We start from the raw sequence: 72,089 nt of genomic DNA on the forward strand, positions 1-72,089 counted from the left end.
TATTCCTTTAACCCTTATGTTGTGTTCTGGTCAATTTTGACCCAGATAACTTTTTTTCTTACGATTATTTTTTTTTTTTTTTACTTAATCCATTTGGAATAAACTTCTTTGACTTTGTTCACATATGGTATCTGAAAACAAACAAATGAACAAAAAAATTGGACCATTATCTTTAAATTTTTTTTTTTTGGGGCTTTAACTTTGTTACACTTGTGTTCCCGGACAGAAATGACTGGCCAATGGAAATGAATGGATTCGACTACAAAAAAACTGAAATATTAAGTGTTCAGGAGCATCACAATCCTTTAGATGAGCACATACAGGTGCATCTCAATAAATTAGAATGTCATGGAAAAGTTCATTTATTTCAGTAATTCAACTCAAATTGTGAAACTCGTGTATTAAATAAATTCAATGCACACAGACTGAAGTAGTTTAAGTCTTTGGTTCTTTTAATTGTGATGATTTTGGCTCACATTTAACAAAAACCCACCAATTCACTATCTCAAAAAATTAGAATATGGTGACATGCCAATCAGCTAATCAACTCAAAACACCTGCAAAGGTTTCCTGAGCCTTCAAAATGGTCTCTCAGTTTGGTTCACTAGGCTACACAATCATGGGGAAGACTGCTGATCTGACAGTTGTCCAGAAGACAATCATTGACACCCTTCACAAGGAGGGTAAGCCACAAACATTCATTGCCAAAGAAGCTGGCTGTTCACAGAGTGCTGTATCCAAGCATGTTAACAGAAAGTTGAGTGGAAGGAAAAAGTTTGAAAGAAAAAGATGCACAACCAACCGAGAGAACCGCAGCCTTATGAGGACTGTCAAGCAAAATCGATTCAAGAATTTGGGTGAACTTCACAAGGAATGGACTGAGGCTGGGGTCAAGGCATCAAGAGCCACCACACATAGACATGTCAAGGAATTTGGCAACAGTTGTCGTATTCCTCTTGTTAAGCCACTCCTGAACCACAGACAACGTCAGAGGCATCTTACCTGGGCTGAGGAGAAGAAGAACTGGACTGTTGCCCAGTGGTCCAAAGTCCTCTTTTCAGATGAGAGCAAGTTTTGTATTTCATTTGGAAACCAAGGTCCTAGAGTCTGGAGGAAGGGTGGAGAAGCTCATAGCCCAAGTTGCTTGAAGTCCAGTGTTAAGTTTCCACAGTCTGTGATGATTTGGGGTGCAATGTCATCTGCTGGTGTTGATCCATTGTGTTTTTTGAAAACCAAAGTCACTGCACCTGTTTACCAAGACATTTTGGAGCACTTCATGCTTCCTTCTGCTGACCAGCTTTTTAAAGATGCTGATTTCATTTTCCAGCAGGATTTGGCACCTGCCCACACTGCCAAAAGCACCAAAAGTTGGTTAAATGACCATGGTGTTGGTGTGCTTGACTGGCCAGCAAACTCACCAGACCTGAACCCCATAGAGAATCTATGGGGTATTGTCAAGAGGAAAATGAGAAACAAGAGACCAAAAAATGCAGATGAGCTGAAGGCCACTGTCAAAGAAACCTGGGCTTGCATACCACCTCAGCAGTGCCACAAACTGATCACCTCCATGCCACGCCGAATTGAGGCAGTAATTAAAGCAAAAGGAGCCCCTACCAAGTATTGAGTACATATACAGTAAATGAACATACTTTCCAGAATGCCAACAATTCACTAAAAATGTTTTTTTTATTGGTCTTATGATGTATTCTAATTTTTTGAGATAGTGAATTGGTGGGTTTTTGTTAAATGTGAGCCAAAATCATCACAATTAAAAGAACCAAAGACTTAAACTACTTCAGTCTGTGTGCATTGAATTTATTTAATACACCAGTTTCACAATTTGAGTTGAATTACTGAAATAAATGAACTTTTCCACGACATTCTAATTTATTGAGATGCACCTGTATGTGGATGTGTGTTTGCACACAAAAGTCCTTGGACATGTGCACAAACACACACACACACACACACACACACACACACACAAGCACACAATGTGTGTTGAGAGTCCTTTTGTGAATCGTCTTTCCATGTACACTCTTTGAGGAATATTTCAAGATCTTCTCATCATATTATGTTTTGTTTGGGCTCATTTGAATCGGGATAATCTGCTGTAAGTAATGATATGTCATTGTCTATGTTATATGTATGTTTCAATAAGCAATAAGGAAAAACTAGACAAAAAAACACTCCTGTTTATTATATTTATGTGTGTCTGTGGGAATTTCATACACTAAAACTCACTGCAGTTTGACCTCTGAGTGAAACTCATTTGCTCATTGCATTCTACAAATTGAGACCTTTCCAACGATATATAACACATCTCATCTTTTTTATGGTTTTACCAACTCTGAATATAATTGTTGTGATAACAAATTTGCAAATTATGAGAACAAAACAGTTCTTTTTTTGCCAGCAAATTAAAAAGCATTATTTAAGAATCAGCTATATGCATCGTAAAGTCCAGAATCTAAGCTTTAAAATGACACCTATTTTGTTCACAACAAGCAAGGGGTTATTATATATATGTATGTTATTTTTTATTTTTCTTCCCAGGGAGTGCACCCCCACTAGCCCGGTATGAGCTCAGTTCAATTAATCTTATCAATAAAAAATATTTAATAAATATATAAAATAATTACTAAAAAAGAGGTTGATAAAAAGATCTAACGCAATATCTTGGGATAATATACAATATGAGAGATTTATAAACAGTCTTAGTGGGCTGGTCATTTTTGACCGGGAACACAAAATGTGTTAGCACAAAATGAACACAACACAAGGGTTAAAAATCTGGAAAGCAAAATATGTACCAACTATAAGATAACAAATTTAAGGAACCATATCGTTAAATTGGGAGTATATTTTCCTTTCAGAAGCATTTGAAAGCACTCATTCAGCACTTAAAACTGTAAAATCGCATCTTACCAGCATTTCTGTCAGGTTTCTGTATGGAGTCCCAATGAAGAATTCTGAAAGGGCCTTTGAAAACACAGCTACAAAAGGTAAACAAACTGCTGTCAACACTTTAATTAAACATTGTTCTGTCTCTTTATGTACTGACATCCACTGTGATTATGCTTGCTAATTCCTCCCTCCCTCCTGAACTGATTTAACCTCAGCTCAGAGTTTTTTTTTTTAATCAAGATTCTGGATTCTGGTTTTCTTGTGGCACCCCCTTTATTGGCACAGGCTTGGCCAACTTATTTTGTAAAACTACTGCCAATTACAGCCCCAGCAAAGCATCTTTTTAATATGCCTTGTTTTTCATGTGAAAAAACAAAACAAAAATACAAGCATCAACATGTTTTTTTTTTTTTTTTTTTTTTTAATGAGGGGAGCAAATTTTGAAAGTTGCAATTAAAAGCTGCAAAAGTATGATGAGAAAGTTTAAGTGCAAAAATGCTGTTTTTTGTTTTGCAAAGAGGCATTAAAGTCCACACTGTAGGACAAGAGACAAGTATATTCACCAGCCTTAGGTCATGCCATTAGTGATCGACTGAAATGGGTTTTTCATCGGCTGTTGCAGATATCTAGAAAGCAGGGTGGCTGATACATACATAATACCATTTTACTTTGACCACAAAATTGCCGAAAATAAACAAACACTTATTTAACAATATGTACTCAAAATTCACAAAGAAATTTTTTCAAACAGAAATAGTTTAGCATCCATTGACAAGGCTGTACGTAAATCTTCAACATCATCGCACTAAAATAAACACCCTTACAAAAATCGAGAGTTCTGTCAAACTTGAAGTCTCGCGTAGCCAGACCTTTGACTATGGCAGTGGTTCTCAATTTCTTCGGGTCACGGCCCCTTTGAAACAAGAAAAACTTTTGCGCTGTTTCGGTAGCGGTCAGGACCTCTGGACAATAATTTGCACCTGATTAATGATACTGATAAACTTTAATAAAAATGGACCTTTCCACCATCATTCACTCACCCTCGTCATTCAAAATCAATATTACTTTTTCATCCGTGAAACACAAGATTGAGGGACGAGAGGATTGTGTTTGTGGCTGTCCAAGCTCCGAAAGCACACATAAAAGCGCCATTAAAATCATCCATAACACTCGTGCCTTAGATTTAAATTCTTTTGAAGCCATATGATAGTGTTGGGTGAGGAACAGACCGAAATTTAAATGTTAATTCACCTCGTCACTCATTTGAAACTGCCGTGCACGGAAGAATGACCTTGTTTACGTGAGCACAACTGACATCAGTGCTTTGGGCTGTCAAGAGCTGCACGTGCAGGACATGCTGCGGTGCCAGGCGAAAGTTTAACCCTCCTGTTATCCTCAAATTTGCTAACATCTTTTATCCTTGGGGTCAATTTGACCCCAGCAATTTAAACCTCCAGAATATGGCTTGCTGTTGCTTCTCCTTTTGACCTGTACACTCCTGCCAAACTGAGTAACCCAATGTAGGCTTCAAGTGGGTCACATCCAAGTCTTTCCAACTGTCCCCATACACGTGCCTCCCCTCTAAGTTTGTCATCTCAAGTATATCCTTTTCGATTAATGGTGTTACAAAGAGCTCAAATGCTGATCAGCGTCCTCCTCAACATTGACTTCTGTCTCAGACACGTTCTCCTCTGTCACTTTCACTGTCAAAGAACTGTGACAAAACCTCATTGACAGAAATCCTTTGCTTAGAGGTCATTTTCAATTGAGAAAGAGCATAAAGAGAGAGCCCATTGAGCACCAAGTGAAATGGTTTAGAAGGCTGCTGTGCAAGCTTTTATATGGAATATGGAACATATGGAATTTATATGAAATTATGTTTTCCTCTCCCCCACGTCGTGTGAACTATCAGTGGTGTTCGCAATACTACAGGTATTGTTATGTTAGGTTAGGGCCCTAAAGCAGAGGGACGTTTTTTGAAGATTATAAAATTGCATGTTATAGTGACTCAATATCATCCAAAACAACCAAAACAAATGTATGTAAAATTTTGATATTTCTTATATGTTTTATACAGCTAAAATAGCCTGGGGTCAAATTGACCCCAAAGAACACTGACGCTACAAAAGGTGTACAGGACATTGAAAACATATCATCATGTTAATTTTATTTTTACCCAGTTGTCCCCATTAAATTAGGAAAAGTCATTAAATAAGAAGCAAAATAAATAAATAAAAATGATCTCAATCATGTATTTAGAGACGTTAAACATTGAATGGGGTCAAATGGGGGTAAACAAGGCAGGAGAAAAGGTAGAGGAAAAGAAATTGCGCACATCGGTTCTTATGTGTATTTTCACTATTTTTGTTGAATGTGTGAAAGGGAACGAGATTTGAGGACAGGTAAGTCTTCCACCCCCCCCCTTGCAATACCTCAGTGCCCCACACTTTGAGAACCATTGGACTATGGCATATATAGGTCTGGGGTCTATAGCTGTTTCAATAGAGCGCAACAGTGATCGTCCACTTTTTGAGCTGTCTGGGTTCCGGAAGTATTTTCCCCATTCGTTTCTTCCATAGACTTTTAATAAAATCCTTTATAAAAGAGTTGTGAGCCATTAACCAAACCAACCAGCTCCGAGGTGAATCACAGCATCATGATCTTTGTTTGAGGCAAAAAAATTATTTGAAAATCTGACATAAAGACAAAGATACAAGACTGTGTACTTACTGTCTTTCATGAGGGCACAAACTACAATCCCATACAGTGTGTCACGGGAGTTGGCGGTCGCTCCAAGGTACGTTTCGTGGCTTTGTTAACTGCATTTCTCTGATTGGTGGAGCTTTCTCTGCTGTACCATGGGTAATGTAGTTGTTTACCATGAATTCCACTATCAAACACAATTTATAAACAATGAAGCTGAAATAACTCAAATGGATGGCTTCAATGGAAGCATATACAGTACCATCGATGAACTACCTCATAGTTCACAGTAGGTCTGTCTTTTTTCTTTTTTTCCTCCCCAATTTGGAATGCCTGATTCCCAATGCGCTCTAAGTCCTCGTGGTGGCGTAGTGACTCACCTCAATCCAGGTGGTGGAGGACGAATCTCAGTTGCCTCCATGTCTGAGACCGTCAATCCGCGCATCTTATCACGTGGCTTTTTGAGCACATTACCACGGAGATGTAGCGTGTGTGGAGGCCCACGCAATTCTCCGCGGCATCCACGCACAACTCACCATGCACCCCACCGTGAGCGAGAACCACACATCATAGTGACCATGACAAGGTTACCCCATGTGACTCTACCCTCCCTAGCAGCCGGGCCAATTTCGTTGCTTAAGAGACCTGGCCGGAGTCACTGAGCATGCCCTGGATTCGAATTCGCAACTCCAGGTGTGGTAGTCGATACTCACTGAGCTACCCAGGCCCCCCAGTAGGCCTGTCTTTAAAAATGTTAAAGTTATCGTTGAAAATCAATTAGTCTATGGGGTAAATTAATGGGATTTTTACTTCTGTAACCAGACTGTTGCGCTCTATTGATGAAATGTTCAAAATGGCCAACTGTCAAACTTCAACTGTTAATATTCAAATGTCAAACTTCAACTTTTAAACTGTTAAAAAATTCCAAATTAAACAAACACGTACAAGAACCGCCTATTTAGACGGGAAAAGCCATTTGACTGACATGTAAAGCGACCAATCACAGTTGGTTTTGTCATTACATTTGGCAAGCTGCTGTATCACCCTGTGGCTCAAGGTTGGTTGCCCACTGAAGTTAAGCAGGGTTGAGCCTGGTCAGTACCTGGATGGGAGACCCTCTGGGGAAAACAAAGGTTGCTGCTGGAAGAAGTTTTAGGCAGGCCAGCAGGGGGTGCTCAGCCTGTATTCTGTGTGGGTCCTAATGCCCCAGTATAGTGACAGGAACACTGTACTGTAAAAAGGCACCATCCATTGGATAACATGTTAAACTGAGGTCCTGACTTTCTGTGCTCATTAAAAAAATCCCAGGGCACTTCTCATAAAAAGTAGGGGTGTAACCCTGGTGTCCTGGCCAGTTTCCCCCCATTGGCCTTTCTCAATCATGGCATCCTAATAATCCCCATCCATAGTGTCAGAAAAGTGCTATATAAATGTAACATTTGTTCATTCATTATGGGGTGGGGTTATCAGAGATGTATCATACAATAATAAAAGACCAACATGTGGGGATAAATTATTTATATCATGGCGCTAGAGTTTCTGTGAGCGATTGCACAGAAAGCACACAGGAGAGTATCAGAAAATGTGTAGTCTAAGTACAGCACAGAAAACCTCATAACAGTGAATTTCACAGACATAACTAAATAAACAAAGCAGAAAATGCAGCTCTGCTCGTAGATATCCACTTTACTTTCTGCTATGTGCCTCAAAAAAAACAAAAACAAAAAAAAAACTCTGAATATCTTTAAAAGATTTGATGTCACTAACCTGACAATCTTGGACAAATTCTGTGATTAGTTCGTCCTCAAAAGCGATCATTCGATCAACAAGGAATCTTGTGAACACAACTCAGCTTCCAGGCAGATTGATGAAACATCCTGTGTGCATCTACTCATGGAAGTACCTTAGAACCAGCCAATCAAATTTACGCTGAGTTGATAAGAAATCGTTTTCCAGTTTTGTGTGCAATAAGCATCAGACGGTTAGTGCACAGACTGTGGCAGTCCGTGGGCGTGCTATCTGAGGTTGAGACTAGCAAACTTGCCGCAAATTCGCCACTCATTATTTTCACATGCAAATTAGCTGTGTGGCAAACTCTTCATTGTCACCAAAGGTTTGCTGCAGGTTTGCTTCTGGCAAACATTTGCGGCGAATCGCAAGCTCATTTGCATTTGAAAATAATTTGTGTGAAATTTGCAGAAACTACGTCAGAACTCGAGATTTTTAGTAAGGGCAATGGTGAGTGCTATTCGAAGATTGCATTTTCTGTCTAAAATTAAATTTTTACTCAACTTTAGGTTAGGTTTAGGGTTGGGGTGTATGGTTAATAAAATATACATTGCTGTTGACTGGTACATCATTTACAACTAAAAACAATTAGCTTTTGGCTCACTCTCATTTCACCCTGAAAGTTGAGCTCACATGTACCAATATAGTTCAACAACACTTCCAGTTTCATCCACTGGGGCAGTGATTTTAATTTCGGTAAACAAACCGATTTCAGCAGTAGAACCTACAGTAACTTTACAGTAAGATCAGTCTAAGATTTTGGAACTGACAAATGGGATCAGATACATTGGATATGCGGTTATTGGCCAATGCAGATAATCTTAAAATGGCCAAATATCAGCTGATTAATCAACCTGGCTGATATATCAGTCTATCACTCTTGTTAGTTGGGTTTTGTTTTTCAAGTTTTAAGTACCAGTAATATTAAGCTAAATATTCAACCAAGTCTCATAGAACAAATGTTACTATAACTACATTTTTGCAAACTGACGTGCTGCATTCTAGGATTTACTGCCGTTTCTTGGTGAAATGAACACTAGAGGCGCTACAACAACTGTTATGTTAACGCTGCTATGTTATGATATTGAAACACTTTTACTCTTTGAAAAACAATAAATTTTCATGCTTGTATTACAGACTCACCTACATTTTCACACTTAATCCAATATGATTAGCTTCCGCGGTCGGACTTTGGACTCCAAAGACCGTGGTTCGGGACCAGTCAAGCAAGCAAGCTAACACGTTAGACGAGAGTGTCAGAAGGGACACGAAATGACATGGTTGCTTCAGAAAATGTGCTTTTCATTTCTCATTTAGTATTTTGGCACTATTGGTTTGGTTTAGGCATTGGTTAAGGGTAAGGATGCCTGTTTTGTTCACCTCCTATTTAATTTTAAAACACTATTTGTTAGGTTTAGGCTAAAGTTTTAGATTAGAGAGGTATGTTTTACTCTTTAAAACCTCTTATATTCACCTTAAAAACCTTGTCTGTTTACAACACCAATTCACTTGCTTTTGGTGCCCCCCGTTGGATATTTTACTGGGAAACTGCAGCCAAATGTTCAAAAGGAGTTTCCCTAATAGTTTTAAATATGGAGGTGCTATTTTTTTCCCCTTGTCCCTTAATTTCACCATGTAGTAGTATCGTGTAGAGACATAGAGACCAAAGATGCAATATGAAAATGCAAACCACTTCTCAGAGGATTAAGGCTTGTGGCAACTTTAGGTAAGATTTATTCTGCATTAGATAGCTTGGCTTATGCATCACCCTATACATAAATTACCAATTATGCTAATATTTAATAACCTAACTGCTGAGGGCCTGGGTAGCTCAGCGAGTATTGACGCTGACTATCACCCCTGGAGTCGCGAGTTTAAATCCAGGGCATGCTGAGTGACTCCAGCCAGATCTCCTAAGCAACGAAATTGGCCCAGTTGCTGTGAAGGGTAGAATCACATGGGGTAACCTCCTTGTGGTCACTATAATGTGGTTTGTTCTCGGTGGGGCGCGTGGTGAGTTGTGTGTGGATGCCGTGGAGAATAGCATGAAGCCTCCACATGCGCTACATCTCCGTGGTAATGCTCTCAACAAGCCACTTGAATAGATGAGCGGATTCACGGTCTCAGGCAACTGAGATTCATCCTCCGCCACCTGGATTGAGGCGAGTCACTACGCCACCATGAGGACTAAGAGCACATTGGGAATTGGGCATTTAAAAAAAAAAAAAAAAAATACAAAATAACCTAACTGCTGCAAAAGTATTTAGTTTCGTCATGACAACAACTCGTAGAAATGGCTTGGTTTATCCTTAGAATGACAGACATCTGCAGTAAGATTTACTTTACAGAGAAATGTCCCCCCCCCCCCCAAAAAAAATGCCTTCTGAATATGGCTTTAGACACAAAAGTAGATTTTTATATTTACTAAAAAAACAATTCCAAGTAATGAGTGCCCATGCAAAACCTGTAAATGATTGCTTAAATGTTATTGCTAATGTATTTTTACCATGTCGAAATGCAATATTTTATGGTGTGTGTGGTTGCTAGGGTGTTGCTTAGTCATTGCACGGGTGTTCTGGGTGGTTACTTACTGGCCTAAATCAAAAGAGCCCACCCCCAAGTCTAGGTATGATGAGTCCTTCAATATACGTCTATGAGATTTGTTTAAATCATAAATATTTTAGAAAAGTTATAGCCGCCCATTTTGAGATATTTTATTGTACTGTATGTACAAACGGTCGGCAAAGATGCAGGATTCATCCAATGTGGACTTTGTGTTGTGTTTTATCTACATTTTTCTTCAGTCTTCAAGAAACAAGGGCCCAAATATGATTTAGTTTCCTGCTGATTTAACAGGCCATTTAAAATTTACATTTATTTTGTTCATCACATCATCCCTTGACATTTAAATAAAATATTGTGCATTTTTGCCCAGATAAGCATATTTACTTAGGTGCGATTCTAAACTGATTTAAATAAATATATGAAAGTCAATTTCATCAAACTGCATCTCGCTGTACGTGCACCTACCGTTGGGTTAGTGAGTGACATTAAGTCACTTTGCAATGCTAGGCTGAGAAGTGTATCATAACTTTAGATTTAATTAAGCATTTTCAATATGACAACATATGTGCTTTATTTAAAATAGGCAATTATCTTTGAGGGTACTTCAGATTTATTTAAATGTATCCAAGGGAATGGTGCCAATGAGTATGATTTGCTTTCCGTATAACTTTAGACAGTGTCAGTTTACTTCAGCACTTAACACTCCAGATTATATCAGTATGACTAATGTAATTATATAATTCTAAATATGTATTTAATAAATATTTATATATGTGCATTATAAAATCAAATCAATCAAATCACTTTATTGTCACACAGCCATATACACAAGTGCAATGGTGTGTGAAATTCTTGGGTGCAGTTCCGATCAACATAGCAGTCGTGACAGTGATGAGACATATACCAATTTACAATAACCAATTTCATAACAACATATATGAAAAAATTGTACGTTATGTATACACTTAAAAATGTATATTATTTTAAATATACATAAAAAGCGAAATTATGATTATGATATTGTTATAGCTTGATATTACTGATATACACTGATGAGCTAAAACATTATGACCACATGGCAAATATGCTGTTGGTCCTCCACATGCCACCAAAACAGCGCCAACCCGCTGGGGCATGGACTCTACAAGACCCTTGAAGGTGTCCTGTGGTATCTGGCACCAAGACATTAGCAGCAGATCCTTCAAATCCTGTAAGTTGCGAGGTAGAGCTGCCATGGATCGGACTTGTTGGTCCAGCACAATCCACAGATGCTCATCGGATTGAGATCTGGGGAATTTGGAGGCCAGGGCAACAACTTGAACTCTTCATCATGTTCCACAAACCATTCCTGAACAATGTGTGCAGTGTGGCAGAGTGTATTATCCTGCTGAAAGAGGCCACTGCCATCAGGGAATACCATTGCCATGAATGGGCGTACCTGGTCTGCAACAATGTTTAGGTAGGTGGAACGTGTCAGATTGATGTCCACATGAATGGCCAGACCCAGGGTTTCCCAGCAGAACATTGCCCAGAGCATCACACTCACTCCACCGGCTTATCGTCTTCCAACAGTGCCATCACTTCCCCAGGTAAACGGTGCACAAGCACACTGCCGTCCACGTGATGTAAAATAAAATGGGACTCATCGGACCAGGCGACCTTCTTCCACTGCTCCAAGGTCCAGTTCTGACGCTTGCATGCCCATTTTAGGCGCTTTAGACGGTGGACAGGGGTCATCATGCACAGCAGGGTGCGATGCACTGTGTGTTGGGACACATTCCTCCTGTAACCATCAATAATATTTTCTGTGACGTGTGCCACAGTAGACATTCTGTTGTTTCAGACCAGACGGGATAGCCATCCTTGCCATTGTGCATCGATGAGCCTTCGGTGCCCAACACCCTGTTGCCGGTTTGTGGTTTGTTCCTCCTCGGACCACTGTCGGTAGGTACTCTCCACTGCTGACCAGGAGCACCCCAAAAGCCTTGCCGTTTCAGGGATGCTCTGACCCAGTCGTCTGGCAATATCAAATCTGGCCCTTGTCAAAGTTGCTCAGGTCTTTACTCCTGCCCATTTCTCCTCCATTTAACATGTTGACTGTGAGATCTGATTGTTCGCTTACCACCTAATCTACCCAGACCTTGACATGTGGCCTTGTTTGGAGATAATCAGCGTTATTCGCTTCACCTGTGAGTGGTCATAATGTTTTGGTTCATCAGTGTAATACCATGTAGACCACAGTATTTTTTACAATGATATGTAAAAACTAAATATTTTTGATTTTCTGAAGAAAATGTGAGTGGTGCTTGTGCTAATAATGTGGCAAGAAGGGTGTTTTGAGCAGTTTCCAGGGTGTTGCTATGCAGTTGTTAAGGTGTTCTGATTGTTGTTTTTGGTATGTTCGTGGTATGTCGAAATGACCATAATTATGAGACTCCGACTTGTAAAACCATTTACATCTTCGTAGAACTCATAATTACAATCTCCTACTTGTCTATTGTGACATGTAAAAAGAACGAAAATGGCAATGGCCTCAACAGTTATAGATAGTTTACATATATTTCTGTTTGATATGCCATTTGTTATCTGGAGAGCTTTCTATGTTATTAAACATTTTGCAAGAGCCTTTATATGTGAATTATTTAATGGGTGGTCATTTAGTGGTCCAAGTCAAAAGAGCCCACCCCCAAGTCTAAAGGATATTCTGGTTTCTAGATATGATTCGGGTTATACTATCAGATTTTTTTCGTATGTTTTATCATCCACAAAGCGAAAAAGTCTAATTGCTCAGAAAATAAATAGCACACCTCTACTCAACAAGCCGAATGATTTGAGTTCTGAAGCGCAATATTTATCATTATGGGTCAGGGGTTTGCCTTAGAAAACACCACTAATTATATGTACTGGCTACTATTGTTGGCTCAGATTTGACATAGATGCACGCAACCATGCCTTAATTTAACCTGCTGGCATTTGAGTTAAAAGACATCAGTGCACTATATAACATGTCGAAAGCCATTCTGTCTCAATAGAGAACCAAAAATCATTTCATGCCACCTTGGCCAGCTTTACAACGTGCCAGCTGTGTTGAATGGAGCTTTGGCAGGGAGCGGATGGGGCGTCTGACAGGCTGCTTTTATATGCCTGTGTAACTGCGTGATTTGTGCTCCGCCAAAAGCATCGATCCACCCCAAATTAGAACAATTACTGCCGCCTCGCTTCGCTTTCATTAAAAATGGCTCTGTCGATAGCACTGTTTGTGTCAGGATTAATGTGATGCTGACCTGACAGGATGTCATTATGTGATTATTTAATCGTGGACTGGCAGGAGGTAAAGAATAAAAGAGGATGAATCTGAAAGATTTTTGTTTTGGTTTCAACTGATTTTTCCACTCCAGCAGTGTTTGGCACCATGAAGGACTTCCTTGGATTTTGGGAAGCTGGTGAAGATGCTGAATGAACATTGTTTTCAGCCAAAAGTGAGATGTTTTCTCTTTCCCAGGAGAGAATTTGCAGAACACTAGGTCATCATGTGATTATTAGAAATGCCAATGGCAAGTTGAAGGTGTCATTTCTGGTGACACTAAATGGAACTGCAAATTGATTATAGTTTTCAAACAGCTTTCCCGAACACTGCCACTGTTTGCCATTGGTTGAAAAACAGATAATCTCACCCCAAACTCACACCATTGGTTGAGCCAATATTGCTTTGTCAGGCTGGGGTGCGTTTCCCAAAAGCATCGTTAGCCAACTATGGTTGCAAGTTCCATCGTTACCAACATAGTTCAACGATTTGTTTCCCAAAACCGTAATTCCAACAAACATTTGCAAACTACATCGCAAAGTTGTGTGAACTACAGCTCTCTACCTGTGATTAGAAGCATAGTTAGTTCGCTGTGTGGACACCATTTGAATTCGCTGAGGCTTCTATATCTTTTATTCCATATATATCTTTCATTCTATCAAGACTTTGACCACATTTATTCACTTAAGAAAACGGATTAATCCGGGGTTTTGCGAAAAGAGGCGTTAAAACGTCACGTAGACGCGAATGCAGCCGTTTAAGGGATTAAAGGCTGTTAAAGCTGCACTACGTAACTCTGTGCTCTCTAGCGACATCTGTGGTTGATACTTAAAATTGCAAGCAATTTGCAGAAGAACACTTTACGTGAATCGTGTTTCGACACTGCTCTTCTGGTGAATGAATCTCATGATTTGAGCTTTGCCTGTGTGTGATCAGGACTGGAGATATTCAGAGCCAGAGTCATAACGTGCTATTTTCATGTTGATATAATGTTAAACGATTAAACATTTAAAACTTAAATATTACTTGCTTTGATGAAGATAAACAACACTCGTATTCACATATTTTGAATTGATTAATTTTACACTTATAGCGCTTTTCTGACACTAAACTCAAAGCACTTTTACATGGAGAACAGGGGACTCAATCACCTCAATCACTACCAGTATATTTTAATATAATTATTCAAGTGTTTTATTTACTTTTAATGTTTGTATTGTACTACACTTATCAATTTAATACATTACGATAGATACGGTAGATACATTGCGATCGGTTAACACATGAGTAATGTTCGATTCATACAAGCATGACAAGCAATATAAGCTTCAACCACCCCACCAGACAACATATCCAAGCATTTTAGCAGGTAAACAACTTTGCCAATGGATAACAGATAAACATCCATCTAGACTGCTGTCCTGAACTGTAGTTTCTTTCTCCTTTTTAATGGCTACTCACAAACTAAAACAGTGCATTACCACCATCTACTGTTTACATAAAACAAGACAGCCGGTTCTTCTTTCCTGATGCAAGGATGTACGTCATAAGCCAGCAATTTTGTGCCAAATTGGACCCGATAGCTCAAAATAAAAACATTTTTTATAGGCTTACCGTAGTGAATCAGGGTAAGGTAAGAACATTGTTTTGAACTCTGGTTTAACCAAAAAATCTTACATAGTGCAGCTTTAAGAGAAAGAGCTTTATTCATATTAAAATAAAAGCCATAGTAACGCATAAGTGAAGTTTTTATGTGTTTCTGAAGAGTGCACATGTGCTCAAGTGCATCAGGGGAACCCCAAAGTCTGATGTAAAGGGAAACCCTCCTATTGCATGGCAATGTGCAAAATTGCATGCAGCTTTCATGTCTTCAGCAGCTTTTGCGCAATAAATACGTTACATGTTCATCTTGCTGAAGTATGCGTAAATTCGCTTTTTTCATTTTATATCCTCAGAAGTTATTACTCCACCCCCTGCGTAACATAATTAATGACAGCTCTATATTGTTGCTCCATTGTTTGTGGTTCAAAGGATGGATGTGAGAAATAGTTACTACGGTTTCGGGAAACAGTTGTGACTAGCTAGTTAATTTCTCTAACGATGCATCGTATTATGGTGGTTAAGCTGTAAGTTAAGTAGTTGTATGGGAAACACACCCTTGGTTGGGATGTTTAAACGATTTACATTTGTGAGGTTTATTCTTAGAACAACAAGAAAAGCAGTTTGCCAATGGAGTTAAAAAAAGTTAATGTTTTCCCTTCTTACTGGGCTGCTTCTCAAGTAAAGGTATCTTGTTTAAGGGATGTTTAGTTAATTTTATTGGAAAACAAGACCAAAACACTGCTTAAGATAACACTTTTGCATTGCACTTGTTAAGTTTTTAATTTCAGGAGGTATTCATATTAATTTAAGTCATAGGGGTCTTAGATGACAAAAAAAAAAAAGCTTTAAAATCCCTGTTCTAGAGGGTTTGGAGAAGGCCTAGAGAAGGTTAGATCTCAGAATTCAGAGTATTTCAGAGCAGCAGAAAACGTAAATTGCAGAGACTCAGTTCATCCTACCTGACTGAAAACAATGTCTGCTGTAAGATGGCTCTGTTGAAACTTCCAGCAGTTGTACTCGATGCAGAGGTCCGACAATTAGGGGAGATCCTGGAGGACACTTTGCCCTTCACTGAGGAACTAGAACACCAAAGAGCTGGGACTGGTTGCACCACCTGTGCATAAAGTCGTGGCCACATTGACGGTACATGTCCACTGAGGTATGTTGAGCGAATCAATTTATTCCAATGGGAATCCACCTCTCAAGCATGGTGTTCGGCTCCCATTGGAATGAAAGAAATACATTTAAACGTTGGGTGGACATCGAGCGTGTGTAAAACCAGCAAAAAAACAACAACAAAAAAGAATTGCCAAGCAGCCTCTTTTTAATGCTGCACTTTTTACTTTGGGAGAGAATCGTTGCTAAAATGATATCCTTGTCATATTGTGAATATTCAGTGTAGCTGTGTACAAAGCACTGCCAACACAGAGGTTACTGCCAAACCAAGCAACCTTCTATTGGATAACACGGTGAATTCACCTGTCAAAGTTCACCAAACTTGAACTCCATGCAAAATCTGGGAGGAAAATTCTTTGCCACCGGAAATCCATCGCATGAAATATGTGATCGTGCAGATTCCCATTGAGATCACCGTATTTTGCCCACGTAATTTTGCTGTGTGGAGGTAAATGTGACTGCACCTTAAGGGCGGCGAGTTTCTTTTTAACAGTCAGTTTTAGCTGGTTTCACACGCGCTCAATGTCCGCCCATGCCTTCTCCACCCGTGCAATTTCACCGTCCATGTAAATGTCACTGGTAAATGTGACTACGCCTTTAAGTTACAACTTAGTCTAGTTGTGGCATAAATGGCCACCACACATTACTAAATATTTGAGCACTGCACCATTAAACTCAGGTGAAACATAACCCTATGCGTAAACAAAATATTTACAGAAGCCTTCGACCAGGAGTAACAGATGGAATAAAAATCCAAACTGATTAAATGACATAAACAAGCTCATGTTTTGTGCAACAGACTTCAATCCTTTAGACATACAGTATATGATGATGTTGACATTTACACTTGTTTACATAAACAAGAGAGAACATTATGTAAAAAAAAATAAAAATTACTTCTTAGCAGCTCTTCAGCATGAAACCAATCTAAACTATCTAAAGAAATCATGGCTTTTCAACACTTCCGTTTACAAATTCGAAGGCTGCTTATTTTTTAAGAACTTGTAGTGCAACCAAATTAAGCACTGTAGTCACTCAGACCAGTCATTGAGGCACATGGCTTTTCCTACCACTGCTACGCAGATGATACGTAGCTCTACCTGTCATTCCAGCCTGATGGCCCTACTGTCTCAGCTCGTATCTCTGCCTGCCTCTCTGACATTTGGGCCTGGATGAAGGAATGACACCTTCAGCTCAACCATGCCAAGACAGAACTCCCCGGGATCCCAGCCAACCCATCTGTTGACCACAACCTCACTATTTATCTTGGTTCAACTACACTAACACCAACCAAAACAGCTCAGAACATGGGAGTGGTGGTAGATGACCAGCTTAATTTCACTCATCAACTGCCCGGTCTTGCAGATTCGTGCTTTACAACATCAGGAAATCAGACCTTTCCTGTCTGAATATGCTACACAGCTCCTGGTCCAAGCTCTGGTCATTTCAAGACTGGACTACTGCAATGCTCTGTTGGATGGCCTTCCAGCTAACACAATAAAGCCACTGCAGATGGTCCAGAATGCAACAGCATGTCTGGTCTTCAGTCAGCCAAAAAGGGCTCATGTCACTCTACTCTTGAGTTCACTCCACTGGTTACCTGTAACTGCCTGCATCAAATTTAAAACTTTGGCTTTCAGGACAGCCAATGGAACCACACCCTCTTACTTCAATTCACTTTTTCAGGTCTATGCTCCAACTCGCTCTCTGCGGTCTATGAAAAAGCAATGCCCGGTGGTTCTATCACGAACAGGCTCAAAGTCTATTTCACGATCATTCACTTTCTCTACTCCTCTGTGGTGGAATTAAATTCCAACCTCCACACGATCTGCAGTTACCTTCTCAACATTCAAGAACCAGCTGAAAACACATCTGTTCCACGAGCACTTAATCAACCCACACTAATTGCCCTAATGCACTTAATGTACAAAAAATAAATAAATCCTTGTCTGTCTCTTTCTTCTGTGCTAGCACCTATACTACTCCAGCCACTGTGAGAACTTGGCAGTCCTATACTACAGATGTTGTTAAACTTTGTATGACAAATTGCATGCTATGTGTCTCATTTCAGAATCAGAATCAGAATCAGCTTTATTGCCAAGTATGCTTACACATACAAGGAATTTGTCTTGGTGACAGAAGCTTCCAGTGCACAAACAATACAGCAACAAGACAGAGATAATAATAAAAAATAGAATAAAAATAAAAAGTGGATAGAAAATAAAGTATATATAGAAATACACAATAGGACAATATATATATATATATATATATATATATATATATATATATATATATATATATATATATATATATATACAATATACCATTACAAATCTGTTACCATAGTTTACAGCGGAACTCAGGGAGTTTTGTCAGGCCAAAGAGGATGCTTACAGAGTTGGGGATAAAGTCTTGTATAATCAGGCCAGGAACACACTGAATAAGGGAATCAGAGTGGCTAAAAAAAGATACTCTGAGAAGCTGAAAAACAAGTTTTCAGCTAACAACCCTGCACCAGTGTGGAGTGGCATGAAACAACTTACGAATTACAGGACTCCTACCCCCAACCCTGTGGTGGACCAACAGCTGGCTGATGTCCTGAATGTGTTCTACTGTAGATTTGAAAGGCCCACTTCAGGTAGCAGGTAGTCATTCAGGCTCCTGGTAGTGCCCAGGAACCTGAATGACTAAACTGCTGCCACAGTGCTGTTTAGAATGGTGAGGGGGGACAGTGTTGGTGGGTTCCTCATAAAGTCTACAATCATTTCCACCGTTTTGAGCGTGTTCAGCTCAAGGTTGTTTTGACTGAACCAGACAGCCAGCTGGTTAACCTCCCTTCTGTATGCAGACTCATTGTCATCTCGGATGAGGCAGATGACAGTGGTGTCGTCTGCAAACTTCAGGAGCTTGACAGAGGGGTCCTTAGCGATGCAGTCATTGGTGTAGAGGGAGAAGAGTAGTGGGGAGAGCACACATCCCTGGGGGGCACCAGTGCTGATTGTACAGGTGCTGGAAGTGAATTTCCCCTGTCTCACAAGCTGCTGCCTGTCTGTCAGAAAGCTGGTAATCCACTGACGGATAGACATGGGAACAGAGAGTTGGTGTAATTTAGTCTGGAGAATAGCTAGGATGATGGTGTTGAAAGACGAGCTGAAGTTCACAAAAAGGATCCTTGCATATGTCCCTGGTCTGTCCAGATGTTGCAGGATATGATGCAATCCCATGTTGACTGCATCATTCACAGACCTGTTTGCTCGATAAGCAAATTGAAGAGGATCTAGAAAGGGTCCATTGATGTCCTTCAGGTGGGCCAACACCAGTCTCTCAAATGATTTCATGACCACAGACGTCAGAGCGATGGGTCTGCAGTCATTAAGTCCTGTGATTTTGGGTTTCTTTGGGACAGGAATGATGATTGAGCGTTTGAAGCAGCATGGGACTCTATTGAAGATCAGTGTGAAGATGGGGGCCAGCTGGTTAGCACAGGAGTTTTAGGCTTTCCTTTTCTTTTGTTTTCAGAAGACACGGCACACCACTTCTTCACAAATCTTAAGTGCAGGTTGAGTAGCAGGAGGGGGTTGCAGGAGGTGTTGATGTTTGTGTGAAGTGATGGTCAGAGCGGGTGTGGGGTGTGAGATTGGGCCTTCAAATCTACAGCAGAACACATTCAGGTTGTCAGCCAGTTGTTGGTCCACTACAGTGTTGGGGGTAGGAGTCCTGTAGTTATTAAGTTGTTTCAGGCCACTCCACACTGATGCAGGGTCATTAGCTGAAAATTTTTTTTTCAGTTTATCAGAATAGCTTCTTTTAGCCACTCTGATTTCCTTATTCAGTGTGTTCCTGGCTTGATTGTACTTTATCCCCACCTCTGTAAGCATCCACTTTTGCCTGACGAAGCTGCCTGAGTTCTGCTGTAAACCATGGTTTGTTGTTGTTGTATGCTAAATGTTGTAAGTCCTAGAAGGACAAATCCTCATAGAAACTGATATATGATGTCACAGTATCTGTGAGCTCATCCAGATTGGTGGAGCCTCAAAAGCACTCCAATCAGTGCAGCCAAAGCAGGCTTGTAGTTCCAGCTCTGCTTCATTGGTCCATCTCTTTACAGTCTTTACTACGGGTTTAGCTGATTTTTGTTTCTGCCTGTAGGTTGGAAGAAGATGAACCACACAGTGATCAAAGAGTCCCAAAGCTGCTCTAGGGACAGAGCGATATGCATACTTTATTATTGTGTAGCAATGATCCAGTATATTTCTGTCTCTGGTTGGGCATGTAATGTGCTGTTTGTATTTGGGTTGTTCACGTGTGAGGTTTGCTTTGTTAAAATCCCCAAGAATAATAAGTCTGGGTATTTTTGTTCCGTGTCTGTGATTTGATCAGCCAGCTGTTGCAGCGCTGTGTTCACGCACGTGTGTGGCGGGATATAAACACTCACCAGAATAAACAAGGAAAACTCCCGCTGCGAGTAGAAAGGCTTACAGTTAATAAAGAGTGCTTTCAAATTAGGACAAAACATTTTCTTTAACGTTGTTACATCTGTACACCAACTTTAATTGATGTAAAAGCATGTTCCACCGCCTCTCGTTTTCCCCGTTAAATCCGTGATGCGATTCGCTCTGAACAGCTGAAAGCCCAGCAGATGTAATGAGCTGTCTGGTATGGCTTCACTCAGCCAGGTTTCTGTGAAGCACAAGGCAGCAGAGGTTGAAAAGTCCTTGTTTGTACGGGTGAGATGTAGTTCGTCTGTTTTGTTAGGAAGAGAGCGGAGATTCGCTAGATGAATACTTGGAAGTGCTGTTTGAAAGCCGCACCGACAAAGCCTGACCAGCACTCCAGCTCGTTTCCCTCTCCTGCATCTCTTAAACAACACAGCTGCGCTTCCCACAAAATGTCCAGCAAAGCGTCCGAATAGTCAAAAACCGCGAAAAGATTGTCTGGTATGTGCTGCCGAATGTTCAGCAGTTTGTCACTGGTAAAACTGATTGGAAAAAGATTGCTAAACACAGGACAAACAAACAAAAATAACAAAAGAATTGGAGCACTCCACACCGTGGCTGCCATCCGCGGCGCCATCTTAGAATCGAAGTTGTAAGTCACTTTGGATAAAAGCATCTGCTAAATGACTAAATTTAAATGTACATTTTCAAGTTTTAAATGTCATTGCATGTTGACCCAAAGTGATCTGATTAAAACTTCTGTTTCCGTTTTCTCCAATTATTGTTTAGATTCAAGTTTGCAGTGTTCACGTCATGTCAGAATTTTTGTAATTATGAGATGGCAACTCACGTTCGTTGTTCATGTCCGTGGAAAGGTATTCGTTTCCATGGCAACACTCTCTGACCCCCTTGTCCACCTGGTATTAAGATGCGTTTCGGGTGATCTGTTTACATGCGGTCAACCCTAAATACAGGTCTAAACGTGGTCTAAAATGTTTTGTGATCGGATCACAAAAACCACATATGAATGTGGTCAAAAACGCATGTGACCGCATCGCATTTGAGGTGTAAATGCAAATCCATCCTGTATGTGTCCCGGCAGCAAATTAGCGCCACCCCTCACCTGTCAATCAACCCCTGTGCTAAAATAAGAGTTTATAATTTGCCGGCTTTAAAAGGATATAACTGTCCTACTGGAAAATGTAAAAAGGCTGACACATACTGTACACAGTAACGTGGGCTTCATGGATCTTCTTTAATGTGTTTGACATCAACACAGATAAGAGAAGCACAAACACTTGAAGCTCCTTTAATACATGTAATCCACTAAAATAACAGATAATTCTGCTTGATATGTTGCATTTGTGCTTAGATTAATTCAACTGCATCTGGGAGAAACAGTGTGCCATTTTTTTTGCGCTTTCTTTGCCTTTTCTGACTTTGTTGCGCTTTCACATCATGCAGTAACACACTGACAGAGTGATTAATGTATGTCATGAAACAGAGACCCTCACCTCCTAATCCGAACACAAGTGGTCACCGGAGACGCATTTAAGGGACCTGGAGCTCTATTTTCGTGAGTGTGCAATGTGCAGCACAACACACTATGACTGTACGCAACGTCTTATCCAATTTTCATGAGAACACTAATTCTTAGTGCAATTTTCGTGCCAGTGCAAAGCGCAAATGGCCATGGGTGGGAGTTTTTGCGCTACTGTGGATGTTGGCGTGCAAACTGTGGGTGCATTGTATGTAAATGAAGTGACTTAGCGCATGCTTGTACGAAAATACCAAAGCTTCATGGCCATGCCCATTGACTTTCCAATTATGACTTAAGGCAGTGCGTTGCGCATAACGTAGTGCTCTTAAAATAGGGCCCCAGGTGTAAACACTAATTTGTCTCACCTGTACACAAGTGATCGGATCACTCGAGACGCCTCGTAATACCAGGTAGAAACGGGGTCTAAATGGCTTTTTTGTTGATAACAGCAAAATATTTATCACTACATGTATTAATTCACCTCTATTTGTTCTTTCTAGGGCTGTCAATCAATTAAAACATAACGTGAACGCACCATTTGGCCACATCCACACTAATACATATTTGTTTGAAAATACATACATTTAGCTATGTTGAAGCTTCTTGTCCATGCTAGAACAACTTTTGCCTCCAAATAAAAACTTGCTTAATGCATGCTTTAAGAAACGAAGGTTTCGAACTTAAATGGTTAGTGTGTATGTGGCCTTTTTTTGGGATTCTGCTTTGTTCTTTGGATATAAAATATGTAAGAGAGTATGAAACAAAGAGATTTTTTATTGTAAAAATTTGTATTTGTTACCCCTGGGTGTATCTGCCAGACCTTGAAGTGAAATGCCATTCTCAATGGATTTCAATGGTATGTAGCCGCTCTAGTAAATCTAACTATAAATATGGAAATATTTCACATTACGGAGGTAATTTTGGATGTGAATGCCGTTTTCACATTGACTTCAAAGATAACACATTTTAAATAAATTACCTTTTTTTCAACTTGACTATTACAGGTCATTCTTTGCCATTTTGAACTCTACACAACTACGACGCTGTGGCGATTACGAACTTGCTCTCTCAGCATGACACATGCAGACCTCTGGTTTTGTCATGGCATGTTGCATATGTCTTCCTGTATATGAGAGTGTTATTCCCTCTTAAATCAGCTGAGCGAGGTGCCCTGCGTCCGCGGGTGACTGCCAGCCGTAGCAAATGAATTTCGAAAGCTGCGTGGCCACAGATATTTACATTGTGTTAAGACAGCGGAGGGGAAAAGGGTGAAAAAACAAGTGTTAGAAATTTTTTTGGTTTCCTTTGCCTCTTGATTCAGACCCAAGACGTGTCAAGGCCTTGTCAACCTGCCGTGGCATCATGTCAACAACATCTGCTTACAATCTGCTCACAATTATTCAGATGCCCAGCAAGGTTTCATCAAGCGACACCTGTTTATTTCACCACCACAGGAGGAAACGTTTTGGCAGAGTAATGAGTTAAAGACACTGATTTTTACTAAAACACAGACAATTGCAAAGATTCTCATCTGCTTTTATGCAAACAGTGTGTACCACTATGACAAGATTCTGTCAGTCTGCTAGGCCAATTTTGAGGGGGTAATAATTACCACATTCTCCACAGTTTTAGCAATAAATGCGTTGAGTTATTAATAATAAAAACTGTATATACTTTCTTATATGCTAAACTTAGAACTTTTCTGACCCAGGATATATATATATATATATATTTGACAAAGCAAAAAGGAAGAGATAAAATGTGTAACAAGTAATTTTTATTTTCAACAGATTATTGAAGGACCGACTGGAATAACTAGTACCTCAGAAATGCTTATTGATTTGGCTTTCACTAATAGACCAGAAAGAACAATCTGGTTACTGGATTGTCTGACCAAAATATGATTCTGATTGTAAGAAAGCTCACTAAAAGGAGATTTAATCTATCAGCCTACAAGAAGCTAGAAGAGTATAAAATTCCTAATAGTCAGTTAACCAATTTTGAACATGCAATTAAAGAAATCAGTTGGAATGGGCACTTTGTACATAAAAGTATGGCTGATAACTGTAATTCTTTCTATGGCGGAACTCCAAACCACTATACATAGGTTTATGAGGAAAGTGAAACGTAAACCATGTCAAAGACACTATCTACCATGGTTAAATGAAAAAATTTGATTACTCATAAAACAAAGGGATCACGCTCTCAAGATAGCACTCAAGAATAAGGTGGAACATGAGAGACGTTTATTTACCACACTAAGAAATAAGGTTGTAAAAGAGCTCAGAAAGGCATAACATTTTTCATTAAGGCTATTAGTGAAGCAAAGGGAAATGCCAAAGAAATCTGGCAGAATTTAAAGGAATTGACAGGGAAATCTAATACCATAAATAAAACAATAGAATTAAATATAGAGGGGAATGTGACCCAAAATCCAAGTAAGGTGGCAACAGCATTTACTAATTATTTTATTGATTCTACAAAATCTCTGACTCAGAAATTCCCTAGATCAGATTATTCAGTCACTCCCATAAATACTGATGTTCCCATTCTGACTTTAAGAGAAGTGACCAACTCCAAAGTACATATGATTATTTCCTCTCTCAGCTGTTCAAGGGCAAAGGATGTATATGGAATGGATAAAGTATAAATCAAAACCCATAAGGAGGCACTCATTCCTCCTATTTCAAAATTGTATAATTTGTCCATTAATGAAGGAGTGTTTCCAAGTGCTTGGAAAACTGCAATAATTATACCAGTGTTCAAATCAGGTGAACACACCATTATTACTAATTACAAACCCATCAGTTTCACTGTGTGGCCGTCTGACCAGCGTAAATACTGGACAAATCGCATCATTTCATCTTTAAATATGAGATGATCCCATATTTTACGGTATGGGTGGTAATCCTATATGCAGCATATTTTCCTTAATCTTACATGTAGGTTGCCACCCGTCCCATAAAATAACGGGATCATCCCATATTTAAAGATGAAATGATTTGTCCCGTATTTACGCTGGTCAGATAGCATCACGGTGAAATCATTCCAGATCGCCATTATAACACTGATTTAAGTTGGAAATTTTGCCAACGGTGGGTAAGGGACTGTCTGAAAAGTACACACACAACTGTGGATTTTCTTTCTATATAAATGTTCAAGATGTAAAAATTACACAGATCGAACAATGTATGAACACAATCACTGAGTCATAAAAACAAGAAGTACAGGTGCAGAAATAAATAAATAAAAATAAATAAATAAATAATAAATAAAAATACTTATAAACCAACCAAAATATATACATAAAGATAAAGAAGATAAATAAAATAAATATATTTTTTATATATAAAAGATGTATATAAAAAAGTTATCATTTTAGCATAGAAGAAAGGATATAAAATTTGTATCATTTTATTTTTATTTATTATATAAAAAAAAATATTACACAACCCCCCAGTATGAGTGTCGCTTATTGTACAACTTCAAAAGTGGCAACCTTAGCTGCAGATGTAAATAAAACTCTAGATGCAGTTTTTCTTTACTCCTTTCATGTGGTTTGGATGCCATAAAAACTTAAAACCATATCAAGCTATTAGTCTTCACTACCTCCAGACCAGCGGCGTAGCTAGACCCTTGCTGGCCATAGGGAGAACCGAGACTTTTCCTGGTGGGCCGGCCGCGAAAAGCTGCCGAACGGGCGGTGATAAGCAGAAACAGGCTGCCGCTGAATAGACTGGCTGAAGAGGGCCGCAAAACAGTGCTGCAATATTCAGAAAAGGACAGCGCAATGAGCTATAAGCGTAAATAGCACAATACATAGGTCTTAAAATGATAAATCTCACAAAAGTCAAACAAAAATGATCAAACTGTCACTGCCTGTATATGCGATCTGCCCGGGCTGGTTCACATTTCCATGGAGTTACACTGCTGTGTTTAAATAGCCTATTTGGGGTGCCCTGATTTTTAAATGGTTTAAAATCAAATGACATTGAATTTGTGTAATCATTATCCTAAAGTCTGCACACCAGAGCAAAAGGGAAAAAAAAACCCACTGTCTTACCGTTTATCAAGCGTTGAAACTTTGCTTTGTTAAAAACAACCTGGAATCATGTTTAATAACAGTCATGAAACCCAACGCAGGGGTTTCGAGATGCGTTTATAAATTTAAAGTTATTTTTAACTTTACTCGGTGATCCCACAATGCCGTTTTATTGCCACATTGAATAAAATGCAAAAAAATAAGATTTCGATATTTTGCAAATAAAGTAAAAAATTGTGAGAATAAAGTTGTAGCATTAAGAGATTAAAGTCGTAATAGTTTGAGAATAAAGTCGTAGCATTATGATATTTAATGTCATTTGAGAAGTTAAAATTATTCGAATAAAGTCATATCATTTTGAGATTATAGTCAGTACCTGCACTTCTCTAATTTACTCTACAGCGTACTGGCAGTTTTTCTTGTGTACCACCACTTCTCAGAGTCTCCCGGTACGATGTAAAGTCTTTATTTAATGTAAGTCAGTGATGCGATGAGGCCAGCCAATCACTTTTATCTGACCTTCCAAATGATTTTGATAAATTGCGGAAATTTTGCTTTTTATTCTCAAATATTTTCCGTAAAAAGATTATGCGAAGTGTCACTGAACTTTCATAAATCCTGACAAAGTTTAGTTGTATACAGATGTGTGTCAGCTTTCATAATTCTGAACATCCTCAAATCAGCTTGTTCACCGTTTCTTATGATTATTTAGTATATGCACAAGTATATGGCTCCTGTATGCAAAGTATGTGTGCAGGACAAGAAAGGGCTAATTGTCCCCTCATTGAATGGGAGCATAATAAAGAAAAACAGACTTAATGCTCTATTTTCAGTTTTAGGCTGCATTATTTTGTGTAAAAATAGAGTTCAACATTAGATTGCCATTGTTTTCTTATGTGGGTTGATATAGTCAAAGATACAGACTTTATCAGATCTAAATGTTCTTCCTCAGTTTTCATAAACAATAACCCTACATTGTATGTTTTTATTTTCAAAGTAAAGTTAATCAAAACCTATTTGTTATTTGAGGGTGTGAGGACATGTTTGTTCTTCATTTACAGCCAGACCTTAAAATTGTTAATTAAATTTTTTTATGTAATTACATGCTATTTTAATGTAAATAAATGCATATTATTAACAGTTTTGTTTTCATTTTAACATGTTAGTTACAGTAGTGAAAGTAACAGACAAGTTTGCAGCTAGTTTAGATTTTTTATAAGTATATTAACTGCTTAGCAGAAAGCTCACCATCAGGCGCTTGTCTCAAGAAAATAAAAACAAAACAGACACTATCTGAAGTTAATATACATTTATTTACCTTTTAATAGGCTAGCTATATTAGCCTTGAGTTCATATACACAAGGTTGTTTGGAGATGTTCAGTAAAAAGTTTCTTACACGTTAAAGTTAGCAACTTTACCATTAGCATTAATTTAGATTAGCAAAGGAAGCTTGTGTAAAGTTAGCATAATGGTTATATAGTTTTTCAACTCTTGAATATTTCTGTGGTTAGCTGACCTATTGCAGCTGAAGGTTAATTGCGGTGTGCTTATGCAAAGGGACAGTTTTGGCCTATGCCAATATTTTAGTTCGGATGTCAAGTGCTTTGTGTATAGCATTAAACGCTGCAATTCAGTTTAAACTAATCTCCCACTCAGAAGGCTAACTCTCTAAAGATAGGTCTCCATGAAGCACTCTGCATTTTAATTGCCTCAAAATATATTTATTTATATATGAGTTATTTACTAGTTTTATGAAAGGATTAGACAGTAGTTTTAAAGTGTTAGAGGAATATTTCTGAAGCCTATTTTTAAAACCATTAGCTTTTTTCTATTGTGACATTATTTTCATGACAATTATATATGTGACGACATTAGACGACACAATTTTCACACTGGTGTAGTGTTCACATTCAAACCGACTAACACCGGTATTACCGCTGGTTGGATGCTAAGTGGTACTATGGGGGAATTTTCGTTAAGCAATAGCCTACGCAATAACGCAAGGCAGCTTGATTTCAAACTTTGAACTTTATTTTTTATTTATTTTAACTAAAAATTCAAATGCAATGGAAAAAAATTAAGTGCAATTATAACTGTGTTGTTCAACTTTTTGAAAGATGGCTTTTCAACAGTTGTGAAAGGCAACATCTCTTTTGCAACGAACCGACTTCATCTGTGCATTCACTACCGGTCGGGTATTTCGTTGTCCAGGCAAATACATCACTTATTGTGGGTTGTTGCTGGTTTAATGTTGGCGTTTTATTACCTTTCATTCCAGGACCTATTTTAGCTGCTTCAGAAGGGTAATGACTTTGAATGTGTGTGAATAAATTTGTCTTGTTCCCTCTTAGGGAGATATGCAAGAAATATGTTCATGATATTTTTATATTGTCAACCCCCTGGCTGAGGGATTGGTGAATATTCTTGCTTTAGTGATTTTGCATTGAAAATGTAATTCATTTAAAAAACAAAAAACTTAAACCTAAGATTTTTTTCATCAGATAATTTATTATGTTTGCAGGAGTGTTGATTATTCATGTTTTTGAGACATTACAGACATTACATCAGAAATGATCATAATTAATTCTGATTCAAAGTAATGTCCAGCATCATCCAATCACTGTCAACCATGTTAAAATAAATTACACTTTATAAATTCTGAATCTATGTACTGATTATCATTGTCACATGTCTGTCAAACATGTTGAGTGATCCAAACATCATCTGCAGCCTGAAACTGAACTTTTGATCAGATTTTAGGAGTGAATGCACTTAACTGCATAGAGAGCTATAGGATGCTCCCTTGCTCCCTAATTAGTGAATGACTTAACCTCCAGTGTGCTGTCTGTCTGCACTGTTCTCAGAACAGTTTGAAATGCACCTTATTTTCATCTTAACTCCATATAAAGCCTATGAAAGCAAAATTTTTCAACTTTTGGATGAACCCATTTATTCTCAATGTGATAATGCACAGACAGTAAATATAGGAATGCATTTACTAATGTTAATGAATAGAACCATATTGTACAGTGGTAACAAACAAAAATATAACAAAATGATTAAATGAAGCGAAATGACCCACCACAGCGCTCATCCAAGTACTTTATGTTTATCAGCGCACCAAAGTGCGAAAATGAACAAAAAATTTAAAGCAGCTGTGGAGTGGTGGTGGTGGTAGTGGGCTAAAGCACATAACTGGTAATCAGAAGGTTGCTGGTTCGATCCCCACAGTTACCAACATTGTGTCCTTGAGCAAGGCACTTAACTCCAGGTTGCTCTGGGGGGGATTGTCCCTGTAATAAGTGCACTGTAAGTTGCTTTGGATGAAAGTGTTTGCCAAATGCGTAAATGTAAATATTAAACTAAAGACACTTTAGTTTAGTTTAGTTAGAAACCAAACAGGTTTCAGTGAAAAAAATTGAAGAGGTTTCTTACCAGAGGGACTTTTGTTGGCGCTGCGCCCATAGAAGCAGTTCACGGAAATCGATGCCATGGTGTTTGGTCACGTGACTCTGTGTGTCAGAAGTTTAACCCTTAAATTACTACTTAGAGTGTCCTGAACAGTATGCAATGGGTTTAAATGAATTTAAATTATGTGTTGCATATAGCAAATCCAAAATAGCGAGTCCTTGCACGAGGCCACACAAGGATATATATATATATATATATATATATGTGTGTGTGTGTGTGTGTGTGTGTGTGATCTTGTCCATGTCATCTGAGTTATCAAAAAAACAAAACAAATTAACAACAAAAATATTATAATGTTGGTTTAAAAATAGCATTTAGCTACAATATCTGGTATTCCATTAACACGTGTGAAGCACTTGACTCTCAGAACACAGCAATGCTATAAAAAGACTGACTGTGAATAATTTTCATATTTATTAATCTAGACTCACTGTTTCTGTGTGAATGATATATTTAATAATCATTAAAGTATGAAGCTCTTGAAAAGATCTAATTATCAATATCGCACCAACACACATACTTATTTTCAGTTAATTACAACAAGTTTATCTGTTGGTTCCACACAGTGCTCATGGATGGATTGCACTATCGAATAAACAATCTTACATGCATTCAGAACCGTGAGCTAATAAACTGTCCAATTACTGAAACTCTAAGCTCTAACAGGACAGTAAAACAAGTTCACTTTTCTTTTTTATATTTGGCTAGTTCTTGCCAATTAGTTTTTATTTTTACACAGTGGTTTATTATAGAGTGCAACAGTCTGGTTCTGGAATTAAAAATTCCCTTCATTTTCATTTTCTCCATAGGGAATTTAATATTAACCTTTAAAGACAGACTTACCTTGAGCTACGAGGTTGTTAATCGATGGTATATGCTTCTGTTAAAGCCATCAGTCCATGGTATTTTAACTTCATTTAAATAAAACAAAACCATTTAATAGTGCAATTCTTGTTAAAGAACTACACCACCCAGGGTCCTTAAGCGAAACGATCCACCGGTCAGAATTGCGGTGAACAAAGTGCGCCAAAAGAGCTCTGCAGCGACCACCCACCCCATGAAGCACAGTGATTGACGCCATCGAGTCGCTCTCCCTACACTCGCAAATTACTTATTTATTTGTATATATCTCAATATTTTGCAATGAACTTTAAATATATTGTTTCTATACTTAGATTACATCATTCGCAATGCTTCATGGGATTGTAGTTCATTCCCTCATTAAAGACGTTAAGTGTCTTTGCACCTTCGTCTTTTTGTCTGATTTTCAATGTTTGTAATGTTGTGATTCACCTCAGAGCTGGTTGGTTTGGTTCATGGTTAACAATGTTTGTATAAAGGATTTTATGAAATCTCTGTGGAAAAAAATTAATGGGAAAAATACTTCCAGATTTAAGATGGCGGAAAAAGTGGGCAAGCACTGTTGTGCAATTGCGGTATCATAGAGCTATTTTACTTGTCAGTCAAATTGTCTCTTTCTGTCTAAGTGGGTGGTTCTTGGACAGAAGAAGCTGTTATGCTGATAGTCAAAAGTCTGACTACATTAGACTACCCCATAACCTAATTGTCACAACACTTAGTATGCCCATGACATCAACTTATGAGTCAGCACTTACAGTAGATGTTTGCTGACCAGGATAGAAACAAAGTTAAGCGTGCAAAAAAACCTAAAACGCTCAGTTTTGGGAAGTTTCCACTGCATTTTTATTTTTCATTTTCATTATCTGTCAGTGGAGGTATAAATGCCACAAGGATTATAGAAATTACACAGACTCTTTGCTTGCTTGCCCTCCGTGCTTATCCACCCTCTGCTAGCTTCCCTCTTCCATCCGTGGTTGTTAACTCCCAACGGCATTCCCCTCACGCTAGATGGAGGCAATGCTCCTGCGCCCCAGGTCGCAGACAAGCCTGTAACCTGGGTGACTGTCATAGTGTCTAAGGAATTTCTATAATCCCAGAGATCTATTACAGATAGCAACGTTGACACATGCGACAGAGATTAGGAGCAGCAGATACCACTATACTGATTGGCTCTCTCATCCCCTCGGTTGACTCGGGCCATATGGCCATGTAATGCAATGCAGTAATGAATTCTAGCACACAGTCCGAGACCTCTAATTGAGTAGTGTGCAGAGATGTGTACGTATAGACAAATAACTTTAAAAAGGGATTAACCCATCTTAAGCGCTGCTCGGCTTGTTTTTTTTTTCCCCCTTTAATGTTCCTTTTTTGTGGTGCATTGCTCTTCAAAACCCCAGAGCTGATCTTTGAAACAGTCGGTTTGTTCCTGAGGTTTCGATTTGAATGAGGATTATAGTTGCTGGACAGTAACATCAGTTTACAATCGAGGAAGTCCTTCTATAAACATATAGGCTACTTCAGTTCTAAGAAACCGGAGAACGGACACATGATAAGAATGCTTAATATATGGGTGACTGCATCAGTATAAAAATATAATTTTTTGAATTATCACCGTCAACCTGATTACACTGCAAAACATCATTTTCAAATCAGTATTTTTGTCTTATTTTCTGGTAATAATCAAAGAAAAAATCACCTGCGAAACAGAATGGCATGAGATATTAAGTCTTGTTTAGAAAGAAACATCTAACAGAATTTGGCAGTGTTTATGCTTAAAACAAGAAAAAATGAGGGCGTTAATTTCTGCGATTAATAGTTAAACTTTTTTAAATGCTATAAATGCACCCAATCTTTAAACTTCATATACATTTATATACAGTACATATGTAAAATGTGTAAGAATTTTTATTTTATTTTTTTCATAAAAAAACAAACTTGTAATTATAGTCCCACATAAACTTACACAATGTATATCAGGGTGAGTTTCTTGCTGGCACTGCTAAGAACCATGGTATGGTAACTTGATGTTAAAAATGTATTTAAATTAATAGGTGTCATTAATGCTCATTTTATTAGGCTACTATGAAAATTGTTAATACTTTATTATTACTCTAACTAATAAACTAATTCATAATACACAATAAACTGTTAAGCATTGTAGCTAATATGAATGTAGTAATGTTCACGTTAACATGTTATCTTGTATTACCACATACAGCCTACATAAGAATTAATGGTTATTTGTTTTATTTGTGTACTATGTGCTTTTCTGTGTATAGTGAAATTGTTTCTTAGAAATATAAATTGAAATGATTTGATATCACAAGAAAAAGGCACCACAGACAGCAGTAAAAGGCACAAAATACAAAGAAAGAAAAGAGCATAAAAAACCAGCAGGGGTGCAATAACGTGCAGTCATTTCACAAATTTTAATTGCATAAGTTAAATTTAAATGTGTGTGTGTGTGTGTATATATATATATATATATATATATATATATATATATATATATATATATATAATTTTTTATTTATTTTTTCAGCAGGGAAATATATTTACAGTGCAAATTATGGTTACTCCAGAGATGCTTGTGCATCAGACGCTGGAAATATCCCTCTCCTTACTTAAATGGTAAATATTATTGGTTAGCAAATATCCAATCACGTCTGAAGTGAACATTCTGATTAGTGGATCAGCTTAGTCAGACTGTCTGTCTTTCCTTTGCCATCAGTTGCGCTCCGACCGTGTTTAGAGAGAATTTCTGTACACTTTAAAAATAATATATATATATATATATATATATTTATATATATATACGTGCTTTGTTTACATACACCAACAATTAATAATAGCACAGATGGGTGAAAGAACGTGTCCATGATGCGTTTGTGCTCAAATAAACAAGAGGCAGCAGCTGAATGAAAGAGAATTGCTTCTCCCTTTCAGAGTTGTAACTTGACACCGTGTCTTTTAAAAGTGGCGATATAAATGGCAATGGTCAAAGAGTCTGAGTAGTTCATGTTCATATACAAAATAATTTTAAATAGTCCAGATAGGTCCCCTTAGGTGTTATGTTAGGAATAGTTAGCCACACAAGTTCTGCTCTCTCGAACTGCATGCCAGTGGGCGGAGCCAAGGGTGCAATGACACATGTTGTGGGATGTGTAAATACAAATGAGCAATGTGTTGTGATGTTCCAAACACAGATTTCAACACAAGATGTTTCAGCAGGGTGGTAACTACAAATGTCAAATGCTAGACTGGAGAGGAAGTTTTGAGTTCTGAAATTTACAGTATGTTTTTATAGTACAGTTACCTCTTATATAGGTCTAAATATCAAGGGAAATTTGATTCTCCATTTCATGAATGCTTTAACATATAAATATTAAAATAATTAAAATAAATGATGACTAAACAATTTTTTTGCAAGTTCTTTGAGACAAATTATACTCTACATGCAGTATATAAGTAAATATATTTATAATTATATTTTAATATTTGTTTAAATGCACCATGATGAATTGTGATTAATCACAGAAAAATGTGTGATTAATTCGTTAAACTGTTTTAATCAATTTACAGCCCTAGAAAAAAATATATATATTTGCGGGGGTAAGAAAGAAAAGAAAAAGCATATAAATTACTACATTTTGTTAGATTTCCTTTTAAAAAAGACAAAATATATAATTTTGCTTCTCAAGTAAACGAGAGGTCGGTCCAAGGGCTGAAAAGACGGTGACAGACCGGCATGATGACCATGCGATGTGTCCCGCGGCACCATGCCCATCTCGGGACTCGAGTCTGAAGCCAGTGCTGAAGCGGTCTCATATGCATCAACCCGAGCGGGGTGGCCACCGCTGAGGATGCCATATGCCCCAGGAGCCTCTGAAAAATTTTCAGTGGAACTGCTGTTTTCTGTTTGAACGCCTTCAAACAGACCAACACCGACTGGGTGCGCTCGTTCATGAGGTGCACTGTCAAAGAGACTGAGTCCAACTCCAAACCGAGAAAAGAGATGCTCTGAAGCGGGAGGAGCTTGCTCTTTTCCCAGTTGACCCGAAGCCCTAGTCGGCTGAGGTGCGAGAGCACCAGGTCCCTGTGTGCGCACAACATGTCCCGAGAGTGAGCTAAGATTAGCCAGTCGTCGAGATAGTTGAGAATGCGAATGCCCACCTCCCTTAGCGGGGCAAGGGCTGCCTCTGCGAGCTTCGTGAAGATGCAAGGAGACAGGGACAGGCTGAAAGGGAGGACCTTGTACTGATATGCCTGACCCTCGAATGCAAACCGCAGGAAGGGTCTGTGTCGAGGAAGGATCGAGACGTGGAAGTACGCGTCATTCTGGTCTATTGCCGCGAACCAATCTTGATGCCGGACGCTCGCCAGAATGCGTTTTTGTGTCTGCATCTTGAACGGGAGTCTGTGTAGAGCCCGGTTCAGTACTCCCAGGTACAAGATTGGATGCAACCCACCGCCTTTTTTCGGTACGATGAAGTAGGGGCTGTAAAACCCCTTCTTCATCTCGGCCGGAGGGACAGGTTCTATCGCGACCTTCCGTAGGAGGGTAGCGATCTCCAGGCAAGGTAGCAACATTTTCGTCCTTCACCAAGGTGAAGTGGACATCGCTGAACCTGGGCGGACGCCTGTGAACTAAATTGCGTAGCCGAGTCGGACGGTCCGGACCAGCCATCGCGACAGATTGGAAAGCGCAAGCCACGCGTCCAAGTTCCGCGCATGGGGGAGGAGGGGTGGGAGACTGCCGCTGGAGTGCCAAACCTGCCAAATAGAGTGGTGGATGGTGGTCGTGATGATGGCCGTGCACACCGGATATGTGACCCAGGGAACAAGGAAACCACTCTTGCTGAACTCTTGAGTACTGCAGCCACTTGGGCATGCAGCGCAATTAAATGCAAAGGTAACAAAAAGATGGAGAGTTCCTTTACCCTCGTGCAGTTCCTTTAGCACCTTGGTGGACTTGCAGGAGAGCCATGGCGTGCAGAGCGGAGGTGGCATGTCCAGCGGCACCGTAGGCCTTGGCCGTCAGAGACGACATAAACCTACAGGCCTTGTACGGGGGCTTTGGGCACCCGTGCCAGGTGGCAGCACTCTGTGGGCATAGGTGCACCGCGAGTGCCTTTATCCACCGGGGATTGCCGAATAGCCCTTGGCCGCCCCACCATCAAGGGTAGTGAGAGCGGAGAAGCTGCAAAGATTGAAAAGAAAGTGCCTCTCACGACCTTGTCAGCTCTTTGTGCACTTCCGGGAAGAAAGGAACGGGGGCGGGGCGTGGCTTTGAGCGGTGGTGCTAGCCCAGGAACCAATCATCGAGCCGTGAGGGTTCCACTCTAGCTGACACTCGCGGCTGACCGGGAAAGCATGTCATCATCTCCGCATCAGCCTGTGACTGGGAAATTGTCCCCGAAGGGAGGAGCCCAGCTGAGGCTTCCGCATCCGACTGGACAAGCCCACTCTCTGATGCTGCGCTCGAGAGCTCATCACATTCGCGGGCTCCGAATAAGAGGTCGAACTCGCTGTGAGATGAGGCAAACTCATCCCGAAGCCCGATCAGGGCAGACGAGCGTGCTGGGGAATGGGAGGTTCGCGGGGGGATACCCGGCGGAGGCGGTCCAATTGGGGTCCCCAAATCGCCCCCAGTGCTAGCCGTGCTGGCCTCATACCTGTGGGTAAAAGGACCGAAGCGGGGAGCCTCTGGGGTGGCTTGCTTTCTTACGAAGGCGAGCCGTGACCGCATCGTTGCCATGGACATGTCCTCGCAATGAGAACATGACCATCCACGAATGCTGTCTCCGCGTGAGCAGTGCCCAGACACGAAAGACAGTGATCATGACTGTCAGAAGGCGAGAGATAATGAGCGCAACCAGAAATAACACACAATCGGAAAGGCATCTTTAAAAAGACGCATCTTTAAAAAGACGTTCCATGTGTGCCGGTCTTTTAGAGAAATATACTCTTTTAGAGAAATATACTCTTATTTCTGCCGAAGCGCCCAGGGGCATTCTCTGCAGTGCACCAGTGCAGAGGAGGGAGAAGCTGCTGAAATGCGCCATCAGATCCAGCAGAGGTGAATGAACAGTTGTGGGAATTCAGCTCAGTGAGCATGACCGTTCGGCTCCGAAGAGAAAATCTGAATGAGTGGTTGCATACCAGCTCCTTTTATACCCGTATGTCCGGGGGAGTGGCATGCAAATACCACTCGCCAATTTTCATTGGCCTTTTATCAAAGACCAGAGGTGTCTCGGGCTTCCAAGAGTGACCCCTAGTGTCACTACATCGACACAACGTCGAGTGAGTGACAGATAGGGAACTATTAATGTCTTGGTAATACTGTTACTTGGCTAGTTAGGACATTTTCCACCATGATTTTAAATGGCTTTAAGCATGCACCTGGAGTTACTGTTGTCATCTTAGCTGTATACTTGCACTTAGGTCAGCCACCAGCAATACAATCTTTCACTTGTACTTACTCAATGCGGTGCTAATTTTTGTCAAATCATAGTAATGGCATATTGTTGTGAGTTTTCTGGCAATGTAGAGCATTGTGCTTTTAACTGCCAACTAATATAGCTGCAGGACTGAAGAACTGCAACTTGCAAAATATGCAGATAAATAAGTAAATATGTAAAGCTTGCTGCGTATTGTCAAGGTGAAATGAGCATGCTGTTCAGAAACGGAGCTTGCTAAATTCATTATTGACTAACGTGGTGCTGCCAAGCAGCTTCTAATAGGCCCAGCAGTTAAGGCCATACAAGACTTGTTTTCTTTTCACAGCATGCGTGCTATCCCCCATGGGCATCGCACTGATACAATAGATTGCTAACAACACATAACAGCTACAAGGCTGCTGCTAATCACAGTATCGATTCTATAACTCTCCCCATTATAAACTCTTTAGCTTTGTGGGTAGTATTGTATGAATAAAGTAGAGTTGTGGCAGTCTCCAGGGAACGTGATTAAGACTTGCCCACTGCATTTGAACAGCATTTCACTATCGCTAGCATTCAGACCTAGCTTCACATAGGCTCCTTTTACATCTGGCATTAACATGCGTTTTAGGTGATTGGATCACAATCTGATGACACTTGATGTGTAAATGCACCCAAGATGCATTGTTATCAAATCACTGGAAACTAATTTGGATGGGACATATTTTGACAATATTCCACAAAGGTGTAAATGCTAATGCATTACAATATAGAGATACCCCTACGGGTTTCCGCTAATAAAATTTGGTGAAAAAAAATCCGGTCATCTCATTGCAGTGCTTATTTTATGCTGTAACATGACATACATGACATGGTTGCGTTTACTTAAAATTTCCCATAATTTTCCGGATAATTCTAAATGGTGTTCATCTTGACAGATAAAAAAACAACACATTTTCTTTTTATTCTAATACAAAGTACTATCAAAGCCAATATCATCAATAATAATACCCATACTGAAACCTCAATTATTATTTTTTTTATTGCTAATTCTTGAGATACAATGGGTAATTTTAAATATTATTTTTAAAAGTAATATCATTTTTTCATTTATAGTCCTAAACAAAAAAATATTAGACTTCTGTTTTGTTTAGACTATCATTTATTGACAACAGTTACAGAACACTATGGGCGTTTTAGCAACTTTTAATTTGAATAAACTTGTAACGAACGTCACACAAATCCATTAAAATGAATGCCATGTTTAGATTTGACGTTAATTGCAGTTTCTCTGTTTTTCTGACATTACCTCTGTCAAACACAGCTTCTTCTTATTTTAACAAACGCTGAGTGGCGTTAGTTTGTTCAGCATTTCTCCGCGTTAAGATGAGTGGAAGGAGAATAGTTCCTATACAGCACAAATATAACTTGCTAATATAATAATTTTTTCCACTTCGAACCTTATGATAAGCATGAACTTTCATGGTACTAAGTAATAAAATCGCTAGTTAAAAAACAATAACTTTAGAATCTATATTTTTATGCGAGGATTGACATTTCTGATGCAACATTAGTATCGTAAATATCTGCTCATCAATTGCAAGATGTCAGAAAAAGGTAATCCTACAGATTGGCTTCATGTTAATATTTTTACCCAACATTATGTCCGACAATGTTTAAATTTGTTGGTCAATGGGAAGTTTTAACAGTCAAAATATGTGATGTGAGATTACTGGTGTCTCTTTCTCCGGAGATAAATCTAAGAAGCAGGAGAATTTGCTCTTATTTTATCTCATTGCTGTCAATGCAGTAATAGTTATACAAATCTCATTTGTGATTTTTCTTTCCTACAAGCAGATCTTGACAAGTTGAAATGAACTCTGTTGTGGGTGGAAAGCAAGTTATTGCACCGAAGGTACGTTTTTTTTTTCATCATTTTATTTACTCTGGGAAAACTAATTTGGATAAGTTGTTGTTCATAATTATTGCAAACACCTTCACACTGTATGACCTTTAAAGGCCAGCTGCTCAGCTTGAGGTAGTAAACATCTGCATTGACCTAACTGACTGATGCCAGAGCTGTTGAGTTCATTGGTTAAGAGGACGAGTCTCTAGAGTGGATCTTGTACAAGTTGATGCAACAAACAGCCACCAAAGTGAATACAAGCCAGAGGGTCAATGTTTGGCTAGTTAGCTTCAGCAGTTAACCCCTGCTGGTAGATGCCGCAACTATACTATTAAGGGAGGTAAAAGGATATATTTGTTCATTGACAGCCATTTAAGTCAAGCCCATTATAACAGCACGATTCTTGGTGTTCATCTGATAGTCTATTAAAGAATCTCTCACTTATAGGCTGCTTCAATGTACTTGCTACACCATAACATTTTATGGTGCATAGTGCTAACTCAGCACTGTAACCCTTAAAAAACACTATGGTTTTATAGCATCAAGCCAGTTAGACATCCCGCAATAACAACAGATGGTGCCAGATTGCTAATGGTTCGCTAGTTCTCGCGGTGTGCTTTGCGTCTTGTTATTGACCCTTTTAAATCTCGAGTGTTGTAGTGCCAGTGCGCTACATGCGCATTCTCTTAATGGAATGTTTTCTCCACCTTTAAATTATGGACCTGGTTGTCAATGCTGGAAAGATACAGTATATGGACAGTCGTGCCCTTGGTTGATAATGAATATCAGCAAGACTTGATTAGCATGTTTATTTGAATGCTAATAAATGTTGTTTTAGCATGAAATGTCTCCTAGCTGTCTCAAAAGCCTTTTTAGTATTAGTGGAATAGTTTAAAAAGTGTATCTTGGTTATTTACACAAAATGATTTACAGGATAGAAATACTTTAAAAAGATGGGGAAAAGTGCTCAAGCTTACATGATGGTAATATCATAATATTACCATACTGCTTTGTTTTTTCCAAAATAGGATGAGATGTTTTGAAGAAAGACAATCCAGCTAATACCACAAGACGTCACAGAATCCATATAATCTTTTTTTTTTAAATACTTACAGATGTTTGTCCTGTTTGTTATTCCATCTTTAAAAATCATGTGTTTAGTTAGTTATCCAATATATTAAGACAAATATGATAAAAAATATGTATAGTATGAGTGATCAAAATTATGAATTTTTAAGGTGTTAAATATGGTAGTGAGTGTTTTACAGAGAGTCCAGTTAGTGATACGCAAATGGATTTTATTTATCTTTTAGCAGAGTAGAATAATGGTGAAGTTGGACAAGCTAGAAATGATTAAAGCTTATTGGAGTTAAATTAATGCAGTCATTAACCTAAGTGGATAGTTTCATGTCAGAACACATCAAAGAAATAAGTTTCTGGTACTCCCAGCCTCCACAATATTAAAACTGCATTGTTAAAACTTGCTATTAATGTTGTTCTTGACAGTTGTACAGAGGATGTTTTCACTTAAGCCTAATAAGAGCTAATTTTATCCTTAATGATAAAACTCTCAAACTTGTGTGAAGCAGTGTCTTGTAAGATAAAGTGGCCAATATGTGTTGTGTTTCAAATCTACATGATTCACAGCAGCTTAAGATCTCTTCTACTGGATCTTCTAAGGTACTGTGATGATCAGAAACTTGGATTTTGTCACCTAAACCCTTTACGGTTAGCCCTTGGTGGATTAATCGCATTAACTGTTGTCATTCTCTCTCAGATGGTCTTTGTGGACTGCGGTTGGGGTTTTGGATTAATTGGCCTCCTCTATGCAAAGCTGAAACTCTGTAACAGAAATTCAGTGCTGGGAAATATAATGAGTGATTAGAGAAACCTTTCACTGTCACTCAAAGTTTAGCTGGGATAAGTTGGAAAAAATGTAGATGAACCTTTTAATTATTTATTAGTGGTGTAAGCAAAGGCCAGCATCATTAGAGATAGACATTTGAACAAACAATTGGCTTTTTATTTTTTCTTCAATTGTCTGCTTGTCAGAGAATAAGGCATTTTTAGATTCCTGTTTGTTTACTTGAAATAAATAAAGGCAATTTTAGACTTATGTTAGTTTACTTGTAGGCAATAAAGGCAGTTTTAGACTACTGTTTATCTACTTGTAGGAGATAAAGGCAGTTCCCTATCTGTCACTCACTCAACGTTGTGTTGATATAGTGACACTAGGGGTCACTTTTGGGAGCCCCAAACACCTCTGCTTTTTGAAAAACAGCACTCCCCCGGACATACGGGTATAAAAGGAGCTGGTATGCAACCACTCATTCAGATTTTCTCTTCGGAGCTGAGTGATTGCATTCAGTGCACTGAATTCAATTTCTCCCTACCGATCACCTCAAACTGCTGAATTTTACGGTGCATTTCAGCGGCTTCTTCCCCTCTGCACCCGTGGAGTGCAGAGAACACTGGGTGCTTCAGCAGAACAACAAAAAGAGTATATTCTAAAAAAAGAGTATATTTTCAATTCTAAAAGAGCGGCACACACGGAACGTCTTTTTAAAGATGCCTTTCCGTTTGTGTGTGTTATTCCTGGTTGCGGTCATTATCTCTCCGCTTCTGACGACCACGATCGCTGTCTTACGTGTCTGGGCGCTGCCCACGCGGAGACTTCATTCATTGATGGGTCTTGTCCTCATTGAGAGAACATGACCATGGCAACATTGCGGAAACGGAGGCCATTCAACACATCCTGCCCCGGCGCGGCTCAAGACCCCGCACCCCGTCTGCTCATCGCCAAGGGCGTCCTCCTGCAGCAACAGCACCGGCTCCGCCGCAGCCTGCCCCCGTGGCCCGGCCCCGGTGTGGAGCCCACCGCAGGAAGCAGATGCCACCTGTCTCACAGCCGGCTGCCAAGAACCCTAGGGAGGCTTCGAAGCGCCCCTGAGATGAGTGACCCAGGGATGAGGAGACCCGCTTCTACGGAGCTGGTAGACAGACCACTTCAACCCCGGTGGAGGGCCGGGAGGAGAATCTTTTGTTTCATTTTTCGCCGCATACCCAAGAAGCTGCGGTACCCAAAACTTCAACAAAAGAGTGGTTTCCTTGTTCTCTGGGTCACATGTCAGGTGCACACGGCCGTCATCACCACTGCCATCCACCTTCATATTTTGGCAGGTTTGGTGCTCCAGCGCGGACCCCCCCGCCCCTGCATGCCCAGCTGTGGCACAAACATGCCCACACCGGGTTGGTTCCAACGGACTACGGGGACAATGTTCCTCCTCCCCCCTCCTCGACCAATCTTATGGTGGGCGTCAGGAGCCAGGTAAGTGCTTTGATGTCTCTGGACTCAGCACGGCCACAGGGTTCGAGCCCCCTCGACGTGGCACCTCAGGCTCCGTCCCGCTGCGAGGCCCCACCTACCAGTACATCTGACGTGATTATCCCCTTGGTCCCCCTCGCTCGGAGTTTGGACTCATGGCTCGTGCTTTCCAACCTGTCGTGATGGCTGACCTGGACCGTCCGACTCGGCTATGCGATTCAGTTCGCCAGGTGCTTGCCCAGGTTCAGCGGCATCCACTTCACCTTGGTGAAGGGCGAGAATGCCGCTACCTGGCGTGCGGAGATCACTACCCTTCTACGGAAGGGTGCGATAGAGTCTGTCTCTCTGGCCGAGATGAAGAAGGGGTTTTACAGCCCCTACTTCATCGTACCGAAGAAAGGCGGTGGGTTGCGGCCAATCTTGGACCTGCGAGTACTGAACCGGGCCTTGCACAGGCTCCCATTAAAGATGCTGACGCAAAAACACATTTTAGCGAGCGTCCGGCATCAAGATTGGTTTGCGGCAGTAGACCTGAAGGACGCGTACTTCCACGTCTCGGTCTTACCTCGATACAAACCCTTCCTGCGGTTTGCTTTCAAGGGCCGGGCACACCAGTACAAGGTCCTCCCCTTCGGCATGTCCTTGTCCCCTCTCGTCTTCACAACAACGGTAGCATACATCAACCGTCAAGGTGGTCTACGCTCCCGTTGCATGTCACAACTCGCCTGCCGTCTCCTCCTCTGGAGTCACCAGCACCTCAAGTTGCTATGAGCCACTCACATCCCGGGCAACCTCAACACAGGTTACGCTCAGGGGAGAGTGGAGACTCCATCCCCAGGTGGTCCAGCTGATTTGGAGTTGATTTGGTCAAGCACAGGTAGATCTGTTTGCTTCCCACGAATCCTCCCACTGCCCGCTTTGGTAAGCCCTGACCGAGGCACCCCTCGGTATAGACGCGCTGACACACAGCTGGCCCCCGGGATTACGCAAGGTCAGGGAGGTGAGGAGCAGATCATCCTAGTAGCACCCTACTGGCCCACCCAGACGTGGTTCTTGGATCTCACGCTCCTCGCAACAGCACCCCCCCACCCCCGGTGAATTCCTCTGAGGAAGGACCTTCTTTCTCAGGGATGGGGCACCATCTGGCACCCGTGACCAGACCTCTGTAATCTCCATGTCTGGCCCTTGGACGGGATGTGGAAGACCTAAGTGGCCTACCACCCGCGGTGGTAGACACGATTACTCAGGCTAGGGCTCCCTCGACGAGGCACCTGTATGCCTTGAAGTGGCGTCTGTTCACTAAGTGGTGTTCTTCCCGACGCGAAGGTCCCCAGAGATGTGCAGTCGGATCAGTGCTTTCCTTCCTGCAGGAGAGGCTGGAGGGACGGCTGTCCCCCTCCACCTTGAAGGTGTATGTAGCTGCCATTTCAGCACATTACGATGCAGTGGATGGTAAGTATTTGGGGAAGCATGACTTGATCATCAGGTTCCTGAGAGGCACTAGGAGGTTGAATCCCTCCAGACCGTGCCTCATCCCCTCGTGGAACCTCTCTGCAGTCCTTCGGGGTCTACAGGGAGCTTCCTTTGAGCCCCTGGAGTCAGTTGAGCTTAAGGCACTCTCTTTGAAGACTGCCCTCCTGACTGCGCTCACTTCCATCAAGAGGGTAGGGGACCTGCAGGCGTTCTCTGTCAGAGAATCGTGCCTGGAGTTCGGTCCGGGTTACTCTCACGTGATCCTGTGACCCCGACTGGGCTATGTGCCCAAGGTTCCCACGACCCCTTTTAGGGATCAGGTGGTGAACCTGCAAGCACTGCCCCAGGAGGAGGCTGACCCAGCTTTTGCGTTGCTTTGTCCGATGCATGCTTTACACATCTTTAGAAGCTCTGAGCAGCTCTTTGTCTGCTTTGGTGGACAGCAGAAAGGAAGTGCTGTCTCAAAATATAGGATCGCCCACTGGGTTGTTCGTGATGGCATATCATGCTCAGGATGTGCCGCCCCCCGTGGTGTTATGAGCCCACTCTACTAGGAGTGTAGCGGCCTCTTGGGCCCTGACCAGTGGCGCCTCTTTGGCATACATCTGCAGAGCAGCGGGCTGGGCAACACCCAACACCTTTGCGAGGTTCTGCTATCTCCGGGTTGAGCCGGTTTCGTCCTGTGTATTATCAGGTAAGAGCAGGTAGGTTCTGGGACAACTGGCCAGGTGTACCGCTTGTGCATAGCACCTTTTCCCTCCCTTGAGGTGAAGACGTGTGCTTTTGACCCCCAGTCGTGTTCACAAGCTGTGATCCCTGGATGACTTTCCTCCTTAGCCCTGTGGCAGATGAGTTTGCGGAGAAACTCGCTGCCGGCCCAGTACATGTGCTAATTAGGCCCTGTACTGGGGTAGGTGCTCCACATGTGCTGGTTCCCCATAGGTGACCCCATGTGATATCTTCCGCTAAATCGTTTCCCTGTCAGTAAACTGCGTCTTCCTTGGGCAGAGACCCCTCTGCCCCCGGTCACCATGTTTGTAGAAACGCCTCCCCCCTCGGTTAGGACCTACCATGCGACTTCTCCACATGACATACTTCCGACAAGACTCGGTAAGACCATGTGACGTATTTCCACTCAAAATACCCCCCCTCTTCTCTGGGTGGGGTGTGGTCTCTGCAGTGTCTTCCCCTTGGGAGTGACACCCCCCCGACGTAGACATCTATGGCCCCCAGTCGGTTAACAAATTCCACTCTTTTTGGGGAGAAAAAAGAGGAAAAGAGGCCACGGCTGGGCTAGCCTGTCCCTATTGTTGGGCAGTTGACTTGTTCCCAAAGGACCGTTCTATGCTCATAAGAGCATTGGGGGAGGTTACGTGACGGCCTGGTGCGCTGGGTACGAGGCACACAGCGGTCTGCCCGTCTGGCACTGCCAGTCCACGTAACACAGTTCAGCTAGTTGTTGCATTTTGTATAGGGACCCCTAGTGTCACTACATCGACACAACTTTTCGTTCCCTCCATTCCCCCATACGAAAGTAACCAGGGCGTTTTAGATTACTGTTTGTCTACTTGTAGGAGATAATGGCAGTTTTAGACTACTGTTTGTCTACTTGTAGGCGATAAAGGCAGTTTTAGACAACTGTTTGACTACTTGTTGGAGATGAAGGCAGTTTTAGACTACTGTTTGTCTACTTGTAGGAAATAAAGGCAGTTTTAGACTACTGTTTGTCTACTTGTAGGCGATAAAGGCAGTTTTAGACAACTGTTTGACTACTTGTTGGAGATAAAGGCTGTTTTAGACTACTGTTTGTCTACTTGTTGGAGATAAAGGCTATTTTAGACTACTGTTTGTCTACTTGTAGGAAATAAAGGCAGTTTTAGACTACTGTTTGTCTACTTGTAGGCGATAAAGGCAGTTTTAGACAACTGTTTGACTACTTGTAGGAGATAAAGGCTGTTTTAGACTACTGTTTGTCTACTTGTAGGAGATAATGGCAGTTTTAGACTACTGTTTGTCTACTTGTTGGAGATAATGGCAGTTTTAGACTACTGTTTGTCTACTTGTAGGAGATAAAGGTAGTTTTAGATCACTGTTTAACTACTTGTAAGCAATACAATCTTTTTTAGACTACTATTTCTTTACTTGTAGGAGATAAAGGCTGTTTTAGACAACTGTTTGTCTACTTGTAGGAGATAAAGGCAGTTTCAGATCACTGTTTAACTACTTGTAAGCAATAAAGGCTTTTTTAGACTACTGTTTCTTTACTTGTAGGAGACAAAGACCGTTTTAGACAACTTTTTAACTACTTGTAGGCAATAAAAAAAGATTAACTACTGTTTGTATATTTGTAGGAGACAACTGTTTAACTACTTGCATTGCAGTAGCTAATGAGGTGAAAATTGGTAACATTTGGGGCCCCACAACAAATTTTAATCTGTACTTTTTAATATAAAAGGGGCCCAGACCAAAATACAGTCAGAGGGCTCAGAATTCTTTGCTAGTAAAATTGTCAAACATAATTTTTTATGTTAAAAATTTCTCTGAAAAACACTTTTAAATCTGTGACCTCTATCCGTCATTCTCATTTCTTTCTTTGATTTTCAGACAAATGGGTAGGTTAAGCGTCTCGCTCTGCAAATGTAAATCAGTCCAGGAAAGATTAAATGGCAAGAATCTGTTTCACCCATCAGTCCACAGCGTTTAACTCCATATCTGAATTCAAAGATTTACAGGGATTCCTCATAAAACCCATTGAGACTGGAAAGTGAAATTAGCCTAAAAACTTCTCTTTCTCAATATCTCTCTTTCTCTCTCTCTGGAAAACTTGGGGTACAAAATCCCACTGACTGAATCCACATAAACACATTTTTGGGAAAAGAGAATCACTTTTAAACCCTGACTTTCTGTTTTTCTTCTCTTTTCTGAATGTTTAATCTTTTACCTCCACAATCAATATTTAGTGGTTTGATACAGTGTAGAATTACTTTTCTAAACGATCATGCTAATTTTTACCTGGCAGATGATAAAACGGATAATAAAACCCAATTCCACACTTACATTGAAGGAGGGACCCGAGTCATATCTACAGACCAGAATATCAGACAAGTACACTCACGGAGAAGTTCTTATTTGTTCTTCGTTCGGAGCCAAAAATAAATTTGAAACAACTTAGCAATGACATACTATTTGTGAACATTCAGACACCCGCTACACTGCTGCATTTACAGGAGCATGTACATTTGAGGACACACACGACATGTAAACCTTACCTAATGTCACATTAAAATGTGTTATCAATGCCTTAATATCTCATTCTATGAATAGAATTCACACAAGGTCAGTAAAAGATGTGTTTTTTAACCACTCGATAATGATTTCAATTAATATAAATGCAATAGAAACTGCGCAATTTGTTTTGTTTACATTCTGAATTCATGGCGCTAATGCACTAACATGCTATACACAGCCATAATATGCACCAGTTACACTTATTGTAATTTATGATGACACTGATACTACTGCAAATATTGGTGTATAAAAGAGTGTTAATGGGCAGAATACAGACAAAAGAATGATGATAAAAGAGAGGCATATCTCACTTTAAGCAGATGTGCGAATGGCTTTTGGCTGCAAATGGCATATGAGTGAAGCAATATATCAAACAAGAGAGTGAATGGGCACTTAAGAGTATTTGAATAGATTAGATTCCTTTTTTTAGACTATTTAAACATAAAAATAGCATAACATGGTCTTGGATCGGTCTCTACGTGAACAATCGTACAAATGCAAGTAAGTTTGCACCAGCCTGTAATAATGCCTTCACATGCAACCGGAATTATCGTAAATATGAGTTTCCCACTCTGAAGTTGCACTTAAGTACAAACTACCCCTAAAGTCATAATTACGACAAGTAAACTCTGAGATAATTTTGATACCAGAGCTTCGAGTTGGGATTTAATCTTTCAACATGGCGGAGGAGAGTTCATTTATTTGACCAAAATTCCATTATCGTCAGCAAGCTAACTGAGTTATATGTATTATGGTGTCAAAATAAATGTTCCTCAAGAAAATTGTATGAATGAACCTGCCGTCGTCCATGTTTCTTGTTATTTCCGACAACAAAGCGCTTGAATGCGATGTACCCGTAATTACCACTTCAGAAGTGGGAAGTAGGATAATTCCAATAGCACATGAAGGCATCATTACTCTGCATGATGGTGTGTTCATGTTGACTGATTTTAACTGACTGAACAGGAATTAGTTGTCAGCCTCAAAGTAGGTGGAGCTTCAGGTCACACCTATCGATGATGTGGACCAGTGGCAGTAAGAAGGTATTTAGCAGCCAGTAAGAAGTTTTCCTGAAAGTTTGCCCTGGCAAGCGGTTACGAACCACCAAAACGAATGCAAAAACAACTCAGTTTTGGACAGATTTTGTTCTAAATGACGTCACACCCGTTCATTCTCTGCCTGGCTTTTGGGGGTGGGCCGATAAAGTAACCACCAAGAACATTCTAGCAACCACTTAGAATACCTTAGGAACCGCACAGTTACTCAAGCACCACTCACATTTTCTTCAGAATACACAGTATTCCCTATGGGGATAAATAAAGTTTCTATTCTAGTCAAACAGTATTCCTTTCATTTCCTTTCACACGTGAATAAATCAAACATGATTTTTTTTTTTACACCTCACTAGATTGTAAAATCTTGCTTCTGATTTTAACGATTCATTATAAATGGAAACGGCACACAAGTCAAAACCCCATGAGGTATTTCTCACTGGCTTTCGCTGAGAGTAAATGCAGCTGGGAAAACATAGACTAATGCTCTTTGAAATATGAGCTATGAGATTGTTTTATTAGGTACCTGTCTGAAATAATTTACCTCTCCCTTTCATAAACTTTTGCTGTGTTTAACTGCCGTTGCTGAGAAAAATATAGCAAGTTGTTAAAAAAGTCTGTTACGAAAAGTGGTTGTAAAGTGAAATCTTGACCACTAAAGAATACGGGTCAGCGGCGTTCCTGCTTTCATGTAAATCTGAGAATTACCCTCGCATGTGTTGACTCCTCGTAAAGCTGTACGATTGCTTAGTCAACATTATACACAGAGTCTTTAATATGAAATATAACTCTGCCTGTCGTACCAAATGTTGACATATAACCCTTCTGAAAAAGGACCGTAATGATACCATGGTACAGTGACGGTATAAGGTTGTAATAACATGGTACTTTGATTTATAAAACAGATAATTAACGCAAATTTCTGATTGGATGAGCCTTGTTTTAAGCCATTGTAAAATGCAAATAAACACACATGACCGCATATTCTACAGTATATTAACGCACCAATTTGTTATGTTTTTACGTTTTTTCAAACATAAACAGCCTACAATTAGGCTAATAAACTGTATTACCTGGCAAAAGAATAGTTTTTTTCTGATAGTTAATTTTAATAAAAAGCTATATATAGTAAAATATACTGTATAGTGTTATAATATATAATATTATTAATAATACTAATATAGTAATTTATAAACATAAAAATAATTGGTAATGTATATATATATATATATATATATATATATATATATATATATATATATATATAAAAATATATATAAATTATTTTACTATTATTTTACTTATATAGTTTATATATATATATATATATATATATATATATATATATATATATATATATATATATATATATATATATAAAGTAAAATAAGTAGTAAAATAATTTATAATATTAATGATATTATTATGATTATTAATATTATACTGTATATTTATATTGTCCTTTATTATAATGCTGCTGCCACCATTTTATTAAAGTAATTACGCAAGTTGCTATGTTTCTTGGCAACCGTAAACGGCCTACAATTAGGCTAATGAACTATATTACTTGCTGAAAAATTTTTATGTTCTGATTATTAATATTAATAAATATTAATAATAGTTATATAGTTAATAATATATAGATAAATAATATATATAAATATATAATATATAATAAAATATAGTATATATTGTAAAATAAAAAGTAACAATGTATAATATTAATAATAATAATTTTATTATAATATATATATATATATATATATATATATATATATATATATATATATATATATATATATATATATATGTTGTCTTTTATCATAAAGCTGTTGCTGCCGTTTTATAAAAGTAATTCAGTAAACAGCGAACTGAAAAACTAATGAACTAGAATGACATATGTATTGTTTATTCTGACAATTATATTACTACATGTAAATATTTACATTTATCATTGGTGTCTTTTATCATATTGTTGTTTCCACCATTTTATAAAACAAATATGCCATTTGAGTCTGTGCATTTAATTGATTTTACCATGGTTAAGGAGGTCTTAGGCACTAATATTATTTTATTGATATACCATGGTATTTACAGTATATGCTATTCCAAAACACTTTAAAGAATACTGTGGAATTACCTGTTTACTTTTTTGTACGTGAAACAGAGCTGCTTGATTGGATATGCAAATCTGGATTTCTGAACTGCTCAAATCACTAAACAGCCTCTAAATGTGCATTCAGCACTTCCATGCTTCAACAGGCAATTTATAACAGGTAAGAGTGTATTTTAATTATTCTTTTTCTTTTAAAATTCTGTCTGATTGCTTTTTCCTCTGATTCTTGTGAAAACATCGTTTTGCCTATTACCCAATTAAAATGGGGCTAAGAGGTTGAACAGAGAGAAGCGTGAGCAGCCCTGCAGGATTGCATCCAACTCTGAAAACTGCAACTGGATTTCCAATGATTTCATTTGGATTTAGACTTCATGCTTCAGAGTGTATTCTAGTGAGTCTATGCTTTGAGTCTAATTCAAGACCACTGAGAAAATCCTTTCCATTCCCATACTGCAACATTTGAGGGACGGATTTCCAAGGCAAATTGCTGATGTAATTTTTCCTATATAAAATAAGAAGTTTAATGTAAATCTATTATGTAAAGAAATCTAGTTAATATACTACTCCTAAACACTAAAAAGAAGAAACATACCGTGATTTGGCCAAGTAGTCATCTTCTTCGTGGATCAATATTCTTGTGGGTTTTTTTTTTTTGGAACAACATTTCTATTAACCATTCATTTTTTGTCAGATTTTTTGGGGTCATTGTAGTGTTGCGGTAAAGGTTAGGACTATGTTTGTTAAATAAGGACAATTGATGTTGGTCGAAAAACATGTCCAGATTGAGGGAATCCCACAAAACCTGTCAAGAATATGATCAGGTCACATTTCACTGCAAAATCAAATTAAATAAATGAGAAATTATATTTCACATAAACAAAACAAAGCCTATTTATAGTACCATTAAGTTTATTTGCATTGTGACATTATTTCATGACAATTAGGCTAATTTACATATCAATAAAAAAATCTTAATCTAGGTTTTCTTTATGCTATTTATTATTATAATTAAAAGAATTTGAAGAGAAGTGTGGCCATGTTTTTGTGAGATTCACCCACTTGGCTAAATTACAGTCAGCTAAAACGTAATATGTAAATGTCCATTCATGTTACCGATTCCTCCTTGATATTGTTGATAAATTTGTCTTAAATGTTCTTGACAGAAGCATTAACCTCAATGTCAAAGCTCAGATTCACTACATGGAGTGAAAATATGCCGGCAAAGAAAAAAATATCACACATTTAAATAATAAATGAGAGTCCAGGCCCTGCTTTTCTCCTCAGGTTGCAGGAGGTGATGATGTATGGAGCCCCAGCGGGGACACACAGGATGGCTAGATGAGCCTGAACTAAGGCAGTAAGAGGAAGTGGATGGAAAGCTGAGCTGAAAAAAGCATGTCCTCTGACAAAAAGCCTGACATCTGCCTTAGTGACACTGTCTTTATTTCATACAAGTAAACAAACAGTAGTCTAAAACAGCCTTTATCTTCTACAAGTAGTAAAACTGCCTTTATGGCCTACAAGTAGACAAACAGTAGTCTAAAACTGCCTTTATTGCCTACAAGTAGACAAACAGTAGTCTAAAACTGCCTTTATTGCCTACAAGTAGTCAAACAGTAGTCTAAAACTGCCTTTATCGCCTACAAGTAGTCAAACAGTAGTCTAAAACTGCCTTTATCGCCTACAAGTAGTCAAACAGTAGTCTAAAACTGTCTTTATTTCATACAAGTAAACAAACAGTAGTCTAAAACAGCCTTTATCTTCTACAAGTAGTAAAACTGCCTTTATTGCCTACAAGTAGACAAACAGTAGTCTAAAACTGCCTTTATTGCCTACAAGTAGACAAACAGTAGTCTAAAACTGCCTTTATTGCCTACAAGTAGTCAAACAGTAGTCTAAAACTGCCTTTTTCGCCTACAAGTAGTCAAACAGTAGTCTAAAACTGCCTTTTTCGCCTACAAGTAGACAAACAGTAGTCTAAAACTGCCTTTATCGCCTACAAGTAGTCAAACAGTAGTCTAAAACTGCCTTTATCGCCTACAAGTAGTCAAACAGTAGTCTAAAACTGCCTTTATCGCCTACAAGTAGACAAACAGTAGTCTAAAACTGCCATTATCGCCTACAAGTAGACAAACAGTAGTCTAAAACTGCCTTTATCGCCTACAAGTAGACAAACAGTAGTCTAAAACTGCCTTTATTGCCTACAAGTAGTCAAACAGTAGTCTAAAACTGCCTTTATCGCCTACAAGTAGATAAACAGTAGTCTAAAACTGCCTTTATCGCCTACAAGTAAACAAACAGTAGTCTAAAACTGCCATTATCGCCTACAAGTAGTCAAAAAGTAATCTAAAACTGCCTTTATCTTCTACAAGTAGACAAACAGTAGTCTAAAACTGCCTTTATCGCCTACAAGTAGTCAAACAGTAGTCTAAAACTGCCTTTATCGCCTACAAGTAGACAAACAGTAGTCTAAAACTGCCTTTATCGCCTACAAGTAGTCAAACAGTAGTCTAAAACTGCCTTTATCGCCTACAAGTAGTCAAACAGTAGTCTAAAACTGCCTTTATTGCCTACAAGTAGTCAAACAGTAGTCTAAAACTGCCTTTATCGCCTACAAGAAGTCAAACAGTAGTCTAAAAAGTCGTTTATCTCCTACAAAAATATATATGATCGCAGCATCCATACTTATAAGGTCCAGTGTAGTAGTCACTGCCACTGTTAACAATTACTAACCCTCAGCGGACACCATTGCTTCTATTGGCTCTTGAGTAACATGCAGATGTCAACATTGAGTGTATTTAGACTCGTTATCTTACACTATCTACAGCATATATAACCCAACAATGTGTACAACTTGATCAAGGGGAACTCAACATGTTGCTGTTGCACCTTCTAGCACGACATAATCGCGTTCACATAATCAATGTTGAGTGTGATTTGGAGGTTGTATTTGCCCTCTGACATTACATTTTTACTCCACTGACTGTTAGGTTTAGGGTTAGGGTTGGGGTTTGGGTTAGGGGGTAGAGTTAATAAAATATGCCTTCCTCTTCACTGAATGACATAATTTACAGTTCAGAACAACTCACTTTTGACACCCCTCTGTCGATATTTCACCCGTAAACTGGAGCTCAAACTTGTTTACTCCCTATTTTCAACAACACATCCAGCTTCGGCCACTGGGGGCAGTGGTTAGAATTTTGGTAAGCAGAGAGTGATTTCAGCTGTAGAACTTTTGTAAACTTTTGTAAACTTTTTTTTTTTTTTAATCAGTGAAAGGTCATAAACAGTTTAAACAAAACCTCATTGACTCGAGATTTTTGCCCATTAAACTGATGTTCTTTACAGCACTTTCAGTGTCTTCTGTGCATGTCTGTTGACATTTTGATGCCGAAACCAGGTAAAAACTTGATGATTTAAAATCATAGTCTGGTTTTAAGAATGAGTAGATCTTTTTATAGTTTTCAGCATATTGTTGTGCTTGCCTGGTAATGTTTGCCTTTTTATTTGGTCTTTTATATTGTAAAAGAAATGCAAAGACACTTTACTATGAGTTTATAATTGACATTGCATCCAAATATAAAAGAACAGATAAAAAACAACTATCGCAGCATCTACACTTACAAGGTCCTTTGCGGCAGTCTCGAACGCTCTGTTAACAGTCACTAACCCTCAACCACTGTCAGTATCACTTCTATCAGCTCTCGGCTAACACGTGCAGGTGTCGACACTGTCCGGCGCTGTCTGTAGCGTGCTGTGGACTCCTCATTCTCCCCGCTGAGTCACAGATGCTGATGCGAGGTGTGGTGGTCTCTCTCTCTCTCTCTCTCTCTCTCTCTCTCACACACACACACACACATCTTCACTTCAGGCTCTTGACAGCTTCCTCAAGTTCATCACCCCCAGTAGGCCAGTCGACTCCAGACTTTAGCAGCATATGGTAAATCACGTTCACGTAGGGCAGCAGTACAATAATTGATTTGCTGCCGCAGAAACAGAAACATTTTAAAGGAATAGTTTTTCCAAAAATAAATTTATTATAATTAACTCACCTAATTTACCACCAGATTCCAAAAAGTACCTTAGAAGCACCACTGTGATTGTGGCGACATTTTTGTGAAATTACGTTACGTGGTTCATTACACGTATTGTGGCAATTTCGAGGTACAACTGCTGCGATATGTACAACTAACCATTTAAAAGTCATTTAGCAAAAATAGTGGGTCAGTGAACTGGACTTCTGGTGAGGTATAGATAGCGTACTTTTGCTAACCCTCAAAACAATTTCTCAAAGAAGACATTTGAAAACCTGGTATCTTATAAAGACTAGATGGGAAAAAAAAGTTATACAGTACCACAAAGAAAGATATAATCAAGGAAAAGCTATGCAAGAACATACACTTCTGAAACTGTCTTTAGGTACTTTTTGTTCTTTGAATACATTGTGAAAAAAATGAGCTGTGAAAAAGGTTGTTCAATGAACGGGTGAACAAATCACAAAATATTTCAGTTTTATAAAGATTTTCATCAAAACGTCATGGTTACTGGTGTAACCTCCGTTCCCTGATGGAGGGAACGAGACGTTGGTGTCGATGTAGTGACACTAGGGGTCACTCTTGGGAGCCCGAGACACTCTGGTCTTTGATAAAAGGCCAATGAAAATTGGCGAGTGGTATTTGCATGCCACTCCCCCGAACATACGGGTATAAAAGGAGCTGGTATGCAACCACTTATTCAGGTTTTACGCTGAGGAGCCGATATAAGGTCCGGCCATTTCAGCGGGTAGTTCAGCGTTGTGGCAGGTGGGACCAACGTCTTGTTCCCTCCATCAGGGAACGGAGGTTACACCAGTAACCATGACGTTCCCTATCTGTCACTCACTCGACGTTGGTGTCGATGTAGTGACACTAGGGGTCCCTATACAAAACGCCACAAGGCTGAACGGTGTTACGTGAACTGGCGGTGTGCGGTGGGCAGACTTGCTGTGTGCCTCATAGCCAGCACACCAGGTCGACACGTAACCTCCCCCAACACAGTTATGAGTGTCGAACGGCCCTTTTTGGGGACAAGTCGACTACCCAAAGATAGAGACAGGCTTAACCCAGTCATGGCCTCTTTCCCCTTGTATTTTTCCACTCCCTAAAAAAGAAGGGGGATTATCCGACTGGGCCGCCAGGTCTAGTCGGGGGGTGTCCCTCCCAAGGGGAGGACACCGCGGAGACCACACCTCGCCCCAGGAGAGGGGGGGATATTTAATTGGAAGAATACATCACATGGTCTTTCCAACCATGTGGAGAGCCTTCAAGGTAGATCCTGCCCAATGGGGGAGGAGTTACTACAACATGGAGACTGGGGCAGAGGGGCTAGCAGGGAAACGAATTAGCGGAAGATATAGATCGCATGGGGTTAGCCTTACAGGGAACCGCCACATACGGAGCACCTACCCCAGAACCGGGCTATTAGTTAGCACGTGTACTGGACCAGCAGCGAGTCTCTCCGAAGACTCGACTGCCACAGGCCTCGGAGGAAGTCAACCAGGGAACAAATTTTGTGAACACTACTGGGAATTAACAGCACACATGAATACATGTGTGCAGTAACACTACTGGGAATTAACAGCACACATCTTCAGCTCAAAAGGAGGTGGAAGGCGCTATGTGCAAGCGATACACCCGGCCGGCTATCCTGGGCTTATTCACTTGTTGCGTGCCACTACCTGGGACGAAACTGGTTCCACCCGGAGGTTGTAGAACCTTGCAAAGGTGTTGGGTGTTGCCCAGCCCGCTGCTCTGCAAATGTCTGTTAGAGAGGCACCCCTGGCCAAGGCCCAAGAAGCCGCTAGACCACGGGTAGTATGGGCTCATAGCCCTACTGGGGGCAGCATGTTTTGGGCGAGATATGCCATAGTTATGGCGTCAATGAGCCAGTGGGCGATTCTCTGCTTGGAGACAGCGCTTCCTTTCTGCTGTGCACCAAAAGCAGACAAAGAGCTGCTCAGAGATTCTAAAGCTCTGCGTGTGATCCAAATAGATGCGTAAAGCATGCACCGGACACAGCGACAACAGGGCTGGGTCTGCCTCCTCCTGGGGCAGCACTTGCAGGTTCAGCACCTAGTCCCTAAAGGAGTGGTGGGAACCTTGGGCACATAGCCCGGTCAGGGTCTCAGGATCACGTGAGAGTAACCTGGACCGAACTCCAGGCACGTTTCGCTGACAGAGAACGCTTGCAGGTCACCTACCCTCTTGATGGAAGTGAGCGCAGTCAGGAGGGCAGACTTCAAGGAGAGTGCCTTAAGCTCGGCTGACTGCAAAGCTCAAAGGGGGCTCTCTGTAGACCCTGAAGAACTACAGAGGTCCGATGAGGGAACGAGGCGCGGCCTGGAGGGATTCAACCTCCTGGCACCTCTTAGGAACCTGATGATCAGATCATGCTTCCCTAAGGACTTACCATCGACTGCGTCATAGTGTGCTGCTATGGCAGCAATGTACACCTTCGAGGTGGAAGGGGACAGCCTCCCTTCCAACCTCTCTTGCAGGAAGGAAAGCACTGATCTGACTGCGCATCTCTGGGGGTCTTCCCGATGGGAAGAACACCACTCAACGAACAGACGCCACTTAAAAGGCATACAGGCGCCTCGTAGAGGGAGCCCTAGCCTGAGTGAACGTGTCTACCATCGCAGGTGGGAGACAGCTTAGGTCTTCCGTGTCCCGTCCAGGGGCCAGACATGGAGATTCCAGAGGTCTGGCAGCGGGTGCCGGATGGTGCCCCTTCCCTGAGAAAGAAGGTCCTTCCTCAGGGGAATTTGCCCGGTGGGAGCTGTCGCGAGGAGCGTGAGGTCCGAGCACCATGTCTGGGCGGGCCAGTAGGGTGCTTACCAGGACGACCTTCTCCTCGTTCTCCCTGACCTTGCACAGGGTCTGTGCAAGCAGGCTCACTGGGGGAAAACACATTTGCGAATGCCAGGGGACCAGCTGTGTGCCAGCGCGTCTATGCCGAGGAAGGCCTCGGTCAGGGCGTACCAGAGCTGGCAGTGGGGAGGATTCTTGGGAGGCGAACAGGTGCACCTGTGCCTGTCGAATCGACTCCAAATCAGCTGGACCACCTGAAGGTGGAGTCTCCACTCTCTCTTGAGGGTAACCTGTTGTGACGGCGCATCCGCCGAAGTGTTGAGGTTACCCGGGATGTGAGTGGCTTGCAGCGACTTGAGGTGCTGCTGACTCCGTTGGAGGAGACGGCGGGTGAGTTGTGACATACAGCGGGAGTGCAGACCGCCTTGGCGGTTTACATATGCTACCGCTGCTGTGCTGTCCGTCCGAACTAGCACGTGCTTGCCCTAGATCAACGGCCGGAACCTCCTCAGGACGAGCAGAATTGCCAGTAACTCGAGGCAGTTGATGTGCCAACGCAGCCGCGGACCCGTCCAGAGGCCGGCAGCTGCGTGCCCGTTGCAAACAGCACCCAGTCCGTTTTGGAGGCATCTGTCGTGACCACGACGCGCCTGGAGACCAGTTCTAGGGGAACACCTGCTCGTAGAAACGAGAGGTCGGTCCAAGGGCTGAAAAGACGGTGACAGACCGACGTAATGGCCACACGGTGAGTCCCGTGGTGCCATGCCCGTCTCGGGACTCGAGTCTGGAGCCAGTGCTGAAGCGGCCTCATATGCATCAACCCGAGCGGGGTGGCCACCGTCGAGGATGCCATATGCCCCAGGAGCCTCTGAAAAAGTTTCAGTGGAACCACTGTTTTCTGTTTGAATGCCTTCAAACAGGCCAGTACCGACTGGGCGCGCTCGTTCATAAGGCGTGCCGTCAGGGAGACCGAGTCCAACTCCAAACTGAGAAAAGAGATGCTCTGAACTGGGAGGAGATTGCTCTTTTCCCAGTTGACCCGAAGCCCTAGTCGGCTGAGGTGTGAGAGCACCAGGTCCCTGTGTGCGCATAACACGTCTCGAGAGTGAGCTAAGATTAGCCAGTCATCGAGATAGTTGAGAATGCGAATGCCCACCTCCCTTAACGGGGCAAGGGCAGCCTCTGCGATCTTCGTAAAGACGCGAGGAGACAGAGACAGGCCGAAAGGGAGGACTTTGTACTGATACGCCTGACCCTCGAATGCGAACCGCAGGAAGGGTCTGTGTCAAGGAAGGATCGACACGTGAAGGTAGACCCGAAGGATGCGTACTGCCGCGAACCAATCTTGATGCTGGACGCTCGCTAGAATGCGTCTTTGCGTCAGCATCTTGAACGGGAGTCTGTGTAAAGCCCGGTTCAGTACTTGCAGGTCCAAGATTGGCCTCAACCCACCGCCTTTTTTCGGTATGATGAAGTAGGGGCTGTAAAACCCTTTCTTCATCTCGGCTGGAGGGACAGGATCTATCGCGTCCTTCTGTAGGAGGGTAGCGATCTCCGTGCAAGGTAGCAGCGTTTTCGTCCTTCACCAAGGTGAAGTGGACACCGCTGAACCTGGGCGGATGCCTGGCGAAGTGAATCACGCAGATGAGTCGGACGGTCCGGACCAGCCCTCGTGACGGATTGGAAGGCGCAAGCCATGCGTCCAAGTTCCGCGCAAGGGGGACCAAAGGGACATCATCGGATGTACCGACAGGTGGGGCCTCGCGGCGGGGGCGCAGCTCGAGGTGCCACACCACGTCGTGGCCGTGCTGAGTCTAGGGACATCGAAGCACTTACCTGGCTCCTTGTGACCACCCCCAGAACAGCCTGGGACGGGGGAGGAAGAGGCCTATCCTCGTGACCCGTGGAGACTGTCACATTGGGGGCGGATTTGTGCCACAGTTGGGCGCTCAGGGGTGGGAGACCGCCGCTGGAGCGCCAACCTGCCAAATGGAGTGGTGGACAGTGGTCGTGATGCCAGCCGTACACACCGGATACGTGACCCAGGGAACAAGGAAACCACTCTTGCTGAGCTCTTGAGTACTGCAGCCACTTGGGCATGCAGCGCAATTAAATGCAAAAGGTAACAAAAAGATGAAGATCTGTTTACCAGCTCCAGAGCAGCGGGTTTCGTTGTCCCTGGGTCGCCCGTCTCAAGGGCGCTTTGAAGCCTTTCACGGGTTCTGGGCGGCTGTGAGACGGGTGGCGTCTGCTTCCTGCGGTGGGCTCCACGCCGGGGCCAGGCCAAAGGGGCGGGCTGCGGTGGAGCTGGTGCAGTCACCGCAAGGGGACGCCCTTGGCGATGAGTAGATGGGGTGCGGGATCTTGAGCTGTGCCGGGGCAGGATATGCCGGCTAGCATCCATCTACTGTTCTACCATCGAGAACTGCTGGGCAAAGTCCTCGACAATGTCGCCGAATAGGCCCGCCTGGGAAATGGGGGCAGCAAGGAATCGTGTCTTGTAGGCCTCACCCATCTCGACCAGGTTGAGCCAAAGGTGGCGCTCCTGGACCACTAGTGTGGCCATCGTCTGCCCAAGAGACCGCGCCGTCACCTCATTCGCTCGGAGAGCGAGGTTGGTCGCCGAGCACAGTTCCTGCATCAATCCCGGAATGGAACTACCCTCGTGCAGTTCCTTTAGCGCCTTGGCGGACTTGCAGGAGAGCCATGGCGTGCAGGGCGGAGGCGGCTTGTCCAGCGGCACCATAGGCCTTAGCCGTCAGAGACAACGTAAACCTACAGGCCTTGGACGGGGGCTTTGGGCACCCAAGCCAGGTGGTGGCGCTCTGCGGGCATAGGTGCACCGTGAGTGCCTTTATCCACCGGGGGATTGCCGAATAACCCTTGGCCGCCCCACCATCGAGGGTAGTGAGGGCAGGGAAGCTGAAAAGATCGGGACCGGGCAATAAAAAGTGCCTCCCGCGACCTTGTCAGCTCTTCATGCACTTCCGGGAAGAAAGGAACGGGGGCGGGGCGTGGCTTTGAGCGGCGCCGCGAGCCCAGGAACCAATCACCGAGCCGCGAGGGTTCAGGGAAGAGCGGTGAATCCACTCTAACCGACGCTCGCAGCTGCCCGGGAAAGCATGTTGTCATCTCCGTGTCAGCCTGTGACTGGGCGATCGACCCCGAAGGGAGGAGCCCAGCCGAGGCTTCCGACTGGACGAGCCCGCTCTCCGATGCTGCGCTCGAGAGCTCATCACATTCGCGGGCTCCGAATAAGAGGTCGAACTCGCCGTGAGACGAGCCGGCGGACTCACCCGGAAGCCCGATCGGGGCAGACGAGCGTGCTGGGGAATGGGAGGTCCACGGGGGGATACCCGGCCGAGGCGGTCCCATTGGGGTCCCCAAATTGCCCCCAGTGCTAGCCGCGCTGGCCTCAAACCCGTGGGTAAAAGGACCGAGGCAGGAGCCTCTGGGGTGGCTCGCTTTCTTACGAAGGCAAGCCGCGACCGCAACGTTGCCATGGACATATTCTGGCAATGAGAACATGACCATCCGCGAACGCTGTCTCCGCGTGAACAGTGCCCAGACTCGAAAGACAGTGATCGTGACCGTTAGAAGGCAAGAGATAACAAGCGCAACCAGGAATAACACACAATCGGAAAAGCATCTTTAAAAAGACGCGTCTTTAAAAAGACGTTCCGTGTGTGCGCTCTTTTAGAGAAATATATACTCTTTTAGAGGGGAAAAATGCTCTTTCAGAAAATATACTCTCTAGTTTTTCTGCCGAAGCGCCCAGGGGCGTTCTCTGCAGTGCACCAGTACAGAGGAGGGAGAAGCCGCTGAAATGCGCCGTCAGATCCAGCAGAGGTGAATGAACAGTAGTATTCAGCTCAATGAGCATGACCGTTCGGCTCCGAAGAGAAAATCTGAATGAGTGGTTGCATACCAGCTCCTTTTATACCCGTATGTTCGGGGGGGTGGCATGCAAATACCACTCGCCAATTTTCATTGGCCTTTTATCAAAGACCAGAGGTGTCTCGGGCTCCCAAGAGTGACCCCTAGTGTCACTACATCGACATAATATCGAGTGAGTGACAGATAGGGAACTGATTTCATTATTATTATAAGTAGTAGTACTTGGTAGAGCAAGCTCATATTAAGTGTTATGGATCTGAACAAACCCCTAAACCTAAGTATTACATTTCAACACGTATGAATGCATGATGTCCCTGTTCTCCCTCTACAATCTGTCCTAAAGTCTTTCTACAGGGAAAACTTGTTGAAATGTTAAAAATATCATATTTTATAAATCCAAAGACCAAACTTGGATTCTCTGCCATGGAAGTGAGAATGTTTAAATTTCACACTGCAGGATTGATATCACTGATGTGATAATATGTAGACTGTAAACCTCAGAGAAGATTAACTTTTTGACAAGTTGGGTCGATTGTTTTTGCAGAAGAATTCCTGACTGTTGCTAAAACTAATCAGCTTACACCACATATACTGTTTATGACCTATAACCCGAAGTGACCCGAACTCTCCTAGAGGAAAATGTTATTGCTCTGGGGTTGCTTCTCAAATTCCTTAGAAGAAATACAAATAGACCCAAATGAGACAACTGTTGACATACAGTAAGTGTATAGAGCTATGAAATGAATTTGGATAGAATAGCTCAGATAATTTGCTCTAGGAAGAAATTTGATGAAAAACATTTGAGTTCATATCAAGACTTCTGATTGCAGATTTTGTATATGTTGGCAAATACACAAATAATTTTTGAATTGAACCATTTCTGAGTTCAAGGTTATTTTGAGGTTTTCTTTTTTTGAGGCTTAAATGAGAATTGTGTAAGTGGTGCAACTATTCAGAGATTAAATTATCAAATTTTGAGAAAATAAATAAAGTTTGAAAAAATAAATTAAAAAACTAAATAGTGAATTTAAAAAAAAAATAATAATATTGTCAGGTGGTGCGACCAACATACAGGTAAAAATGTTGTTGTCAACAGAAAAAAAGGATATTTTGACATTTTTATTGAAGTCACATTTGGTTTAAGTCATATGGTCATTACTTACCTTAAGAAAACATCTTGATATTCAGAGCTCAAAAATAAAGTATAAATAAATAAAATTTTTGAAATCTATTTGGAAATGAATTATTAAGTTGAGTACACTCACATGTATTCAAGGAGCAAGGGAAGTATTTTAATACCTTTTACTTGATGGATACACCACCTGACATTTTTAAGTCATTCAAATATATATATATATATATATATATATATATAATATATTTGTAGAAAATGCTATAAATATATAAAAAATGAAACCAACATAGACACACACATGTCTATGAACTTGATATACTGTATGTGTTTGAGCTAGATAGATAAAAGATTTCTCATTTTTAATTATCTCGGACAACCAACAACCCATTTGTCTTTACTACAGATTAATTCTGTTTGCAGAAGTCAAGCCATTAGAAGTCATCTCCTAAAATCTGGCTTATATTGCGTTTTTCCACATGCAGTTTTTCCAACAACTCAAATGCGGCATCAAGCGACAAACTCTGTGGTTTGTTGTCATATAAAATGCTTTAAACAACAACAATTACAACAACAACAACAAAACCCAAGGCTTCATCTGCACAACATTCAGGCATAATACTCAATTTACCCTTGTGATCTTGAAGTCTAGCATGCATCCACACATTGCTCCAGTACAAAACATGCAACAGATACAAAACGCTGTGCACTGCATGTTTCTCTGGTAGTCTGCTCTGATGTTATTGCTTTGAGCCACAGCGTTCTCGCTCAGGAGAAGTATTCTGATCTGTGCCAGACAGAGTGGATGTCTGCTGTTTGATGGATTCCAGATCTTAAGTCCTCTGAGCTCGCCCGGATTCCTGACTGTCAGGCCGAGGCCTCGTCTCGGAGACCGCCGTACGCGCTCAGACAGGTGGACCGGTGGGCTGTCATGGGTTTCCTTATGGCGGTAAGCGGAATGCGTCTACATCTGTTTGACAAAATCCTTTTTTTACAACAGCATCAAGACTGTTCATAAAAAAATAGCACGGGTGATTAGATAAATCGTAGCTTCTTTTCATTTAGCGGTACACTTTATCCAATACTTACTAGGGATGAGTCACACAATCAGGGGTGGTTCTAGGGTGAGTGGATATTCGGGGCTTTGCCCAGACCTCTGCGATTTTTACTAAAGTAAAAATTTTACACTAACTTCTGTTTCAGCCACAGATATGCTCAAAGGGCCTCATTCATGAAACACGAGCAGAACTAATTTTTGTGTAAATCGTTCGTAAAGCCGTTCTGACGTAAATTCTCAGATTCATAAAAGTTTTCCTATTTTCAAAACATTTGTTGTTACAAACTAAATTTCCCGACCATGTGTAAATTGTGTGTTAGACATCCGGACGAGTTGTGTTCTTTTAGGCAAACTGTCATAAACTATGGTTTGATAGAAGTGAAATAAGTAATGAAAAAACAAACAAACAAACTAATAACTAAATGAGTGAAATTAACCTTAATAAATAACATAAATTAGTTAACCCCTCAAACTCTATGGAGGGGGCGCTATATCATGGAAAAAGTTTACGCTTAAAACGTTAAAGTCTCCGTATACATTAGTCAGGCATATGAGATATTATTTGAAAGCTTAGAATCTGAACATTTCAGAGACAATCATTTATGTTACTTAAAATAACAATATAAGGCCTCAAAATATTTGCTTTAAAAATTAGCACCACCCAGAGGTAATGGGGTAGAAATGTATACAAAAATAAAAGTCCTTCACATAGCACATAAATGGACAAGTCATATATCACATGAAAGCTCTCACTCATGGGAATGTGACTGTATAGTTTATTTTGTTGACCTAATACCACAGTTTGAAAGATTTTCAAAAGATTCACAAAGTGAAATATGATTTCTGTAAGTCATCAAATACAAATGTCTTGTTTATGCTCCAATAACTACTGCTGTAAGCCCCAAATAGCCAAAAACTTTATATCTGCTTTTACCTTCGAAAGTAAAAAAAAAAAAAAGAGCCATCGTTTACTTGTTTGTGAGCTTGCATGTGTGGATAATCTAATGTTATATCTTAAATGTTAAGTTAAATGTTCTTAAGAAGAGCAAAATATGCCATCCTGAAGGAAAAGCATGCAAAACAAATCATCAGAAAAACATGTTTTCGAATATTGATGGTAAAATGTTTTATATTATCAGCTTTCTAATGACACCTAAACTGAGCTTCTAGTCCACTCAGAGGCCGAGATATTCAATGAAATAATGAGGGTGGTGCTTGAACAGAAAATGAAACTGAATGTCTATGGACGAGCACATCTGTAAGGGCTAAAATGCATTAGAGCACCACCTACATTTCAGATCTGTATATTGTGATAGAAGGTGATAGAGAAATTTTTTTTCCCTAGTGCTTCCTGCCATATTGTGGAGTAAAATTAGACTTTCCAAAGTGAGGTTGAGTGAACAGAACCAGAACTACATGTTCACAAAGTTAGGACAAAAAAAAAAAAAAAAATAATTTTGTTTATTAAAAATAGAAAAAGTCCGCACAGTCATATAGCTTACAAATCTGTAATATCTTACAGTGTTTCGGTCAAAGATCTTCTTCAGGCACTTTATTAATGTCTCTGAAGATTCTTCCAGTTGTGAGTATATCACTGTTACCATCATGATTTACCCAAGAAGTTTCACAAATGATTCTGGTGATGTGTTGAGAAATGAACCAGAGAAGGTTAATGGTGGTGAACATCCTCCTCCTGGCATGAACTGAACATTTTTTACACATCATGTCAAACCATTTTTATTGACTTCTTGAACTGTTTGATTCACAAAAGAGTGTCATATGACAGCAAAAAACATGCGATGACAGTAAGTCCTCACTTTCTTTGAGACGCTATTGTGCTTGCTAAATCAAACTTTTATGATGTGAATGCACTTCATTCATATAAAACGATTTCATTACTGTTCCGCATAGATGTTAACAGCATTTACTAGCAAGTCCCTTCTTTATATGGCATTTTCATGAGTGTGGATTATGATCATTGTGAATGAACGTGCACATGCCCCCTCTTTACGAATGTTTGGAATTTACTAACATACATACATTTTACTAACAAATCTGGGGAGTACGAAGCATTTGTGAATCATGCAGAGCGTTTTCAGGAAGGTCCATTTTACGCTCAAATTACTCCGAATTTACTTATATATTTATATGAATTTCATGAATGAGGCCCAAAGATCAGAAGTTGCAAGCTTTTAACTTTTATGTATTTAAAAAAAGTATATTTAAAACCCCATTTTGTCCCTTTTGGCTTTTCATATTTCAATGCACTATGTTTAAAGGTGCAATCAGTAATTTTTTCCTCATTAAAAACATGAATATGATTCTGCAATATATGTAGGAAAATCATGAACATTCACATTAAAATGAAGACTTCAGTCATATCAGTAACCTTATAAAAGCTGTTTTATTCTACATGCAGACGGTCCACACATGACCAGCCAAATACCACTCGCTTAATCTCAGAAACCGTCCTGTTATTTGACACTTTCATTAATTGATTAAAGAGCACCTATTATGGTTTTTCAAATATTACCTTTCATGGAGTGTGTTATATAGCTGTTTGTGAATGTAAAAAAGTCTGCAAAGTTTCAAAAATCAAAGTGCACGACAAATGGCGTTATTGACTCCCAAAAGAAAGAACCGATTCTGAACACCTGAAACGAGTCGTTAGTAATTCCACACTTACTTCCTGTACTAACCTACGTAATTTGGTAACAAAAACCCGCCTCTGGTCTTCACTGGCTGCTTGCGAACAGCTTTGACCCGCCCTCAAACACTACACTAAGCGGTAGACCAATAACAACAGACTGGGACATCTGACCAATCAGAGCAGAATAAGCTCTCTGAAAGGAGGAGTTTAGAATGAATCCTTTAGAACGGATCATTGAACGAGTCATTTTTGACACTGGGAAAAAAGGTAATGCTGCAATTTAAATTATGAGCAAATTAAAGCATTTTTTGACCTTGGATGCATGTAAATCTATTGTATGAGACTTTTAAAACAAAATTAGGCACGTTTAAAAACCATCATAGGTGCTCTTTAAAGTAATCATGGCTGACTGTGAATACTGCATTTCTACAATGGCATCTGAAACTGAAAACTATTGATTTTAAATGATGCTGCATCCAAGGTGTCACTGTAAGTCCAAGATGACACAAAGACAAAAGTTACTGAGTGCACCTTTAAATGTGTTCAAGAATGTGTTCTTTTTGAACGCCCCCTTATTCATTCTGTGCGTTGCCTGTAGTAGAAAACAGAATATTAAAAAAATCCTCAGATGGTTTGAAATGTATTATATATTAATAGTAAAACAAATATTGTTATATTTTTTTTATTACTAATTGTATTAAATTTATGTTTTCAATTGAGGTCCCTCAAAATGATTTGAATTTGTATTTTTATTGAAAGGAATTTCCATTGCTTTATCAAAGGTCATGTATATTCAATATTCGGTATTCGTCTGTCTTCTGGCAACCCCATTTATTCTGTCTTAACCGAATTTGTCGTCTGGTCAGCCTGACACCTGAGTCGCTCCATCAGAACCCCCGCAGAAAAGATGGATCACCGGTTCAACCCGACTGATGTATGTTCACATCCGCTGTACTGACAAATTGCACTCACAGTCGGTCAATATCCTTGAGAGCCATTCAACATAATGCAAAATTCATGATGCTGCTATATGTAGAGCCTGACCACAGGAGGTCAGTTATGATTTTTACATCCCAGTTGCCTGACACTCGCATTCTGCAGGGCCCATTTAGTACATTTACATTATTGAGTATAGTAAAGAAGACATTACCCAATCTGAATGCTGTAGTGTGCCTGAGAAGCCCTCCTGAGAATATATTTTTGAACGAGAGAGAGATCACATTATTGAACTGCTTAGAAGTGAAAGATTTACCTTCAGATTCGTTTGATCTGTCTCCCATGACACCCGGCTGCTTAGGAAGCGCTTTGTTCGTCTGATGTTACTCGTTTTGAATGAAGTTAACAGACGTTTGTCTATCCAATTGGGAATTGTTCATTCAAATCACAGTTAAATGGACCAGAGGGACCCTCTTATCTCTCGCCTTTGTAGTGTAATGGCATTTTTTTTTTTTACAGTGTTTGTTGAAGGGAATAATTAAAAAAAAAAAGGAAAAGCGATTGTTTTGTTGTTGTGGTAATTACTAGCTGTTCATCCTCTGTAAAACAGTTTTAATAGTTTTAAAGTATGAAGTGTGTAGTTTCTGTGCCATTAGCGTCACCAAACGTAATTGCAAATTTTTGCTTGATTATTTTCTAGGGAGAGTAGTCACAGAACTAAATCATCTCCATTTATAGACAGTTTGTCTAACTGTGGACAGATGAATATCTAAACTCTTTGAGATAACTTTGTTACCCTTTCCAGCTTTATGCAAAGCAACAATTCTTGATCGATAGGTCTTCTGAGATCTCTTTTTTGGAAGGCATGGTCTACATCAGCAGATGCTTCTTGTGAATAGCAAAATCAAAATGTTTGAGTGCTTTTTATAAGTCAAAGTAACTCTAACCCACACCTCCAATCCCGTTTCATTAATTGGATGCCAGGTTTGCCAACTCCTGACTCTAATTAGCTTTTGTTGACATCATTAGCCTAGGGCAGGGGTCGGCAACCTTTTTGACATGGAGTGCCATTTTTTATTTTCCTGGTCAATGGCTGTTCCGACGCCCCACTTGTGAAAATTTTGCATTTTTCTAATTAAATCCTTTATTTTTCATTACATATGATATTACCAGCATAACAGTTTGAGTGACACATTTGTTCAAAACCCAGTGATTATGAGCATCTTGTTAAAGTGCTTTAATGAAAGAAACCCTGTCCTTTTGTACAAAATGAGTTAACACAGTTAATGTCACAAATTTGCTTATTTGATTACTGATCACAAAATTGTGTGGAATATTAAATATGTATTATATTATGTCATTGCAATCAAGTAATCACTAGCACGCAAGCAACAGCGAGAGAGTTTTTCGCACCTGCATTCCAATCTACATCTTGATGTAATCCTTCCTCATGATCACGCAGCGTGTTTTCATGAGCTGAATGGGAGGCTAAAGTATAGTCTAGAGCAGTGATTCCCAACCCTTTTCCTGGAGCCATATGCAATTAAACTTTGTGAAATTACTGCATGTTTTTGCACAGGTGTTAGTTTTTGATGCTCTTCGCAGATGCTGGGGTTGGTTAATTCATAAATTCACAGTATACCCACCTCTTCAGCCACTTTACCACAAACACTATTAAAATGTGACGAGACTCGCGCTGCACGTGCAAGCCATTCGTACATCACAAGCTGATCAACTATTTAGCACTTTTTGGTGAATCGCACCTGAAAAATCAGAAATCTTTATTTCCAGGTTTAATTTATATTTTTGAACCCCACAATGTGGGTTTATGTTTTCTTTTTTAATCGTTTAATGTAATATTGAGTGTGACTATGGTTTAAGGAGGGTGTACCTGTATGCGAAATCTCAAGGATTAATAGTGGTGTTTTCTTTATTACATCACGTGTTGTTCTGAAAGCAAAAAGAAACAAATGAAACACGGAATGTAGGCAGTCATCCGTGCAGCCTGACCGAAGCAAAGCAGACGCGTTTACTCACGTGATTAACCGAAAGTGAAGCGCTGCCGGCTCGTGATGCACGAATGGCTTGCACGTGCTGCATGAGTCTGTTGGGTATACTGCAGTCTCGTCACACTTTAACTTTTTGTTTAGCCTCCCATTCAGCTCATGAAAACATGCTAGAGTAAAATTCACATACAGGTGTGAGGGACTTCAGCATTTTTCAAATAACACAAAGAACAAACATTTTCCTCTCTCACTTGGATTTGCTTGCCTGTCCTCTCCGTGTGCGAATGATGTGAAGATCTATTAGGATTTTACTTGATTTTACAATGACGTGCTTCCTGCCTCCTCCTCCATGTGACGCGTGACCTTACCAACGAGCTTACGTCATCCCTCTTATGAGCGCGCATCACAGAGATGTGTGGAAGGGAACATTTGTAGTTAAAAAGTATATAAGTATTGTTTTGTTTCTAAAAATAATCAATCGTTTGGGTTCAGAAGAACTTTATTTGTCGACTGGAGTTGTGTGGATTATTTTGATGCACCCTAAATATGCATTTTGGACCGTAAAAAAATGGAGCACATTCACTTGCATTTTTTAAAAGAGGAGGCCTCAAATTAAATCCTAAAAATCTTAAATTCTATTTTGAAGAAGTAAGAAACTCGGATACATCTTGGATGGCCTGAGGGTGAGTAAATAATCAACAAATTTTCATTTTTGGGTGAACTATTCCTTTAAGTTCATCACTGAAAAGGTTGGCTCACAGACTTGGCACTAAACAGCACACGCAGCATCACAAATGGACACGGAGTGGCTACGTTACACTTTTCTTTGAGCATAATATTGCACTAATGAGCACTTTAAGGTTTTTTTCCAAGGAAGAGAGAGAGAGTGCGTGCACTCGTATGCATGGTTGCCAGATTGCATAAATTAAGTATGACATAAGGTGAAATATTTCCTATTTGTGCATGTATAAATCTCTGATTGGGGTGTTGCATCTATTATCTGGCAACCCTGAGCATATTAAAAGCTTATGGATGCACGATAGGTCCCCAAAGCCAGATAAATGAAAGATCTAATAAAAAACGTTCATGATAAATCGACCCGCGGGCAGTAGTTTGCCCTGGTCTGCAATTGAGGGTGCTCTAAGGTTCGTTTGAGGGTGCTTGAGGGCACGTCATTCACCAAGCCCCTGGAAGATGGCGGGGTGTTGACCAATCCGAAAGGCATAACCAAATATTCGAAGTGCCCCCTGTGGGTGTTAAATGCCGTCTTCCACTCATCCCTCTCCCTAATTCAGACAAGCTGATAAGCGTTGCATAGGCCCAACTTTGTAAAGACGGATGCCTCCTGCAAGAGTTCGAAGGATGAGGACATCAACGGCAAAGGATAACAATTCTTTACCGTGATGTCATTCAGCCCCCGATAATCTATACAGGGTCTAAGCGAGCCATCCTTCTTCTCCACGAAGAAGAACCTCGCCCCTGATGGCGAGGAGGAAGGGCGAATGAGACTGGCTGCCAGAGAATCATTGATGCACCTGTTCATGACCTCCCTCTCAGGAGCCGAGAGTGAATACAGCCATCCCCGAGGCAGAGAAGTGCCAGGGAGCAATTCGATAGCACAGTCGTAGGGGCGATGAGGAGGAAGGGTCGCAGCGCGGGACTTGCTGAACACCGCCCTCTGATCAAGGTATGTCGACGGCACTCCGGATAAGTCCATTGGTTCATCCTGCAATGAAACACATGACTGGACATGGGAAACAGCAGAGTTAAGACAATACAATTAGGACTCCACACAAGAACAGTGTTGGTTGACCAGTCGATGTGTGGGTTGTGCTTTACCAACCAAGGATGCCACAACACTACCGGAGCAGATGGAGACAGGATAAGGAGGAATGACAACTGTTCCGTATGATTCCCGGAGATAAAAGTGACCGGCTCAGTGGAATGAGTGATAACGGACAGTGGTGTTCCGCTCAGGGTATGGGCGTTGAAAGGTTCATCCAGCAAAAACGTGGGAAGTCACCATTTGGATGCTAATTCAAGGTCCATAAAATTACCCCCAGCACCGGAGTCAATCAAAGCAGAAACAGTATGAAAGGGCAATCCAAACTGCAGTCGAGCTGGAAGAAGTGTCCGAAGTCCAGGGGATTTATCCAAAGGTGTTGCACTTGCCAGTAACCCCTCTCCTACCGACGAGCGATATCTTTTAATGGACAGGCGTCAGAAAGGTGACCCGGGGCAGCACAATACAGACACAGTTCATTAATAAGGCACTGCTGATTCACCCTATGGGAGATTTGAGTCCTGGCGACTTGCATGGGTTCATGATCAGGTCGAGGTTCAGGCGAGTAGGCTCACGAGGCAGAGTGGGCAGGATGATCTACCGCCATAGCATGTAGAAAGCGACGAAGAGGTGATGGCGACGTAGAGCGAGGCATTGATCCACTCGGATAGCCAAATCCACCAAATCGTCGAAGCGTTGATGTAAATCCAATGAATAAATCTTATCCAAAATGTCATCAGAATGCCCATGCAGAAAGCGATCTCTCATAGCGTGATCATTCCATTCACAAGAAGCAACAAGAGTGCGAAAATCGATTGCGTGATCCGCAACACGTCAATCTCCTTGGGAGAGTTCAGACAAAATCCTCGCCGCCTCCCGACCTTGAGCCGAGCGATAAAACCCTCGGCGGGGCTCTGAAATTAATGTCTGATATGAAGTGCAGCAGGGATGTTGGTTGTCCCACATAGCAGTGCCCCATTCACCAGCCCTATCGGTGAGGAGTGTAATGACACAAGCCACCTTCATGGTGTCCAAGGCGAATGTAGAGGGTTGCAACGTAAAGAACTGGGAACACTGTGAGATGAATGCACTGCAGGATTCAGCCTCACCTGAATATGGGGTAGGATGCAGAATGCGGGCTTCAAAATATCCAGAATAAGCAGGCGTCACGGGGGCTGGTGAGGAAACCTCCTGTGGAGATTCAGGAGTTGGAGATGGTCAGAGCTGTTGTACATAGGAGGTGAGATCGGCGAGACGTGAGGCCATCGCCTCCAAAGCCTGATTAGTGTCAGCGATCTGGTCTTGCTGATGTCCCAATAGAACTCCCTGCTGAGAAAGGGTTGAGCAAAGAGTGGAATCCTCCGCTGGGTCCATGTTGTGGCCAAATTATTCTGGAACGTGTAGGTGCTGGACAGAATGACCCAGGAGCAGAGGTAATAGTTCCAAAAATATTTATTAATAAAGTCAGTAATGTAGTGTGTGCATCGTAGAACTCAGAAGGAGCTTGGCAGGATCCTCCGTAGAAGCTTGGCTATGAGAGAGATGTCCAGCGGACAATGCGTGCAACAGAAGAAGTGTAGATCCCAGGCACGTGGGCATAGAGTGGAATTCCTTTGTGGATTGCCAGGCTGAACTCAGCGAAGACTGGAAGGCAAAACATAACCCGAACAATGCGGACAAACCAACAGAGTGACAAGACAGGACCAGCTAGACAAGGAGAGCAAGGTTAGTACTCAATTTAGCATAATAATCTGGCAAAGAAACGGCTGGAACAAGTGTTG

Source organism: Myxocyprinus asiaticus, chromosome 9 (assembly GCF_019703515.2).
Source record: "Myxocyprinus asiaticus isolate MX2 ecotype Aquarium Trade chromosome 9, UBuf_Myxa_2, whole genome shotgun sequence".
Classification (NCBI taxonomy): Eukaryota; Metazoa; Chordata; class Actinopteri; order Cypriniformes; family Catostomidae; genus Myxocyprinus; species Myxocyprinus asiaticus.